The 72089-nt window shown below is 39.3% G+C and overlaps 2 protein-coding genes and 1 non-coding gene across 5 annotated transcripts in view; all 3 read right to left on the reverse strand.

Moving 5' to 3' along the window:
• Nucleotides 1-739: 739 nt before the first annotated feature.
• On the reverse strand, nucleotides 740-49218 carry LOC135705390 (probable peptidoglycan muropeptide transporter SLC46). 2 transcript variants are annotated; one of them, XM_065227110.1, is made up of 7 exons: nucleotides 48897-49218; nucleotides 13793-14201; nucleotides 13331-13732; nucleotides 2263-2531; nucleotides 1857-2096; nucleotides 1551-1791; nucleotides 740-1198 (listed from the first exon to the last, which is right to left on the reverse strand). In XM_065227110.1, the coding sequence occupies exons 2-7, from the start codon at nucleotides 14095-14097 to the stop codon at nucleotides 883-885; spliced, it is 1773 nt and encodes a 590-aa protein (XP_065083182.1). In that variant the 5' UTR covers nucleotides 14098-14201; nucleotides 48897-49218; the 3' UTR covers nucleotides 740-882. The 2 variants fall into 2 exon arrangements, with proteins under 2 accessions (XP_065083182.1, XP_065083181.1); XM_065227109.1 differs by having other exon boundaries at nucleotides 48785-49218.
• On the reverse strand, nucleotides 14312-14382 carry TRNAG-GCC (transfer RNA glycine (anticodon GCC)). Its single transcript has one exon. It is a non-coding gene; the product is annotated as a tRNA-Gly (tRNA).
• A 13236-nt stretch (nucleotides 49219-62454) lies between the features above and the next one.
• The window catches only part of vtd (RAD21 cohesin complex component verthandi), a 21650-nt gene continuing 12015 nt past the window's right edge, over nucleotides 62455-72089 (reverse strand). Inside the window, exons 4-6 of one of the 2 annotated variants that reach the window (XM_065227096.1) lie at nucleotides 63073-64935; nucleotides 62839-63003; nucleotides 62455-62772 (exon numbers count right to left, since the gene is read on the reverse strand). In XM_065227096.1, the coding sequence (XP_065083168.1) occupies nucleotides 62647-62772; nucleotides 62839-63003; nucleotides 63073-64935 (2154 nt within the window). In that variant the 3' untranslated portion in view covers nucleotides 62455-62646. The remainder of the gene's footprint in view (nucleotides 62773-62838; nucleotides 63004-63072; nucleotides 64936-72089) is intronic. The other variant, XM_065227097.1, reaches the window with a different exon arrangement.

Genomic DNA, 72089 nt, shown 5'->3' on the forward strand with positions numbered 1-72089 from the left:
AACTACCAGCAGAGAAGGAGAGCGAATTTGGGCTTAAGCATAGTCGATGAAGTGTTACATGGTGAACAACAACTTGAAATAATCGTGCATACATGAGTGGTACCTAACAACTGTTGTAGGTGTAGTAATGAAAACTTTACGATGTTGGCAAGGTAACGTTTATGAACCGTAAAATCGATACTCGTCACGGGGATTGTAGCGGATATTTCAGTATTCCCCTCTCTTAGCTCAGTCGGTAAAGGCGCAGCTACAAAGCAAGACCATGCTGGAGGTGGCTGGGATCGATTCACGATTCGGTCTAGAATTTTTTTTTTTGGGGTTGGAAAATGTCTTGACTTTCCTGGGTATTGTAGAGTAATAGAGTATGATTGTACTTGCCACACAACTATACTAATGCAAAAATGGTACAAGTATCCGAAAGCTCTCAATTAATAACTGTGGAAGTGCATCTAGAAGACTGAAATGCGAAGAAGAAAAAGATTGTCAATTATGAATACTACACTCATAATTACAATAGTTGGCGAGTGATCTTAGAACCGATTAAAAAAAATTATCGTTCACCACGGACTAAATGGCGCGCTGGGTAGAAAAAATAGTAAATTAGTGTACCGTGCGTTTTTCATGGACTTCTTTTTGTAAGCAACTTAAGAAATGGACAGTGAATAGCTTCACATTAAAAATTATCCGAAAAAGATTGACTAACAGTGTAAAAAAGTCATGCATCACTTTTATTATACATACCATTATATATTATACATTCATATATTAACGGTTTATTTGAAATACATACACATGCCTGCCTGGAAATACTTAATTATTCTAAAAATACCATCAATCTTGTCAACTTCCAGCTGAACATAAAAAAGTCATCCATCCCGATAATCACAGCCGACAATGCTCGACATGCAACACCGGAAGATCCTTCATGATTTCGATCGATTCGCGAATGACCTCTCCCTCCCCATGGACGTACGCGGGATTAACCAAACCGAACGCTCCACCGGGCAGAGACGATTTTCTAACCGAACCAAATCTTCCCCGCAGAACCGGTGATTCCAGCTCGGGCACTCGCGGGACACTGACAGGCGCTCCGTTCATAATGCTATCACCACCATCCGGCAGCTGTTTGTACTTGTCTTGCAGCCGTGCTTCTTCGGCCAACTCCATGGCTTCCCGCTTATGAACACTGTACATCCAGCTGAAAAGAAATGAAGTTCATTGAATTTACCGAATCATATTACACGGCCAATGAGAACGACCCAAATTTGAGTTTAGTTTATTTCATAATCGCGATGAGTAAATTTGCCTCAAAAATCTGCCGGAAAATTGACGAAAATTTTACTCAGTCTAGGAGTAGGATCAATAGACTGAGTGAATACAATCTTTACTTTTCTCATATTCGGGATTTTTTTCCGGAACAAACCTGAAAAACATGAGGCAAATTTACTCATCCCTGAATTCTTGCACTTTATGATTTATGAATAAACTAATAACAAAATTTGGGTCGTTCACATTGGCCGTGCAGAAGAAGTTCGATCAAGTGAGCTTACAGGAAAATAAGAACAGCTGGTGACGTCAGAGCACCACCCAGCAGAAAGAACGCGCCCGGCAGCACGTCGATCGTCGCTGCATACACGGTAGTATACATCGGGGCGTACACCAGTGGCATCAACGCTTCGGCTACACCGAACAGAGAATTCACCTTACCGAGCTCGTTGCTCGCTACCAGCTTGGTAGCGATCGAACGCATCGATATGAAAGAGGTGCCGTTGAGCATTTCCACGAAGGGCGCTGCAATAGTTCAACCAAATATAGTACTTCCACATAAAATTCCACCTGTGCAGCTACTGTCATACCGAGATACAGTTGCCACGGGGTCACTGCGAATGCGTACACGAAGCTGGACAAGATCTTCGACATACAGGACATCACACCAATGAGAGCGTCGTCTATCTTCAGCAGATGTGAGAATACACCGACCGAGAAGACTGTCCCGATCAGGCCCGTCAACATGCCGTAGCTGGAGAAGAAGCTGAATTCCACCTCACTCCAGTTGAAGCGGTATCGCGTGAACAAATAGATGACTGACATTTCACCTGAAAACAAGCACAACAACGCAAATCAAGTTCACCAATCTTGGCCTAATTCTAGCAAACGAGTCATTCCCGAGTACGCTCATTAGCTTAGATTGAAGCTAATAACTTGGCTCGGGGCGGATTGTAATAAATTTAAACTTCCATGCACGCGCAAAATGAAACTCACCATGCAGCGGACCGATGACGACCATAACCACTATCATCAGCATTATCACCCGGAGGCGGCGTTGGCGTTCGCCCTTCTTGAATGCCACCCGGAAGGTTTCCATCACGTGTTCCTTGTCGAAGAAATCCAGCAGCATGTTCTTCTCTTTGGCTTTCAGCCGTTGCTTCTCAGTGATGATGTCCACCTCCGGCAGGAAGAAAACCCCGTAGAAGAACGCTATCAGGTACAGGACGGCCGAGATGGAGAAGATGCCGTAGAAGCCAATTTTCCTGCGGGAAGTGGGAAATGGAAGGGAGTCCATTTAATGTACGTTCAGATATGTACAGGATTTGTAATAAATCACCGAATATACGGATTCTGTAATGTGATCGTCGGAGGGGTTTTTTAAATGTTTATATTTAATTTCTTTTGGACAATGTTCCGAGCAAAGCTAGTTTTTCTTGATACACACACTCAGAGTTTGCTTTTCCCGATGCATTGCAAAATTATCATTCTGGAAAAAGTTACAGTCTGCTGTAAGTAAGGTCTGTGTCCACATTAAACTAAAGCCCTACTATAGGGCTTTACATTGAACCGGACACCTTCAAATCAGAGTCGATGTTATAATAAGAGTCCCGCCAAGAGAAAATGTTGCGAACAAGCAGCACTGTTTGTGATTTATGTTTCGTCATAGTAAACGGCAACCATATTTGTTTGCGTTAGCATCGGATGACTTTCATTGAGAGGTGAAAAATTTCATGTCGATAACGGAGCTTCTGGGAGACAAAAACGATTATAGAACCTGAAAAATGTTCAAATAAGTGCTTGGTATAACTTATAAATACCACAATGTACTAAATAAAGCGAGGAAATGTTTTTCATCTAAAATTACTAAAATATTGTCAGTAATGAATGCAATACTTGTAGTTCACTGGCTGTGGGAACAATAATGTTTATTTACTTTGCTTGTTTGGTACCCCGCTTGACAGTTTGATTGGTACTTCTGGCTTCACTCTTGGCGGGACTCTTATTATAACATCGATTTGCTTCAAATCACTGTTACTTTTGAAATATTGCACGTAGGAGTGAAAAATTTCGCTGAGGTATAGCTGGGTGTCATTGATAAAAAAGACTATGATTGGTGTTTACATTTTTCCATGTAAAAAAACACGTGCGCGAGCGGATTTTGTACGGAGTAAATCCTGACTTGTCAATACGGGATGCTGCAAAAAAATGGATTTACCAAAATTAACTGACCGAAAGGTGAAGATGATATTGAAGGAAACCCCGAATCACTCTGTTCGAACGGTGGCTCGTAAAAAAGGAATGTCACCTGTTTTTGTCCAATGCATTGTTATGGCCGATAAAACTTATGTCCTGGAGGATTTCAAGCAGCTTCCAGAGCTGGCTTTCTATTCTACTGTGGCAAAAAATGCTACAGCTGAGTATTTCAGGACGAAGAAGGGATCTAAATTTCTCAAAAAATACCTTAATTAGCAAGCAATTTACACGTGTGACCGAAAGAGTAAATCTTTCGTCACTACAGGTATAATCAAAATAGATTTACCAGAAAGAGGGCCTGCAGAAGCGATTCCCGCATAAACGCGAACCATAACTTGACCTTACCGAAAATGGTTAACAATTGTTGTAATCCCTGCTAAACTTTAACTGAAACGGTTATGGAACTTTACATGAACGTTTATGTGATAAAGTTTTAACCTTATGTATTATGGATTTTTGGAAGTGAACCTTACAAATAATGGGTTGTTAAGAACCATTACCATGCAAAATTCTTGTTTTCCCCATAAATTTTTGGAAAGAAAACTATATTAAAACCATTGGCGTAGCTAGACAATTTATCTGGAGGGGGCCTAGATAATTCTGGAGGAGGCCTGGCACCCCCATTAGCTACGCCAATGATTAGAACACTCAATTCTGAATTTACCCGAATATCATTTTTTTTGCCCTGATGCAGGATGGGTTCAGCATTTTTAACAACATCATATTTTTCATAAATTTTTTGAAATAAGTTTAATTAAATTTGGATGCAACTTGAGATTATACGATCAAAAATAGAGGCGATAAAATGGTGTAAAAACAGAATTTCCCATAAGAAACTTATAATTAAGTATGTATATGTAAGTGAAGATGCACGAAGTCCAAACTTAAATTTGATATAAATAATATTTTCTATAACAGAAACAATGGCACTTTTTGTTTCACACCATAGAATCTATTGCCTTGTTCAGACTGGAGAACTATAACATGTTATAACGGTTGTCAAATAATTGCAACACAGAAACCACCATCAAGATAGCGCTATAACATGTTATAACTCTGTAGTCTGAACGTACTATATGCTGCATGGGATTGGTTATCACTTATCCTAAGGACAGTTTCATAGCACCCACCACAGAATAATATTGCTAGAAATATCAATCAGAACTTACAGCAAAAATCAAACATGAAAAGGTTAATTAAAGTGTGTTCCATATCAAATTGCATGACGGAAAAACCGCTGTAGAAAATTACCTAGCTGGCCGATCCTTTTCAAACTTTCAGACAATAAATTATAACCAATTAGTAAGCTTTTGACATACTTATTTCATTCAACTTTAATACAATAACCATAGGCTCGCACCTTACGCTTAACTCCACTCATTAGGTTCTGTACAACACCTGGCCGCAGCTTCATCCGTACGGAAACCCACTTTTTCTTCATGTCTTCCTCAGATTTGACCTCCTTGGGATGCTTCCGTAGTGCATGCTTCATAATTTTAATTTTCAGTATTTTTCGATAGGCCTTAGAACGAAAGTGACCCCGTTGGCTTCGTACCACTCCAGGACAACATTTGAATATGGGTACGAAGCTAGATCCAGTCAGAAGATCGTCCCTCCCGGTCCTTGGCTCTCTGAACGAAAGACTTGGACAGATTCAACTTTTAAGCCACATCCCTGACCGAAGCATTGGGATTCCACTTAAACGCTTTCACGGCACGCTTGTGATCCTGATCACTAATAAAACATCCATTCTGACCGCATTTCTCCTTCCGCTTTTCGTGTGACGCCATTTTTTCCAACTTTTGAAAAACTGACAGCGATAAAAATACAATGTTAACAATACACTCTTAACTACTTCTACCCAAATTTTCAAGAGAAAATACTCACTGGGTAATTTTCTACAGCGTTTTTTCCGTGATGCAATTTGATGTGGGACACCCTTTAGATAAGATTGATATCAAGAGCAAATTTTCATTACGTCGAAAGTAACAAAGGTAAACAAAGTTGAGCTATCAGTGGCAATCGATGCTCATGCTATTACACTATATACTGTCCGAATATAGGATTACATCCCATTTTCAAATTTATTTACCAGTTAAATTGTTTTTTGACGTAATCAGCTTCCGATCAAAATATTTTTCGATGTTACTTAAGTCACCCTATGAAGATGCCATTTGCCAACAGCGCAGAGAAACCCGTGTAAAGTATACGTTTGTCGTCTCACTTTCTCATTATTAAAGTTAATTAATCGAACTGTTTGTTGCTAAGATGATTTCGGTGGTCCTAAAATGATGAATGGGCTGCACGTGAGGAGACGTGATTGATAATTCTCCCAAATATCCTGGTAAATAAACTTTGATTCAAAAACCAGTATTTTTTAGCATGAAAGCTAGCGATCTGCTTTGTATGATTAAAACCCTGCTTAATATATTAAACATTGCTATCACTATGAGATTATATGTGTTTAATTGGAAATAGGAATAACTTTTCGGTCATTAAAACAAAACTGCGGTGCGAATGTTACTTTCGACATAATGAAAATTTGCTCTTGATATCATTTAATTTTTATCTCCATTTTATCCACGGCAAGCAGCATATGTTTACTCAAATTGTGCTATTTCACCAGGCAGTTGACCAGTTTCTTTTCCTTTATTTATAAAGAAATCAATCAATCAACGTCGATCTCTGTTCCGCAATCTAGTGCCAATCACCGACGGACATCGATTGCCATCCATTGATGGTAATCGAATGTGCAGGAAGGCAGGTTCCACACCTGCGTAGGATATCGCACCCATTCAATTCAATACACATGGGCCGGGACTATAAAAACATAGGCTACTCAGCGCTGAGTGACCTACGTTTTTAGAAATTTCTCATACAATTGAGCAACAGTGATTCTCTTGCTCTGAGATGGTCTCGTCGCCCGTGTACCAAATTTGCTTCAACATGACAAATGTGACTTAAAAACTGGTAAACGCTACTTTAAATTTAGTAATATCTTAACTCAATTTTGAGTCAGTTCATATTTTAGGCGGAAAGCTAAAATAAGTTCATCTTTTCGAAATATATGGGTAGTGGTGGATGACAACTCAATACTTATACTGAACTGAAGGATTTTATTCTGTTCACACGGGACTTATTCCAAAATGAGTAAATGGCACAAAACATTGAGTAAACGTAACTCACAATTGAGTAAATTGAATCCAAAATTTAGATATTTTTATTTGAGAAAATCCAGCCTCTTGTCCTGTGACTCCAATCCCTACTAAAATCCTCTAAAAGGTGCTACGAGCAAAATTTGGTCATACAAGAATACGCGTAAATTGATTAAATTTTTATAAAAAAAAATATTTTTCTTTTTTAAGTTCCATAAGTATAAAATACAGACAACATATTCCGCTAAGCTTCCGGTTGACCGAATCCGAATTGCCGGGCCTTTAGTTTAACTCCTACCATCAGATTCTGTACAGCCACCTTGTCCATTTTGTTCGCCGCAGAACGCCATAAACTGCTTCTCGCTTCCAACAGATTTTTTAGTCTTCTTCAGGTTCCGCTTGACGATGGTCCAATGTTTTTCGATTGGGCGGAGTTCTGGCGTATTGGGAGGGTTCTTGTGCTTGGGCACCACCTGCACGTTGTTGGTGATATACCACGCCATGGCCTTTATTCCGTAATTGCAGGATACCAAGTCCAGCCAAAACAGCACGGAACAATCCCGGTTGCAATGAAAATATCACTTTTCAAGCAATAGGTGCAGATAATCTGTCAAACCAGATGTTTCATAGCGAACTTCAACAGTTTCATATGCTAGCTGAGAATTTTTTTTTTTTTTTATCTTTATTAAGGAGACTTTCAGCCGTTGGCTGGCTCGTCTCCGACCTGACTGAGAATTTTGCATTCTTGGCAGTTTTTATAACTTGCTTTCTATTCTTCATTGCCTTAAATTCAAACTCTCCTCAAAATTCACGCATGCATTGCAGAAGTGCCAAACCTGTTTTTGAAATATTATACATCCCCAGAAGTGAAGTATATCTTTCAATAAACGATATATTAATAAATCTGTACACTAGAGTAGTTACTGCTATTGGAGGCGAACCAGCCTAAGGCTGAAAGCCTCCTTAATAAAGCTAAATAATAATAATAATAGTTACTGCTACCGGATGGCCCTAAATTCATTCAGAGAATCTCCAATCGACTTATTGCAATAAATTGTCCTATTCCTTCGTCTTAACAAATATAAAGTTAAAACAGAATCTGTGGATAAAATCTGGGTCTTTTTTTTGCAATAAAACTCCTTTATAGGAATAACTCCATCAAAAATAAAATATTGATGACTTTAGCATTTGCTGCACAAATACTGACAAATACTGTTGCCACTAAGTCAGCAAAAGCTTCAAGAGATTCTTATTCTTCTTCTTATTCGCATTTCAAGCTTATTGCTTAGCGCATATTAGCTTATTGCGTGCTCTCAACTTAGTGTTCTAAATGCACTTCCACATTTATTAATTGAGAGTATGCGATGCCAATATCAATGCATGAATTTATATATTGTATGGCAAGCACAATGATACTCTATGCCCAGGGAAGTCGAGACAATTTCCGACCCGAAATATTCCCTCGACCAGAATGGGAATCGAACCCGCCGCATCCAAGCCGGATGAGACACGAGACATAAAAATTCACTGATCAGATCTCTTGAAGCTAAGCCAGCTTCAAGAGATCTGATCAGTGAATTTCATGTCTCGTATGAATTTATTCGGTATTCTGATCCAATATTCTGGATCTCAGTAAATGTACAATGATCCAACCCTCAACTTTCTGATCCTTTTAATCGATTTATTCTTCTCTTCAGAATCGGTGTCTCACTTCTAGCTACGTTCAACTGTCAGAAAGGGCATTCAATTAAATTATAATTTTCTAGCTATCATCACGAATCACCTTTTTTACCTTCTAGTAATCCTCAAACTAAGGCACTCATGATCGAGTGACTCAACATACTCAGATACGTATCTTCGAGATTCTCCCGCGTCACTCTATCATCGACAATCTATTCCTGAGTGAATCTATTCCTGAAGATCCGCCCTTTCGAGTGGGTGACCCACAACACTCAGGAAATCCTCACGACATGCCTTTTCTGAGCAGGTGTCCCGTCATGCTCAATAACCTGGCGATCCTCAAGATCCGCTTTCTTCGAGTGAGTGTTCCGCCACACTCAGGCAATCCTCACGACTTGCCTTTTCTGAGCGGGTGTCCCGCCGCGCTCAATAACCTGGCGATCCTCAAGATCTGCCTTCTTCGAGTGGGTGTTCCGGTAGAACGTATAATAAAAAAAAATCCTTTACTACTTCCGGAAGTAGCTTTCCAACGGGCGTTCAAACTTGTGGAAAAACAAATCCACAGACCTTTCTTACGTGCGTCCCACTTCGTCACTAAAGGTTTGCAGTAATCTTTCCACCGGGCGTCCCACACCATGGCAAAGATAGTCTTCTAGTGGGCATCTGACACCACTGTTCACCAACGAGCGTCCCACTTCGTAGCATACTTATCTTCCATCAGGCGTCCCATTCTGCGGAAGATTTTTCTTCATAGTCGTCCAATCACTGAATAATCATTCCACCGGGTGTCCCACACCGTGGCAATGATTACATAACTTAGCCGTCTCGAACCATTTTTTCCACGGGCGTCCCACCACGTGTTTGATACCTGTTATGATTGCTGCAAAAATGATTATACAACTAAGACAACACGGCAATCATACTACACTGCAGGAAACTATTATCACGTTTGAAAGACAACGTAACGAAGAAAAAAAACAATCACTATTAACGCGTCAAAGCAAAACAAAATGTCTTCTCAAGAACATTTACAATGCACACTTTTTTCTTTTTTTTTTGTTGGTATCATTCCATTCCACTCGCGGTTCGCGGTCCGCGCTTCACACTTTCTCATAGACCAGAGGAAAATTTGACGAATATACACGTGGGACTTTACGATTAGCCTTTCTTTTAAATAACACTTCAATTTCCACTTTTTAGCCCTCTCAAATCGTTGGGTGATTCTAATGGAAAATTTATTTTAACACTGGATAGTAGCTAAAACCTGACAGGATCGCAATTGTGAGGTTTTGACCGTATCCCACCGGAATCACCCAACCCTTTTGGAGAGCAGGCACAACCTATCTATTCAACTGCACTGCGACGAAAGAGGACGAACGAGATGCTTGCTGATTGAAGCGTCGTTGGGTGGTCAGATTAAAGAGGATGAATAGATTCATCCTGTTCATCCAGTTGACAGCTCGTCGAGGGGTTCTCCAATGGATATTGCACTATGACTGAATGATAATCCATTAAGTCCGTCAAATCGTGTTGGTGTCTTCGGAGCACTTATTGCTTGTATAATAAGGAATGAGTGCACCGAGAGCCGATTATAAGAAAACTCGCATTTCTATCACCCTTTTTAGAAAGTGAAAATTCGCTTATTTTTCCACTTTGATGTGAAGGCCACAATAAAACGATAAAACTGTACGCTGGTTTTTTTTCCAGAAATATATCTAAATTCTTTATTAAAATACAACTGCGTGTGCTCGACGTGGTACTGGAATAAGCATTAAATTTTAGCTAGATATCTCCAAATAATTACCATTGTAACATACACTGCACAAACGCATTGAAACCACTAGGGAAAAGCCGGCGCTATTCCGCAAAACTCTAGCCATTTTTTTTGCGAAGTTCAGCGTTTTTCGGAAACCTGAAAAAAAACTCATATTGTTACACTTCGTTGCAATTCCATGACCACGGTTAAGGCAAAACTTTTTCAAAAAATGTTCATCAGTTCACTGAGAATTCAAACAACGTAAACAAACTAACTCGTAGCGTAGACAACGATGAAGTCACACACAAAGCTAGAACATGTTGCTTCATGGCAAGTGTTGACAGCTTTTGTAAACAAAACAAATCACGTTGCCAAATCGTCTCATAATAGTTCCGCGAATCTCTATACATAGCCCCAGTAACAGTTGTGGTTTTATGAGGGTTCTGTAGACCACGATTTAGACTTATAGAATGCTCGATAAAACTTGCAATGTTACTTGGGTAGGATTACTAATCTGGAGGTTCGGATTTTGACCCCACCCTTTCCCTCTCCCAGGAACAGAAGAAAATGGAACAACAGTTAGTGTCAAGAAGCTCAGTGAAGGATACATTTATTCATACAACAGGCCACCATTACCGAGCATGGAAAGCTGGATAGAGCTTTTGACGTTAAATTTGAAACAACAACAATTGACGCCAACGTTTCTATGACGTGACAATCAGTTTTAAAGAAACAACTTTACTAATCCAGTAAATGTTGAAGTTTAACGCTTAATTAATTTTAGTAAGACAAAGACCTCAAAATATTCAATGTCTTGAAGATTGAATTCCACGTGCAAGTTAAAAATAGTGAAAATTTTCAAAGTGCCAGAATTAAGGGGGGGAAATAAATCGTGTATTTCAAGTTTGTGATTAACTCTATGAAATAATAGAGATCTTCAGTGAAGTGGCATTAACATTACAGTAGTAGCTTTGCAAAACTGTTGAGAAATGAAAGGAAATGCTGAGAATTTCAGTGAAGCTTCATAGACAAACTACGGGAACATAGCCCGCGTAAATGCGAACCATTACTTGACCTTTCCAAAAAAAATTCTTAAAAATTGAAAACTGAAATGGTTATGGAACTTTACATGAACGTCTGTTTGATAAAGTTTTAACCTTATGTATTATGGTTTTTAGGCAATGAACCTTGCAAATAATGGGTTGTTAAGAACCATTACCATTCCCAATTCTTGTTCTCCCAATACATTTTTGGGCAAGGAATTATAGTTGAACTATTTTATTTATGACTTGAGAACTTTAATGGTAATGGTTATGGCAGTCGGTAAGGTCTATAGATGGTTTAGTAACATCGATCAACTTTATGGGGAATATATCGCGAATTGGTAGCTTGCAAATTACTGATTACCAATTCGCGATATATTCCACGTAAAGTTGACCGATAATACAAAACCATTCATGGACCAAACTCACTAGCATAACCATTACCATTAATGTTCTAAAACCATAAGTAAAAAGGTTCGAATATAGTCCTCTCTCCAAAAATGTATGGCGAAAACAACAATGTTGAATGGTATTGGTTCTTAACAACCCATTATTTGTAAGGTTCACTTCCAAAGAACCACAATACATAAGGGTAAAACTTTATCACACAAACTTCGTTCATGTAAAGTTCAATAACCATTTCAGTTAAAGTTTAGTAGGGATTATAAACAATTTTTAACCATTTTCGGTAAGGTCAAGTTATGGTTCGCGTTTATGCGGGAAGGTAAGTTAACATCTTGAAAATATGGGGAACCTACCTTTAAAAAGTTCCTAGAATTTCAGATAACTTCGCTGGTGTCAAGAGGACTTCAGAAACATAGAGAACAATTCCATTAATGTTTTTAGATGGAAAATTAATCTTAAAATTTGGCAACACTGTGAACAAGTTATTCTTGATTTCATGGTATCTTGCAACAAAAAAAAAACCTTTAAAAAAGTAGGCGAGAAAAATGAGTTCATTTACTCAGGCTCTGAACCATTTGGTGGATTATTTTAACTTTTGGTTAAAATTTGACAGATGGAAAGTTATCGATTAACCCTGCTATCCGAGCGTGGTTACTTCTGGCAGACAAGAAGTTAAATTTAGACAACCTTGGCTAAGTTCCTCTCGAAAACCGGTCGATCGACAGCACAGGGATTTTCGAACATAGAAAATGTCACTTTTAACCACGAGGTAAATTTAACTCGGCAACTGGTTCACAGCCTTAGAAGAGCGGGTGGTACAGATTTTTAAAGAATATTGTTTCTCATTCTTTCATTGCTTCAAAATGCTGTATTTCAAGAAATACGCAAATTACTTTTTGCTGATAAGTGTTTCTTATATAAAAACGATGGTGTTGTCAAATTGGAAATCTAAATATATTCATTCAGAGAAATTTGTGTTTCTAATTTTTAAACGCATAAATTAAATATTTGGCAACACTGAACAAACATAATAGATGCTTATTTAGATTTTTTGTCGAATTTTCTCATTAAAAGATTTTAAAATGTTAATTGTAGCCTTATTTGTTCCGAAGAATTGATAAAAGAAGGTAGTACTTTCTTGAAAATTACGGAAAATAGGAAACGCTCATCTAGACCAAGGGGCGCTTCGATCGGCACAAATATTTGGGTTCATAAAAGATATACCAAAATAAATATCTCCTCCAAATTTGGTCCAAATCGGAAGAGGTCAATAACACTTTTGTATTTTTTCTTGGTCACTTGGCGCAGAATCACCCGTATTTCATTCAGCAAAGGTCAATATTCCGTACAAATCGTTTCTTCTTTCGTGTACATGTTTAGCTTATAAACAAAATAATAGAATGCGCCGTGGTCAAATTACAAGTTGTGCTATTTCTTTTTTATTGCATGAAAATAACTTTGTCACCAATTGCTAATACTGGAGAACCATCAATAAACATTCACGAGAACCTTAATTTACAGCCAGATCTACTGCGTAGCCCCGAGCACAATTGAAACATTACCGTTCTCCCCATTCTCCGAACATTCCATTTTCGTGTGTTTTTATCAAACAAATCGCATCGTTTCGTATTTCGGAAACCGGTGGCACGCGCCCGAATCGCTCACAGCTCCGGAAGCAATAACACCGGCACGAGACACGCATACTGAATAGCCAGCCATACCTGCACACATGCTGCTGCCTGTTCTCTTCAATCAATAGGAAAACTTACTTGAGCAGAACGCCACTGAATGCCATTCCAATGGGGACGCCCAGCGAGAAGCATAGGTTAACGATACCGATGCGCAGCGTCCGCTCCTTGGTGGTTGTCACGTCCGCAATGTAGCTGAAGACACCCATAAACATCGTGAACCAACCGCCGGTAAGAGCAGGGAATAGGGCTTCCGTAACGGCTGCCGCCTCCATGGGAAGCCACTCGAAGTAGGTGCACAGGATGAGCCCAATGGCCGTAGTAAATTCACCAATAATCGGAATCAGAATGCACGGTTTTCGACGACCGTGGCGATCACTCCACGCGCCCCAGAACAGGATCAGCAGACAGGGCAGGGAACTCTGCAGCACGGTTTTCCAACCGGCCATCCGAGCTACCATCTGCTGGACCACGGCTTCTTCTCTGCAAATTGAAATAAGGTTGACCAAATGTACTGGTATATTTAAAAAGGTGTAAACTTACACTGTATAATTGGCCGTGTCCCTCCTAGTCAGAGCATCGCAAACCACTTCCCCATAGTTGAGATTCACGCGACAAGCTTTCTCCAGGTTGAGATTCTGCGTGGCGAGCCCAGCCAGCACGCTGGGCATGATGTAGCAGGCCACTATGGGCTCCACCGTGATATTGTTCTTAAAGTAACGTAGCTTATCCATTATTGTACTTTTCTTCTTTGGCTTCGATTGCTGCTGCTGCTGTTCTGGAATCTCTTGCTCTTGTTTCTCCAGCTGCTGCTGCAGCTGTTTACCCTTCGATTTATCATCACTCATTTTATAGCCTCGTGAGAAATGCTATCGGAAAGCAATCACCCCCCTTCCCTTCCACGTTCATATGTGAACAAGCGTGCGTGATTCAGTTTATAGCGACCATCCGACTGTGGAAATAACAGGAAATAATGTTCGTTTCAAATTAAGTTCTATGATCTTCTCTGTTCTTTAGGGATTGTATTGCGAGTAGTGACTGATTGATGTAAAAAATAATCGTTGCATCGGCCGGGAATCGAACCCGGGCCGCCCGCGTGGCAGGCGAGCATTCTACCACTGAACCACCGATGCTTGTACGAAATGGTTTCGAGCCAAGCAATCTAACCGTACAGCAAGAATGAATGATTCGCAGTATTTCAACTGTTATCGTGATCAAGGGTACTTATCATTATTCTAGTAAACGTTAACACCTAGTCTGTGTGATCAGATTATTACGCATAGTCGCCTACCATGCTTGCACAAGCCATGACACAAGTAGTAAAGTAGCAAACGAAACGAGAAACGTGTGCCACCAAAAAATATTAAAGCACTCCAAGTGGTGATGCAGGTAAATGAACAAGCAACCGCTATGTTGGTGAAAGGATGCTATTTTTAAAACCGGTACGTTTGCTTTTAGTTACGGATAGAAGAAGCACGAAGAAGATGCTAATCACGATTATGATGCTGACGGAAGAAGTTGAATCGGCTGAACACTTGAAAGGTGCTTCAGGAAATCACTGCCGTGGGGTCTGCGGGGTAAATTGCGTCACCCGTTGCACCCGTGGATGCATTGTTATCTTTGTTTCACACCTAGTTAAGTTGAAACATAAGCAGTATACTATGTTCTTATACAATTAATAACATTAATTACGTTTTATGAAGTACTAAAAGGCTACTACAAAACAACATTCATAAAATCCTGGTCAATACAGCTTAATCTTTATTACATCCACCAAAACCTAATTAAGACTAGAAACTGTCTAGTTGATCCACCCTGGAGAAAGTTTTGAAGGGCATATTTTCGAGGCACTTCAAGATTGATTTGCTGCAAACAGGTTAAACGATGAAAGCATTTGGACCTTTGAAATCCTCATTAAAACTACAATAAAAGCCAGATGCTCGAAATTTTCATACCCGGATTTCTCAGTATATAATTTTACAAAATCTTTTATTTGTCGGCTGGTGGGCCTTGCAAACTTTTAAGTCGATTTATCTCCGTAAATATGGCTCTAGTCGCGAAAAGAAGGGTGTTCAGATGCTCGAAATTTTCATACCCTGATTTTTCAGTATAAAATCTATTATTTGTCGGCTGATGGGCCTGCCAGACCTTTAAATCGATTTATCTCCGTAAATATGGCTCTAATCGCAAAAAGAGGGGTGTTCAGATTCTCGAAATTTTCATACCCGGATTTCTCAGTATATTATTTTACAAAATCTTTCAATTGTCGGCTGATGGGCCTGCCAGACCTTTAAATCGATTTATCTCCGTAAATATGGCTCTAGTCGCGAAAAGAAGGGTGTTCAGATGCTCGAAATTTTCATACCCTGATTTTTCAGTATAAAATCTATTATTTGTCGGCTGATGGGCCTGCCAGACCTTTAAATCGATTTATCTCCGTAAATATGGCTCTAATCGCAAAAAGAGGGGTGTTCAGATTCTCGAAATTTTCATACCCGGATTTCTCAGTATATTATTTTACAAAATCTTTCAATTGTCGGCTGATGGGCCTGCCAGACCTTTAAATCGATTTATCTCCGTAAATATGGCTCTAATCGCAAAAAGAGGGGTGTTCAGATGCTCGAAATTTGTATACCCGCATTTCTCAGTATATTTTTATAAAATCTTTAATTTGTCAGCTGATGGGCCTGCCAAACCTTTAAATCGATTAATCTCCGTAAATATGGCTCTAATCGCAAAAAGACGGGTTTTCAAATGCTCGAAATTTTCATACCCGGATTTCCCTGTATATTATTTTATAAAATCTTTTATTTGTCGGCTGGTAGGCCTGCCAGACCTTTAAATCGATTTATCTCCGTAAATATGGCTCTAATCGCAAAAAGAGGGGTGTTCAAATGCTCAAAATTTTCATAGCCGGATTTCCCAGTATATAATATTGTAGAATCTTTAATTTGTCGGCTGATGGGCCTGCCAAACCTTTAAATCGATTCATCTCCGTAAATATGGCTCTAATCGCAAAAAGAGGGGTGTTCAAATGCTCGAAATTGTCATACCCGGATTTCCCAGTATATAATTTTATAAAAGCTTTAATTTGTCGGCTGGTAGGCCTGCCAGACCTTTAAATCGATTTATCTCCGTAAATATGGCTCTAATCGCAAAAAGAGGGGTGTTCAGATGCTCGAAATTTTTATACCCGGATTTCTCAGTATATAATTTTATAAAATCGTTTATTTGTCAGCTGATGGGCCTGCCAGACCTTTAAATCGATTTATCTCCGTAAATATGGCTCTAATCGCAAAAAGAGGGGTGTTCAGATGCTCGAAATTTGTATACCCGGATTTCTCGGTATATAATTTTATATAATCTTTAATTTGTCAGCTGATGGGCCTGCCAAACCTTTAAATCGATTTATCTCCGTAAATATGGCTCTAATCGCAAAAAGAGGGGTGTTCAAATGCTCGAAATTGTCATACCCGGATTTCCCAGTATATAATTTTATAAAAGCTTTTATTTGTCGGCTGATGGGCCTGCCAGACCTTTAAATCGATTTATCTCCGTAAATATGGCTCTAATCGCAAAAAGAGGGGTGTTCAGATGCTCGAAATTGTTATACCCGGATTTCCCTACATATTATTTTATAAAATCTTTAATTTGTCGGCTGGTAGGCCTGCCAGATCTTTAAATCGATTTATCTCCGTAAATATGGCTCTAATCGCAAAAAGAGAGGTGTTCAAATGCTCGAAATTGTCATACCTGGATTTCCCAGTATATATTTTTATAAAAGCTTTTATTTGTCGGCTGATGGGCCTGCCAAACCTTTAAATCGATTTATCTCCGAAAATATGGCTCTAATCGCAAAAAGAGGGGTGTTCAGATGCTCGAAATTTTCATACCCGGATTTCGCAGTACACAATATTACAAAATCTTTTATTTGTCGGCTGGTGGGCCTGCCAGACCTTTAAATCGATTTATCTCCGTAAATATGGCTCTAATCGCAAAAAGAGGGGTGTTCAGATGCTCGAAATTTGCATACCCGGATTTCTCAGTATATAAAAATACAAAATCTTTTAATTGTCGGCTGGTGGGCCTGCCAGACCTTTAAATCGATTTATCTCCGTAAATATGGCTCTAATCGCAAAAAGAGGGGTGTTCAGATGCTCGAAATTTGCATACCCGGATTTCTCAGTATATAAAAATACAAAATCTTTTAATTGTCGGCTGGTGGGCCTGCCAAACCTTTAAATCGATTTATCTCCGTAAATATGGCTCTAATCGTAAAAAGATGGGTGTTCAGATGCTCGTAAATTTTCATACCCGGATTTCCCATTACATAATTTTACAAAATCTTTTATTTGTCGGATGATGGGCCTGCCAGACCTTTAAATCGATTTATCTCCGTAAATATGACTCTAATCGCAAAAAGAGGGGTGTTCAAATGCTCGAAATTTTCATACCCGAATTTCCCAGTAAATAATATTACAAAATCTTTTATTTGTCGGCTGGTGGGCCTGCCAAACCTTTAAATCGATTTATCTCCGTAAATATGACTCTAATCGCAAAAAGAGGGGTGTTCAGATGCTCGAAATTTTCATACCCGGATTTTCCAGTATATAATTTAACAAAATCTTTTATTTGTCGGCTGATGGACTTGCCAGACCTTTAAATCGATTTATCTCCGTAAATATGGCTCTAATCTCAAAAAGAGGGGTGTTCAGATGCTCGAAATTTGTATACCCGGATTTCTCTGTATATAATACCATAAAATCTTTTATTTGTCAGCTGATGGGCCAGCCAAACCTTTAAATCGATTTATCTCCGTAAATATGGCTCTAATCGCAAAAAGAGGGGTGTTCAGATGCTCGAAATTTGTATATCCGGCTTTCGCAGTATTCAATATAACAAAATCTTTTATTTGTCGGCTGATGGGCCTGCCAAACCTTTAAATCGATTTATCTCCGTAAATAAGGCTGTTCAGATGCTCGAAATTTTCATACCCGGATTTCCCAGTATATAATATTACTCTAATCCTAAAAAGATGGGTGTTCAGATGCTCGAAAATTTTCATACCCGGATTTCCCATTACATAATTTTACAAAATCTTTAATTTGTCGGATGATGGGCCTGCCAGACCTTTAAATCGATTTATCTCCGTAAATATGGCTCTAATCGCAAAAAGAGGGGTGTTCAGATGCTCGAAATTTGTATATCCGGATTTCGCAGTATTCAATATAACAAAATCTTTTATTTGTCGGCTGATGGGCCTGCCAGACCTTTAAATCGATTTATCTCCGTAAATATGACTCTAATCGCAAAAAGAGGGGTGTTCAAATGCTCGAAATTTTCATACCCGAATTTCCTATATATTATTTAAAAAAATCTTTTATTTGTCGGCTGATGGGCCTGCCAGACCTTTAAATCGATTTATCTCCGTAAATAAGGCTGTTCAGATGCTCGAAATTTTCATACCCGGATTTCCCAGTATATAATTTTATAAAAGCTTTTATTTGTCGGCTACCAGACCTTTAAATCGATTTATCTCCGTTAATATGGCTCTAATCGCAAAAAGAGGGGTGTTCAAATGCTCGAAATTTTCATACCCGGATTTCCCAGTATATAATTTTATAAAACTTTTATTTGTAAGCTGATGGGCCTGCCAGACCTTTAAATCGATTTATCTCCTTAAATATGGCTCTAATCGCAAAAAGAGGGGTGTTCAGATGCTCGAAATTTTCATACCCGGATTTCCAAGTATTAAATTATACAAAATCTTTTATTTGTCGGCTGGTGGGTCTGCCAAAACTTTAAATCGATTTATCTCCGTAAATATGGCTCTAATCGCAAAAAGAGGGGTGTTCAGATGCTCGAAATTTTTATACCCGGATTTCCCAGTATTAAATTATAGAAAATCTTTTATTTATCGGCTGGTGGGCCTTGCAAACCTTTAAATCGTTTTATCTCCGTAAATATGGCTCAAATCGCGGAAAGAGGGGTGTTCAGATGCTCGAAATTTTCATACCCGGATTTTCAAGTATTAAATTATACAAAATCTTTTATTTGTCGGCTGGTGGGTCTGCCAAAACTTTAAATCGATTTATCTCCGTAAATATGGCTCTAATAGCGAAAACAGGGGTGTTCAGATGCTCGAAATTTTCATACCCGGGTTTTCAAGTATTAAATTATACAAAATCTTTTATTTGTCGGCTGGTGGGTCTGCCAAAACTTTAAATAGATTTATCTCCGTAAATATGGCTCTAATCGCGAAAAGAGGGGTGTTCAGATGCTCGGAATTTTCATACCCGGATTTCTCAGTATATAATTTTATAAAATCTTTTATTTGTCAGCTGGTGGGCCTGCCAAACCTTTAAATCGATTAATCTCCGTAAATATGGCTCTAATCGCGAAAAGAGGGGTGTTCAGATGCTCGAAATTTTAACACCCGGATTTCCAAGTTTTAAATTATACAAAATCTTTTATTTGTCGGCTGGTGGGTCTGCCAAAACTTTAAATCGATTTATCTCCGTATATATGGCTCTGATCGCGAAAAGAGGGGTGTTCAGATGCTCGAAATTTTCATACCCGGATTTTCAAGTAATAAATTATACAAAATCTTTAATTTGTCGGCTGGTGGGTCTGCCAAAATTTTAAATCGATTTATCTCCGTAAATATGGCTCTAATCGCGGAAAGAGGGGTGTTCAGATGCTCGAAATTTTCATACTTGGATTTCCCAGAATATAATATTACAAAATCTTTTATTTGTCGGCTGGTGGGTCTGCCAAAACTTTAAATCAATTTATCTCCGTAAATATGGCTCTAATCGCGAAAAGAGGGGTGTTCAGATGCTCGAAATTTTAACACCCGGATTTCCAAGTATTAAATTATACAAAATCTTTTATTTGTCGGCTGGTGGGTCTGCCAAAACTTTAAATCGATTTATCTCCGTATATATGGCTCTAATCGCGAAAAGAGGGGTGTTCAGATGCTCGGAATTTTCATACCCGGATTTTTCAGTATATAATTTTATAAAATCTTTTATTTGTCAGCTGGTGGGCCTGCCAAACCTTTAAATCGATTAATCTCCGTAAATATGTCTCTAATCGGAAAAAGAGGGGTGTTCAGATGCTCGAAATTTTCATACCCGGATTTTTCAGTATTAAATCTTTTATTTGTCGGCTGTTGGGCCTGCCAAACCTTTAAATCGATTTATCTCCGTAAATATGGCTCTAATCGCAAAAAAAAGGGGTGTTAAGATGCTCGAAATTATAAAAAAAAAATTCCCAGTGTATAATAATAAAAAATCTTTTATTTGTCGGCTGATGGGCCTGCCAGACCTTTAAATCGATTTATCTCCGTAAATATGGCTCTAATCGCAAAAAGAGGGGTGTTCAGATGCTCGAAATTTTAATACCCGGATTTCCCAGTATATAATTTTAGAAAATCTTTTACTTGTCAGCTGGTGGGCCTGCCAAATATGGCTCTAAACGTGAACTGGATCATCAAGCCTTTTTTCAAGATGGCTAGTTTTAGAGGCCTATACGAAATATATCAAACTCTTACATCAACTACCTAGCTTATTAAAAATATATTGAAATTCGACTACTCCTAAAAAGCATTCAAAGAAGCCCGCCACGTTGATAGTATTTGTTGTCTTTACTTTACTTCAGGCAAACCATTTAACTAAACGCTTCAGGACCGGTTTTTAAGGCTGTGTTCCATTTGGTGAATTTTCACTTAAATTTGACAGATGGAAAATTTTCAAATAAACCTGCTATTGTAAAAGACTTATTTCTGACAGGCCAGGCATCAATTTTGACAAACACCTTCTCGAAAATAGGAAGATCAACAACAGAGGGATTTTCGAACATCTTATTTGAAAATTCACCAAATGGAACACAGCCTCAGTTACAAGAATGACAGAAGGTAGTAGTAACCTAACCGTTGTGTAAAACAGCATTAATATCATCAGTTTTGTCAGGCTAACTAGCTCCTGCCATTTTGTAAACGGATCTATTTTAAAACCCATCTTGTCCCTTCAATAACTTAATGAAGTTGGCGTTTCTTTGCACAATCAGTTTCTAACAAATGAGTTCACATTTTGGGAGGCTAATCAGGACCCGATTTGGAACTGTGGAGCGAAAATTTCAAATTCGATCTCGTCTAGCTGAGTCGTTTTGCATAAGACACTAGATCCTCAAGGCGTCGGATCGAAAGTCGGTTTTCCAAGCGGTAGATCTACACTTCCTTATAATATCAATAGAAAGATGAATATTGAAATACAAAAATTAGATTTTGGTCAGCCAGGGACCACTGTGCAGCCCCCGAAATAGCCTCCGCTCATCAGATAGAAGATAATGATTAACAATCCGTTCGTACAGTTGCCTACATTTTTCTGCAAGTCATGCTGTGTGAGAGATTGCAAATTGCATTCAACTCCGCATGATTGACAAATATGTGCCTACATTTGAGTAGCGTAAAGTAGCGTGTTCATTCATTAGAATGCCAGATGCACAAGTTTCGGGCTGCAAAAATTGAAGCTTAGCAATCATGCTGCTAAGTAGGATCATTATTACAAGCTCTTTTTCGTTCTTCATCATTTATAAGAATAGTCATGGTGACTGAAGGTACCAGCATAAAGGTCTACCTAATTGGTCACTTGGTTAAAAAATTTACCGTTTCTATTTCTGCATTTGACACAATGTATATATAGGAGAAAGCAATGATTAATTTCAACTTATAGCATCGAGATTGTTTACTTCTAAAAAAAACTGCTTTAATTCAATCTAAGCATAAACCGAATCGCTTTCGATTTCAGCTTCTGCAAAAGATATAGGACCAGCACATACTCCGTTCCGGGTGATTATAAGCGCTCGTGACAGCCATTGTCGATCTAGTAGCCTAAACCCTGACCGTTATGGTTGGATCTTGTGGCGGCCGGTGCATGAAATCAACCAAGCATTATTTTTATTGTAGCTACACAGTTCTGTTATGGTAGAGCAAAAATTGGACTGGATGTGCATTAGCGAACAATCTGGCAATGGGTTTGTGCCAATGACACTCGAATTCAGCGCCCAACAATAGCAATAGGTTAGCTATCATTCAACGGTATGCACAAATCGTTTTGCCTGCGACTGACTGGTCGGTGTTTAGTGATTGCACAATTCTCCACGCTGAAGGCTGCATTGTTGTTGTCAACAGAGAGCCATCCACATGCTGTTGTCTCAGGTGATGCTGATGCTTATAGCTATAGTTCAATCTGTAAAAAATAGTACACACATGGCTCTGGTACAATGAATACAATGCATCTTTTTTCGGAAACTAGCTAATCGGAACAAAACCTCCGATGGGTAAATGCCCAACTGTGGATTAAGATTAATTGAATGAAATTGCTCCGAATTATAGAAATGGTGAACCACAATTGAATATGTTGGTTGTGTAAAAACGAGACTACAATCACTCGCTCAATAGGGCCAGCGCAATAATACTTAGCTAGCCGACCTTGAAAACGAATGTAGGTAAACAAGATTCAATGCGAATGGCAGGAGACAGATTCCTTGACGGGTTGTCCTGCCTGTTTTATCCAGATCTATATTCCTGTGTTTACGGAAGTACGATTCGTTCTTCCCAGATGCCGTATTTAAAAACTTGTACGTGGCATGAGTAGGCTTAGGATACTAATAATATTATTAGATTTGAAAGCCGTTGAATGGAATATTAATTGATTTTTGCTTTATTGTACCGATAGTTGACACGTTTGTGATGTCGAATTTTGATAAGGATTTAATGTTCACCTCCTCCACTAGAGAGATCAAGTGGAATATCAAAATATATATTCATATTTGAATTACGCAGGTAGGTATTCTCTTGGAACAGCAGCGATTGAAAAATATTTGAAATCAAAGAAGAAATATCTAAGCAATTGATATCCCTAGAATATTGTAGTAGTGGACGAAATTTCAAAAAGACAAAAGATCGAAAATGCAATATATTGAGTAGAGCAAGTATATCAAACTTAGGCGCTATTTGAGCAATTCAACTGAAATGCTCAAGAATAATTTTTCTTTCTTGTAGTTGACTCCTTCTATAAAGCATGAATAGTTGTTTGACAGTTAAAAGGTAAAACAAGCAAACCAACTTAAAATGCAAAAACCTCATTTCTCGCACGTGAAGTTGACTTATTTTTGATATCATGGAACTGCTCATCGATAAATACTATCGAGTAATCCTACTGAAAATACTGGAATGCCATTTCTCACTTTTGGAGTTGACTTCTTCTTTACAACATAAGAAATGACAGATAAATAAACCTTTATGAACACGATACTCGTTCACAAAAAATAAACTGAATGTATCCCCCAAATGATGAGATCTGACTTATTTAATCAAAGTTCGAGCAACTTCCCAGAGGGGATATACGAAACATCTCCAGGTGTTGGCCAATGTGGTCTGTGACAAGTAATGAGCTTGCTTTAGAGTTCTCATGTAGCTTTATCTGTTACACGATGGGTTTTGGCTCTAGTTTAAAACAGGCCACTCTCGCGAGATTCTCCCGAAACAAAGAGGAAAGCAAATGGCATCAATGATTTCAAGAGGAGATGGAGGCAGAGGCAGCGTTGTATTTGAGGATACTGTACGGAACCTGATGGCGGGTATCCCACAGAAAGTTCGAAAATTTTACAGACAAAAGAATTAGCATTCAAATAAAGGCTGACTAAAAGTAAATTGGTACGCACAAAAAGACCTGTAATACGTGATTCAATAAGTTTACAAAGTTCATTAATGGTTGCTTAACAGTACTTTTATTAAAACTTCAAAGTTACAGCATTAGATGGTTACATTTCTCCAGTTCGTACGAAATCTCGAACCTTACTCTTGATGGAGCCCATCAGCGCCCGCAAAGTGGAAACCAACCCCTGAGTATCTAGACAGAAAACCTTAGTTTCACGTACCCACTTACAAATTGTAGATGTCTCCACCGTACGTAAGCAATGGGGTCAGCCATCGTTGGTGGCACAACTTTTCTCACATCAGAAAATATGTTTTTGTTTCACTTCATGTGGACGTCGAACTCAAGCCAAGAATAAATTATCACTGAGTCGTTTTACTGATGTTGCATTGTTTTCCTCATAACGAACCTTATATAAGATTGGAATTTAATCGATTTGATGAAAATTTGAAACATTCATTATTTGGCATGATGGGTTTTGATTCAATTCCCCGGGGGCATCTGGGACATGCCCGAAACTGACAAATGTCGTCCGCGGCGCTCGAAATGGCCACAATCCATTTGGTTATCATATTTTGAAGTAATTTGTTTTGTCACATGATAGGTTGTATTCCTTACCGGTCAAATTTAGTATCATGGTTCACATTCTCCGGAACATGTTCCTACCACATTTCCTGCACCAGTTAACCAATTCTGAATCTGTTCAATAGTGTTCTATAGGTGAGGCTATGGGATCATGATACTTTTCGTTTGGTGGTTGACGCGAGCAATTCGCATTAGTGGTTACCGATAAATTTGACTTAGTTCCCAAAATACACGTTTTTCGGAACTTGTGTCACCCATATCTCTAAAAATAGTTGACCGATTCTAAATTTGTTCAACATCATTCAATGTGATCATAATACCTTTTATTTGCTGGTTGTTTCGTTTAATTCGGTTATGTGGTTACCGAGAACACCACTTAGATACCGAATTCCGTGATTTTCGAATCTTTCCGTCCAAATCACCGGAACCAGTTAATCGATTAAAAATCCGTTTATTATCATTGTACAAAATCATGCTACCTTTCATTTGGTGGTTGTTGCATTCAATTCGGTAGAGTGGTTGCCAAGAAATACGTTTTAGAAAATTGTGTTACGCGCTCTCATACACACATACATTGACAGACATTTTCTGATCCCGTCCAGCTATGGCAATTGGAAGATTATTTAAAAAATATCAATGTTTTTACAAAAATTAGAAACAACAACAAAAACGTCAAAAAAAGAGTTGATCAAAAATAAGACCAATTGTAAATTTACTCCACCATTATTCGATTTGACAGAACCAGAGTACCAGAATTTTCGGGGTACATAGACATTACACTGGAGCTGTCAAATAGCTCCCGGGGTGGTGGAAACGGACACGGAATCAGCGCATTTCTTCCATTTTGCCCGCATTTGCTGGATGTCCTTGACTGCTCCGCCGCTTCGTCGAAGTTGCTGCTTTGAAATTGCCCAGTATTTTTCGATTGGTCGAGATTCTGGTCAATTGATTTCTCGACGCAAGATCTCACTAATACAACCTAGCTACTGTTTGCCTTGACAGCGGTTTGTTTTTTATTTTCAACCAGTAAAACGCATGTATTAGTGAAACTGCTCACTAATACTAACGGTGATAGAGAACTCTATTCGGAGGATTCTTTAGCTTGGGGACAAAATCGATCTTGTTGGCAGCATACCACTCCAGAACCACCGTGCAATAGTGGCAGCTAGCTAAATCAGGTCAAAAGATGACTTTGCCCCTATGCTTACGGATGAACGGCAATACACGCTTTTTCAGGCATTCTTCGATTTTGGGATTTCATCGTCGAGGATGTGACGAATGGTTCCCTTTTCAGGCCACAACTGCAAATCGCTTGCCAAATCATGGCCTTCTTCGCGAACTTGTCGGCAAACACGAACCTTCTGGCCACATCTCGGATCGAAAGACCGGGGTTGGCTTTAACGCACCTCAACACCTTGCTGCGCAGCTGACGATCCCTGGTTCAAGTTTTTTCGTAGGTCCGCTGATTTCTTTCCACACTCAGAGTTTCCTTGTAGGTTTTGAGCACTCAACAAACTGTTATTTTCGGCATCTTCAGCACTTTATCCAGCTTGGAACCGGACCGCTCCGGATTTTCCAGGTGTTTGTGTACAATATTTTTTCTTCTTTCGAGTTCCACGTTATTTCTGAACGCGATCGACTACTTTGATCAAACTTGTACCAGTTGTTCTCTATAGAAGTGTAAACAAATCACAGTCAAAAAATTTCAATTCCCAACACTAGAGGTGTGCTAGCGGCGCGCGAGGGCGTACCAATTTACTATTAGTCAGCCTTTAAACTGCGTTTGCTATCAATATAAGTCTATTTTACTGAAATAAACAATCGGTTTTGTTGTATTATGTGTAGATTTTTTTTCCTGGCATTATCTTAGTAAAATTTAACGTGAACAGGCTTTATTTTTAACATTTCGTGGGTTCTTCTCCCCAATAATTGGGACATCCTCCTGTTGGATGAACCAATCCATTTTTGGCTGATCCTACAGGGGCAGGTTGAGTACAATTAGAATTTATTAAACTTCATCAAGTTGAAGAGTGAGGACAGTCCACGGTCTACTGACAGTTGTCGTGTTACAGTGAGTGGTAGTTCCATATCATCATCATCATATGCCTTCTGGATACACTCAGAAAATTCTAGGAGGCGATCATCCTTAAACAGGCCGACGAAATTTACGGAGAACGAGCATGGATTGTCGAAGATGCAGTTAGGATTCAGGAAAGGGATATCAACGGTGCATGCAATTCGGACAGTGGTCGAGAGAGCTGAGAAGGCATCCAAACAGAAGCGGAGAGGAAATCGATATTGCGCTGTGATAACGAAAGACGTCGAGAATGCATTCAATAGCACCAGCTGGGAAGCCATCGCCAAAGTGCTACACAGAATGAGGGGCCCTGACTTCCTGTGCAGGATTCTGTGGAGTTATTTCCAGAACCGGGTTTTGGTCCACGAGACGGTCATGGGACAGAACTCCATTAGGATCACGGCTCCATCCTTGGGCCAACGCTCTGGAATGAAATTTACAACGGCATGCTGACGCTGAAGCTGCCCAAAGGTGTCGAGATCGTTGGCTTTGTGGCCAACGTCTTCTTGATTGTAGTAAGCGAGACGCTGGAACAGGTGAAAATGTTGGCGACCGCCTCGATCGACACGATTGGAAACTGGATGCATGGAGCGAAGGGCTTTTTAATTTCCCGGCCATCAACTACCGGGGAATCGGGAATTAAAAAACTGATGCATGAGCATGATTGACTGCCCACAGTTGCTTCTTTTTTATTGCCAGATCAGCTGTAAGTACACAGAAAATCAATAGACGATGCTTGGGACCAGCAGTCATCCTCAAAGTGTAAAAATTGACAACACCAGTGCCGGCCGCACCCGAACGCAGGTAAAGAGAGGAATGGGTAGGAATGTATTGGCGTGACAGTCACTTTTATGGAAGCCGAGAACACCTCTGCACTTCCAGGAGAAATCACTGGGATGTTGGATAAAAGGGTTTTGTTTGCAGCAGGGTTCGTTTTGGTAAACGATAAGCTGAATTGATGTCTTCTGCTCAGTAAGCAAAAACGTTTGCCACTAGGCAAACGAGCTCCTTTTTATTCATCGAGTTGCTGTTATTTCCATGTAGTCATATTAACAAAAAAAAAAGATTGATGAATCTTGAATGTGGCCAGGCCTGAGATTGAACTCATGATGTTCTGCTCAGTAAGTAAAAACGGTCGCTCTAAGGCCAGTGAGCCCCTCATATCACATCATACGGTTACTCGAGTTGTTGTAACCATTGAATCCCGACACCGACGACGATGGCAACGAAGTTTCGCAGAATACACGATAACCAAGCGAATTGACCATACATTTCTTTAATATGAATGGACCTCCCTAATACAAATTGAATCGTTAATTTGCTTATCGACGTGTTCGGGGTATCATCCAAACCATTCATGGAATTGTTCAATCATTTGGGTTATCGTTCGTTTATGGTAATTTTTTATTAGGGCTGGGAGCGCGTATTTCTGCTCAGTAAGCAAGCCACTGCAAGCGATGATCTTTCAAATCCGAAAACTAAAAGCACTTAGGCCTTCACTAAGTTCCACTTTCACGCGACGTTTCGATTTGCTCTTTACGCATCATTCCCGGGAATTTAACAACAATGCTTAAAATGACAGACACGGAGGAACCACGTTGACGTCGGCAAATAAAATAAATTACAATGAACATTCCCTTTCTCGTTATTCTGCCTAACTCGATGCAAAACCAGGCTATTTTGACCACTTTTCCCACAAAAATTTCAAAAATGTACCTCCCTAACTCGACATCCTCCCTAAGGCTCCTGGCAGAGTGAAAGCTGGACACCGAGCTGACCAACAGAAGGTCACTCGGTCACAAGTTTTCACTCTGCCAGGGGCCTAACTCGATAGTCCCTGCAATATCGAGTTAAGCAGAGCTGACTGTAGTTTAATGTTTTTGAAAATGCACAAAATTTACATCAACTTTTTAACAAATGAATTCATATTGCAAAAAGCTGTTGCCATCTTATGTTAATGCAATTGATAAATTAAAAAAATAAATAGGCTGGAAATTTTGAAAATGCTGCAATTACTTCAGATTTCGTATTAGTTTCCCGTTGAAAAACAAACTCTTTCTGCATTACTTTGTTTTTATTTGTTTTACCGTTGATGCATCGGCTTCGTAGAATGGTTATAGGCAGAGGTGCCTCGACCTGCGAAGATATGGGTGGGACAAGGCACTATAAAGGGTGTATTCGATAAAAAAAAATGGCACACACATGCTTACTCACCAAAATTAAACCGATTATTGGATTTTCTTGAAATTTTCAGGGAATTAAAAACTACCAATGAGTTATTGCTGATTGCATCTGAAACTGGACTGTCCCAAAAATGCAAAAAGTGTGATAAAAGTGCACGTTTCCGTCAAACTGTTTTGATGTCTTCGGATCACTTATTGCTTGCATCATAAGGAATAAGTGCTTCGAAGACACCAAGACGATTAGATGTAAACTTGCAATTTTATCACACTTTTTAATAAGTGAAAACGCGCTTATTAGTCCAATTTGGTGTGAAATGCGCAATATGATTTACAAAATTTGTTTTATTCAAATTCATCTCCCATCCCGAATTCCCGCCCCTTCCTTTTCACTCCACCCATCAAATTTGGTGCAACCAATTTTCCCAGTGTTTTTGTTGTTTTTACCCAAATTTTCTTCAACTTTAGCTCTGTTTTAATAGTTTTGGGATGTTTGCGAAGTTTCGTCTTCATAATTGCTCAGAACTTTTCAATTGGGCGATGTTCCGCGGAATTTGGTGGGTTCATATCTATTGGCACAAAACAGACTCCGTTGACTCCGCTGACTGAATTGACTGACGTTTCGAGCGTAGTGACAGGATGCTAAATCAGACGCAAGAGACGCTTCTTAAGACACTCTTCCGTGTAAATCGCACCGTTGATTGTTCCGGAAGTTATGGAGGGAGCGCTTATTTCAACACATCCGCTAATCACCTGTCAGATCAGGAACTGTTTTGTAAATTTCGATAATTTCTTCTTTTGAACATCCTCCGTAACTTCAAACTTAGACTTGGCAACGAAATATTCTTGCCCAGAAAGTTGACAGAAGTCGTAATGTAAGTTTAGTCATCTATCACGATGCAACACGATTTGGTGAGCAACTTCGTGTAAAGTTTCAGGGCGCGGCTTTTTGCACCTTGTAAACATGTAACCCAGCACGCTTCATAGTTTTCTGCACAAAACCTACTGACACCTTGGACTTTTTAGCGACATCTCAACTTGGCATGTTTGGACGGTTCTTGAGCTGTTGCACCACTTTCCTGTCCATTGGACCACTTTTACAACCACTCCCTTCCTTCCTTCGGGCACTCAGACGCTCCTTGAAGGTTCTTATCACACGAGACACAGTTTAAGACCACTTTTCGATCAAATGTAAGGAACACAAATTATTAATGATTCAAGTTACTGATGTCTTATGATTATGCTCAATCAACTGTTCAGCAGGCAACATTGGTGTTTATGGCGCGTAGAATAGAAGACAAAATCATGGCTACTATGTCACACAGCTAGCTGGCATCCCTATCTTGTTTGCCTTGCCTTGAAAAGAGCTAACATCGCTGCGGACCCGCGAATTGCGGGCCCCACTGACAGCTCATAATTTGTAAACAAATAGAAGATTCAAGCCAGAATTTCAAAAAAGGCGTGACTGATATTATGGATATTCTTAATATTTTTGCTTACATTTTGTGAAAAATAAACTTAGGACTCATAAAAAATATTATTTTCTGATTTTCTTCCACGAAGTCAACCATTTATATGGCATAAAAGGGAAAATAATTTCATTTGATAAAAATAAGACAATTCAGTCACGCCATTTTTGCAGTTCACACTGGAATTGTGACGTTTCAGATGTTGGTTTCAATAACATGGCGGCATGCCAGCCAGCTGATGTCACACTGCAGAATACAGTGTTGCCCGTAATACATTTTCTTAAACTTGCCATAATATCAATCTCTCAAACAATTAATAACTATTTAATTTGACGTTTGGCTGAAAAACGATTTTCTGCAAAGTTGTAGCTGATAAAAATTCCCATGAGAATAGCAATAGAACTAGTAAACAGTACAAAATGGAAAAAAGGCTAGAAGACAATGAACAAAAAGTTTGGTTTTCCCATAGTAATTTCCATATAAACTTCAAATGAGTTTAAACTTTCGGGGGCTAATCACGACCCGATTTTAAACTGTTTGAACACTGTGTAGCGCAAAATTTCAAATTTTGCATCAGTCTACTGGATCATGTTCTGTTTTGTAAATACGCTAACTTCTGCTTACTCACCAGGTGAGTCGAACGTACTCACTTTGGTCCGATGTATCGAGTTGTCAAAAATTGAGTAAACGTGAAATGTCAAACTGAGTAAAAGCCACTCAGTCAGCAAAATCCTGGACTTGGAAAAAATGCCAGTCATTTCGGAGGTAACCTCATAGAAAATGTTACTCAAAACCGACTGAAATGCCTTCAGGTAAGTACGAATTGCTTAGGGAAACGGTGTTGAACTATTTTCTGCTCCGGTAGAATGAATCCGGAGCAGGCAATTTCCATTTCCTTGAATAAAAATCAAAACAAAAACCCTCCCCGCAACTGAAAATACCGGCGAGTGGATTTGACTCAGTCTACGTGAGAACGTCGTTTACTCAAAAGTGAGTCAGCATAAGGCTACTCAATTTTGAGTAGCCCTACTTGCCGCTGATGAGTACCTTCGACTCAATTTTGAGTTGACCAGAATAAGCGTGAAATCCATGAAACTAAATGCGTCATGAAATGAATAAAACCCAACATGTGACACATTAAATGACATGAAAAATCAAAACCAGTAGAAGATCTGTCAAATGTTTCACTGGCATACAGTGTTGGCAAAATCAGAAATCAATTGATATTTTTTCCGCTCTCATGCGCTCGCAATATCACGCGTGATATTGGAACATAATATCATGCTTAATATTGATTTTATAAGCTCCTTTGATATTGCAAGACTATTCACAACGTGCAAAAATCAAGTTGAGAGTTGACTCGACACAAAAATGATTCCGTTGCACATCGTTTTCTTAGAAAGAGAAAGTATAGTTTCCTATCTCTTTTTACTCTTCACCGATGGCAGACACGAAGTGACTGCTGCTAGCCGTTATGCAAGTTTCGGTTGCATTCGGGTGTAAAGTAAAAATCATGAAACTCAATCTCACCACAGCTTGTTGAGATTTGCAGCTGGTGAGTTTTGTTAGCTTGATATGCCGAGCTGCGATATCACAGCTGGCAAAATCAACCGCAGTTGTTTGCTTGTTAATTTTTGTCTACGAAAATCAAGCGTGATCTTGGGCGTTGGTGAGATTTGATTTTTTGATATTTTCCCAACACTGCTGGCATAAAATTAAATCGGTCCGATTTCAGCCAACATTTAACAAATCTTGTATACAGGGCTGGTTATAAAAGTTAATGCGTCTTGAATCATACCGTCGTAAGTGAATTTCCTAGCGACTGTGACAATGGCATAATACCAACAATCAATACGAAACTAACGATTTTAAATTGGCTCACTACTTGACTAGCCTATTGGTCCCAAGCAAATCGATTAACGTATCCCATTCTACTATAAATTCCAGTACTACACTATGTTTGTTTTGATTCGCTATGAAAGTTTGACAGATAAAATGAGGGGTGATTTGATTTTCTTATGTTTCGAGGGGTGAATCGATTAGCTTGGGACCGAAGATAGTACTAGAGCTGAGCCAAAAAGTTGAGCACGTTTCTTCTGGACCTACTAGTCTTAGAGTAACCTCTATGATAATACGATCAAGTATATTGAATCGATCCGGTAGTCGTCTTGTATGGAAACAGGAAAAAAGTGGGTTATTTAACAACTTTCTAGACGTTCGATTCAAGTAAGTTTGAGGCCGAAAAAAACAGCTTAACTGGGCTTGACGGTGCTGCTGATACTGATTTTATGTAGAATCGATGTAGAAACAAATATAGGTACGAATATTGTTTCTGTTATATTCACGGACTTTTTATTTCAACAATTTCAACATCAATCACAAGCAACATCTCACACTTGTTTATGTAAGAAAAACTAAAGACAGAAACAAAGATTATAGTTGTTTTGATCTTCTGTTAATGCGTTTTTTGTAACGAATTACTTTGAATGCTCATTAATATGATATGAGTTTGACCAGTGTTGGCAAAATCATCAATCAAACGATATTTTTTCCGCTCTTATACGCTCTCAATACCACGCGTGATATTGGAACAAAACATCATGCTTGATATTGATTTTACAAGCTTCATTGATATTGCAGGACTATTCACAACGTGCAAAAATCAAGCTGACAGTTGACTCGACACAAGAACATCGTTTTCTTAGAAAGAGAAAGTATAGTTTACTATCTCTTTTTACTCTTCACCATTGGCGTAGCTACTGGGGGTGCCAAGGGGGCCAGGCCCCCTCCAGAATTATCTAGGCCCCCCCACAGAATTTTTCGTGTTTTTTTTTCACCGGTATTTTGTCAAGCTTGCAAAGTTCGCTGTTACTAATCTTTTTTTAAAGTCCTTTATGCTGACTACTATTCTTACGTTCGGGACTAGAAGAAGCAATTTGGATAAATTATATTACATCGATATTTAATCGATGGCATAATACGACGTCTAAAGGGTGATACGGTCAAAATTTGGTCAATATCAACTTGACGTATTTCTTTCAATTTTGCATTTAAAAAACCTGAACACCCCTCATTTTGAAGGTGTGTGTGTGTAGAATGTTGCTCCTATTTTGATTTTGGAATTCACTCTTCAGTTGTCAAAATGCCGTCCAAGCAAGAAGAGCAGCGTATCAAAATTTTGCTCGCGCATCGCGAAAATCCGAGCTACTCGCACGCAAAGTTGGCAAAATCGCTAAAAGTTGCCAAATCAACCGTTACAAATGTAATTAAAGTGTTTGGGGAACGTTTGTCGACAGCCAGGAAGTCTGGATCGGGGGGAAATCGAAAACCGGAAGCCGCTGAGACGACAAAGAGAGTTGCCGGTAGTTTCAAGCGAAACCCTAACCTCTCTCTCCGAGATGCCGCAAATAAGCTGGGTGTATCGTCTACAACCGTGCATCGAGCCAAAAAACGAGCCGGACTATCGACTTACAAGAAGGTAGTGACTCCAAATCGCGATGATAAACAAAATACGACGGCCAAAGCGCGATCCCAGAGGCTGTACACGACGATGCTGACGAAGTTTGACCAACAATCAATACGAAACTAACGATTTTAAATTGGCTCACCACTTTAGTAGCCTATTGGTCCCAAGCAAACGATTAACGTACCCTATTCTAGTTGAAATTCTATTACTACACTATGTTTGTTTTGATTCGCTATGAAAGTTTGACAGATAACATCAGGGGTGTGTGGATTCATGCAGAACATGCAGGGGTGAGTGAAATAGTTTGGGACTGCTTGGGACCATTGTTCTGGTACTGAGTGAGCCAAAAATAATAATGATTTTCTTCGGGACCCAGTGGTCTTAGAGTTACCTCTATGGTTTGACTGCGTGGTAATGGACGACGAAACCTACGTCAAAGCCAACTACAAGCAGCTTCCGGGACAGGAGTTTTATACGGCAAAAGGAAGGGGAAAGGTAGCAGATGTTTTCAAGCACATGAAACTGTCAAAGTTCGCAAAGAAATATCTGGTTTGGCAAGCCATCTGTACCTGTGGCTTGAAAAGCAGCATTTTCATAGCTTCCGGGACTGTCAACCAAGAAATTTACGTGAAAGAGTGTTTGAATAAACGTCTGCTGCCTTTCCTGAAGAAACACGGTTGTTCCGTACTGTTTTGGCCGGATTTGGCATCTTGCCATTACGGTAAAAAGGGCATGGAGTGGTACGCCGCCAACAACGTGCAGGTGGTTCCCAAGGACAAGAACCCTCCCAACACGCCAGAGCTCCGCCCAATTGAGAAATACTGGGCTATTGTCAAACGGAACCTAAAGAAGACCAAAAAAACTGCTAAGGGCGAGCAGCAGTTCAAGGCAAACTGGCTTTCTGCGGCGAAGAAGGTGGACATGGTGGCTGTACAAAATCTGATGGCAGGGGTCAAGCGTAAGGCCCGGCAATTCGGATTTGGAAAAGCGGAAGCCTAACTGAATATTTTTCCTGAATTTTATACTAATTGAACTTGAAAAAGAAATTTAATTTGATTTTTTAAATAAACGATTTCACCGATTTACACGCGTTTTCCCTTGACCAAATTTTGACCGTATCACCCTTTACAAGCTCTACACATTGGTAATGAGCCCAGGGATTTTTCTTTAACTTCTTGGTAGTTCGTAAAGCTGCAAGGACTTCTAAGAAGTTCAGGGAAAATCGTAGAAATTGAGGAAACTTATCTTAAATTTTGGGAACTTCATAGATCTACAGAAAAAATCGTAGAAACAAGGAACTTGAAAAGGTTTGAAAACTGCGTAGAAGTGGAAAATTTATTTGAATTTGAGAAGCTTCGTAGAAATTAAGGGAACATTATTTTATTTCAGGGAAGCGCATTATTGATCGAGAAGCTGTTAATAATTTCTGGGCACTTTTTTGAAGCCTCATGGCCTTGGAATAGTTGTGGAAATTACGAACAAATGCAAGAAATTGCGTTAGTGGAACTTCGTGGAAAATCATCGAAAAACGTAGAAGTACAGTGAACTTTGTAGAAGTTTTGCGAATTTCGTAGCATTTTGAGGAGCTGCGTAAAATTTTATACAAGTGTAAGGAATTTTGAAAAAGTTCAGGGAATTTTGTAGAAGATAAACTTCAGAAATCTTCGCTTCAGTATAGGGAACTTCGTTGCAGTTTGCCAGAGATCTTAATTCGGAAAAGCTCCATGAACTTCTTGGGGGATTTGAGAACTTCGTTAAATTTCAAGGAGCTTTCCAGATGTTCAAGAATATTTGTAGATGATAGGTGTCTTTTCAGAAGTGCAAAGATAATCAGAGATCTTTGTAGAAATATGAGTGAAAAAAAAATATGGAATTTGGAATAAATTCAGGGAAGTACATAGAAGAAATTTTGTAAAACTTAAGGGAGTTTTGTAGATGTTCAGCAAACGTTGCATAAGTAACAGGATATTCTTTCAGACATCATCAGCAGGAAATATTCAAAAGATCTTCATGTAGACAAACATATTAGTAAAGTTCTCTGAATATTTTCCAAGACATCAGGTTGATCAAGTTCTGAGGATCTCCAACTGTTTCAAAATTCAAAGTTCTTTCAAGACTGTAGGTTGTTCAGGAAGTACCGAAATCATGGGGAAAATTGATCACCGGTGTGAAATTGATCATAATACGTTGTACTTTTCGCTGTCACGTTTAACATGGTCGGTGATAGATATCAAGAAAAATCTTTAAGTTATATCATCCTGAGACTCCAAAGATTGCCTTGATGTGTTTTTCCTAACAAAAAAAATGATTACATAAATTTCAATTTTATAGAGCTGACGTTAAGTAGCATACAATATCAACATCAAACAAACGATCATAGGACTGCAACGATTGATGTCATTACCATTCAAGTATCATGTTTTACTAAACTAAGTGTTAATGAATCCGAATTATTTAATAAATTGTGGTAGAATGTTTCAAATATCACGAAATCCAGGGTTTTTTGCAAAATTAACAAAGATTTTTAATGGAATTGCCTACGTTTAGGCGCAACTGTGCATTTAAGACATTTTTTTTTGGCCTGAAAGCACTTTACACACAAGGGTTTTAGCATCTGAATCATTCAGGGAACCCACATTTAATAAGAACAATTACCAGAAATGTACTGGGAAGCCATTTGAGGGGTTGATCAATTTCACTCCATATCGATATTTTCAAATTTAAGATTTCAAAAATTTCCTAAAAATTAACAATAATATAAGAAATTATGCAGGACGATGGAGCCCTCATAGCTACTGATTTAAATAGGGGAAATGGCTCTAATGTTGGCCTATGGATCTAAGATTGGGCCCATCGCCAAAAATCTGCTATTTATCAATTTTATCTAGATGATCGCGTCATTGGGACGGTACTAATGGATATTTTTGGTAGCTATTGAAAATTTAATCGATTGCTGAATTTATGTATTGGCTCAAATTAGAGCCATTTCCCCTACCATTAGTTTTTTAATTTAGTTTATTGTTGAAATTTATTTATTTACGTTAAATAGTGATTAATTTATCCCCAGATTACGGTATTCAAAAGTTTTCCAGCTAATGGAATCTGATGGAATCATGAATGATGAATCTAGATTGTATGGACATGTTTGTACATTTTCTATAGGAAAGATCCGTGCCTTGGTGATTTAGCTATATTGCCAAGAATTAGAACTCCAGCAACTGAATTCCGGGCATAAATTTCAACGAAGAGATGGAAATTTATACATATACCTAAAATGTATAAATTCCTTAAGCACATCAACTTAATTTCAAATTTAAAAAATCCCAAATTCAATTATTATCTAGTTACAAACAGGGACACAATCATTCAAGTTTCGAGTTCATTCCTTTCGATTAGAATTAAAGTTAAATCTTGATTGACTCCGAATGTTAGTAAGTCCGATGCATCGAATAAAAAATTGTTCTGTGGTTCCAAGGGGTGGAACTTCGGATCAGAAAGTGGCTCCACTTGTTATTTGCGAACACTAGCGCAGCTAGCGGTAGAAGGCATCTTCTGTCTGCAGTTAAGATAGGCAGATAGTGTGAGTGCACATACAAAAGCCCGTGTGGAACGCTACCACAACACATCGCTTGTTGAGCAGAAAAACGAACCACTTTTTGATTCACCGATTTGTTTGCACTTCCCCTTCTGTTCTGTGTTTTAAGACTCCCCCAATCGATGTCCCAATCAAATTTCATTCATTGCTATGAATTAAATATAATACAATTTATTGTTTCACCATTAAAATAAAAGTAAGCCTCAATGTCATATTATTGGTAACAGAAAAATGTACCCGAAAACAAGCATCTTCGCATATTTTTATTTAACCGTGGTTTAGAAAAATTAAAAAAAAAATCAACCGGCCCTCCAAGGCTTCCTCCAGATAAATTTTCTAGCTACGCCAATGCTCTTCACCGATGGCAGAAGCGAAGCTACTGCTGCCCGAAGTGACGGTAGTCTCGGGTTGTAGTCGGATGTAAAGCAAAAATCATGTTAGCTTGATGCTCGTAGCTTCCTGCTTGCTTGTTGATTTTTGTCTACAAATTTGATTTTTCGATAGTTTCCCAACACTGAGTTTGACAATGAATAATTTAACCATTACATAATTTTGTTTGGATCATAATCTTCACATACCTAGAATAAACAATACGGATACAACATAACATGATAGGTGTTCTTTTTATAGAGCAAATTTCTCTGAAATGGTTTGCTGGTCGGTCCCTAACAAACAAATACCATAAACGAACTGTATCCCGGATGGGTAAACTATCCCACAAATGGTTTGAATGATACCCCGAACACGTCGTTAAGCTCTCTTTTATGATTATTTTTATTAGATTGGGCTTTCTTAAGTGAAAATGTATATTTAGCATACCATTTTTAACTGTTTCCCAAGAAATTGACCTAGCTTCCCTAGAACTGAAAAATGTGATTTTTGGTGAAATTATCGGAAATGTATTCCCAGGATGTCACTGGTATTTCATTTAAAAAAAATGATTTTTTTAGCACGTCATGTTTACCCCGAAATCCTGGCTGCGCCTCTGAGCAGCTATTTTTTAGTTTTAAGAGATGACAAAGAGTAAAATAAATAAACTGATGAGCATGACATTTCCAAAACTTATGCTAATCATCAAATGCCAAATTGAATCCAGTGTGGCAACCGTGGAGAAGAACAGGTAAAATTAGATCAATGATGGTGCCATGATATGACGTCTTGCTGAGATACTTTTCCATAAACTGTATCGTCCAAACAAAATTCAACAAATTTAGATTTCGCGAGCAGACGTGTGAAGTGAGCCAGCAATTCCGGATTGATTTGAGATTTGGGCGAAACTAGTTTTGAAAACAATGACTTTTAAATCACCGTGAACTAACAGTACAAACAGGTAGGGGATGATTCCTCTAGCTGTAGATTGTTTGCGAATTCGAGCTTTTATTCACGAGAAATCGGTGATTGAAGCCATTGTGTACCAAAACAGTTACGCTCAAATGTCAAATCAGTCTGGAATTTACAATCACCATCTAAATGCTTGTGCCAACAATCCAGACAAAATTTACAAATATTACAAATAACCGTTGTGTTGCATCGATCGTTATTCAATCGTCGAAACAATACAGTTCGAAGTGAGGACTTGAGGAGACGATCGAGCTACCAGCAGATTCACGATTCTCACAGAGACAGCGAGTGCGAGAGGCAGATAAATTAGTCACGTTTTGCTACTTGAATTCCACCTGGCGCAGCACAGATATGCGATAGCATTTGATGACAGCAAGAACCCATTTTTCACACTCTGAAAAACCAGTTGAAAGAGATAATTTTTCATCCGCTTCGTGACATACTGGCTAATGAAAAGAAAAGTTCTCAAGTAACGTACAATTTCCATCGAAATCGACGTGCACAGAATAGGTAATTTCCACCCAATGGACGCGCTTAGACGAGCTGATGAACTAGACGTGTGTTATAATGTGTGTCTCTGTCGTGAAGATACCGATCATACGCTGAGCATGCTTCCGCACCGTTCGTAAGTACTTCTCACGTTAATACCGAGGTATACATAGAATATTGTCATTTTTTCAACTCGCAGTATTTTAACGCAGATCCAATTGTAGTCGCGAGTAGTGGCGAGCTGTGATTACTACCAGTTTAAAATCTTCTACCGGGTTGTACGTGCATGTATGCACTGAACAGTACAATTCCTACTTGGTTGTTACAAACGTGATACTTATCGAAATATTTAGGTACCTAATGGCAGTGCGATGTGCGGGTATGTGACATTACTTATCCGCTCTGTGTACGGTGATGATTAGGTACGAGAGTGACATGCCGCTTCAGCGTTCCGTGTATCCGCTAATTCGTGGAAAACAATGTTTTATGGCATGCAAATCGCCATGAGACAGCGTGACGTAGCAGTACGCGATGGGGCGATACACCGTTAGTGGTTCGAAATACTGTGGGAAAACGCGTGGTGGATATTAAAATACATGACTTATCACACTTTGTGTTGATTTCCAAATCTCGGCAATTGAGATCTCAGCAAAAAATGATGTTCGTCTGCTGAGATTCAGCGCAGCATTAACCGATACTCAGCACTTATTGTCAGGCACTTGGCAGTGCAAATCTTGGTAAATATTTGCCGACATTCATCAATCTAAACTAAATGTGATAAATCAAACGGGGTATCACCCCATCGCTTACAGGACTTATCTTGCGGCACAAACATTGGATGCTGAATAGAGCTTATTAAGGCAAAAATATGCTGCTTCAACTAAAACATCGCTTATTCAACTTTTAATCAGCTCAAATTGTTTGTTGGGATTCGATTCATATTAAAATCCTGCAAACATTGGAAAAATGTTGAAATGACGAAGGTTTACCCAGAAGACCACCAGTAGAAGTCAAAGAATAAGAACCTCAGATGCCATCTTCAATAACTAACTTAAGAAGATTTCTTCCACTGTACATTGGTCCAGAAACGCAATCTAGCGCCACAAAATTAACAGCTCCAAAACGAGTCATTTTGACTTTGTGTCTTGGGCAAAGTTTGTTGATATAAAAAGCACCATCTTTTGGTCATAAAAGATTCATACTAAACTGGACTAAATTGCTATTCAGAATGTATCTTTTCAATTATTTATTCTGAAAGTTAGGTGTCTTCTACAAAGTTGTTTATCAGTCATAAATATGAAACTCTAAAACGAACTTGAATTACACGAAATTTTCCATACATCGAAAGCTCAAAGGAGTTATGTCCTTAAATTCTGTGTTTTTATAACTAGTGTTAAGTTCAGTTTATAACTAGTGTTAAATTCAGTTCAGTTTTTCAGGGAGCGATTTTGTGCCATTACGCAGATATAACTTTTGAACGTTATGTCAAATTGAATAGTCTTTGTTCAATATCTTTGAAATTACGCATCAAAACAGAGTAGTATCTTCGGTAATATTTCAGGTTCTGTTGAATTACTACTATTTTTGATGAGAAAAACATAGTTAATTGTAAAAAATAATATTTGATAGACTTAAATCTTAAAAAAAATTCTTTAAAAACTAAGGGAGCTACAATTTTGACATCTCAGGAAGAGTTTCTCGTTTTTTACTAACAAACAACTTTGTCGAAGACACCAACCCTCCAGAATAAATAATTAAACAGACACATTTTGAGTAGCCGTTTATTACAAGTTTAGTACAACTATTGTTTTACTAAAAGATGGTGCTTTTTATATTCAAAAAAAGTAGAAAGGTCTGTGTCTAGGGGCACGAACGGAAGCTTAACGTAGGACCATGCTTGGCTGTTGGCATTTGTTTTTAGGCTTAGATCTTTTAACTATTGAAAAATGAAACAAAGATGAAGAGCCAGGTAGGCTAATAAATTAAAAACGTAAATTTACTACTACTAAGTTGGTGCTCTAGTTTTAAATGTGAGATTTCAAGGTTTTTTTTTTATTGCACTACCTTCCCATACCGTCACAAATTCTAGGACCCTCTCCCCTCAAAAGTCACAGTATCGTTAATAAATTTTCGTTCCAGGCTTTTTCAGAACTTTATGGGCTTGGTATCCGCTGCTCTTCTTCCGTTCAGGTTTATGTGGTGTTTACATCTGTGCTGATTTGCTAGCGCTAGTATACTAGAACTGTACTAAAAAGTAGCCAGCATAATGTAAACAGAGCGTACGCATCTACCAGCATAAGATTTTAGGAACAACTGGAATTTGTGCTAGTTGGTTGAGCTGGTTGTGCAAGTGAACCAGTGTATATTAAACACCCCATTATTTAGTCTCTGATCTGTTGAAGAAAATCAGCATTTTATAAAAAAAAATTAATTCTGTCCGTCTCTCAAAAAAAAAAAATTAATATCAACTCTTTCTCAAAAATTTGTACACCCCTGGAAATTTACTCTCCTTACGTTCCTACTGACTACCGAAAATTCTTATTGCAGGCATCCGTCTTTTTTGGTTCAGCCTCCGAGCATCGACCAGCTCCGACTCCGAAGCGATTTGACAGTGATATGGATGCAAAATTCCGCTTCTTCTATCCCTCTGTAGTAAGTGTTGTCACTGAGCCCAACTTTCACGACTGTCAGACTGGTGGATGTGATTTGGCAGAAGCGTTTATCATCTAAGACCCCTAGAGTGAAAGCTGGGGACCGGTGGACACAAGATTGTATTAATTAACTGTTGTAATTCCTTTTCCTTCAGCTCAGCCACCAGCATACTGCAGCATGCATGAAGTAGCAATTTCAAAGGAAATGGGACACTGATTTTGTGTAATTGAAAATTCGAAGTTGAAGTGCATGTTAGCCTACGTGGTGGCCTTTTGTGGACTCTGCAAGGAATCACCTTAACTCTGCCAGGGGACGAAGACTTGTCTCGTTGCAGGATTCGTTCACTGTATTGGCGGTGGCTCCTAGCTCCAACTAGCTCGACAGCCTGGCTGCAAATGACAGTGGGAGCGATTTAACATTCTGGCAATCCTATGAGCTTCGATCAACTCGCCGAAACGATTACCGTCGTGCTGGTAACCGAGCGGCAAAGGATTGTATTAATTAACTGATATTTCTTTTGCTGGTCAGCTCCTCCACCAGCGACGGTATTCATTCCGGCAAATTGATTGAAACTCAGAGTAACACCAATGGCCTTCTGGGGTGTTTACACTTATGCTATTTCACTAGCGCTAATGAGCCAGCTGCTACCAAAAAAGGTCAACAGCATAATGTAAACAGGGCATCAGCGTCTACCAGCATGATTGTCAGGAGCAACTGAAATTCGTGCTAGTTGCTTAATACACTAGCGCTTGCAAATCCGCACAGATGTAAACACCGCATTACTCTGAGCTCTGAACTTTATTAATGATAATTTTGTCCTTTTTGGCAAGTAATATTACACCATATGTTTGACACGATTGAAGTGCACCATGAGAAAATACGTCAACTCTATCATCACGTGTGATATATTTATAGCTCTCTCGCATACATTTTTTGCTTTTACTGATATGGCAAATTTGCGTGAATTTTGGTTTACGCGGTGGTTGTTATGCGTTAGTGGCGTTTTCAATTGAAGAGTAGAGCAATGCTGTAAGCTACGGATTTATTGGTTTAGATTACTTTTACGATTTTATGTAGTTTTGAAATTTGTGTCAAAATTTCTAAAATTTCAATGTGAGCTGAAGAGCTGTTCAAAAGAATCAGCTCCCCTTATTGAGCTGGACGGGTCTGATCCGCTCAGTCAGATGAGCTGATTTGCCCACCTCTAATTAAAATTGTTTAACAATCACTCATGAACTCGCTCGTCGGTGCATTGGCGAAGTCACTCGCAAGCAGTTACAAATGCAAGTGATTCCAGGATTGCTTTGATGTTTATCTTATTGCCAAATTCATGATTTTTTTTCTCCGCTGGTCTCTTATTCCAGTGTTTCTAATAGGTCCCGAAGAAACGTGCTCAACTTTTTGGCTCAGCTCTGGTACTATCTTCGGTCCCAAGCTAATCGATTCACTCCTCGAAACATAGGAAAATCCACTAACCCCTAATTTTATCTGTCAAACTTTCATAGTGAATCATATCAAACATTGTGTAGTACTCGAATTTTGACTAGAATGGGGTACGTTAAGGTTCAATTTACTTTGATGCTTTTTGGAAAATTTCAAAAGCAGTTTTTTTCCGACGCATTATTTCAGATTGCGAAAAGCTCACACTATTCGATTCCTGTTGATATTTTTCACAAAATGACGCGAGTTTTTTGCAATCTAAAATAATGCGTCGAAAAAAACTGCCTTTGAATTTTTAAAAAATGCAACAAAGTAAATTGAACCTTAATCGATTTGCTTGGGACCAATAGGCTAGTCAAGTAGTGAGCCAATTTAAAATCGTTAGTTTCCACCGGTACTATTGTAAACAATGACTTCAAACCTCGCTTCAAACGTCAATTTATCGAAACTGATAGCTCGTCCAAATTAATACCACCAGATTTACCGCAACGGATCACCAGCGGATGAAATGAAATGAAGCTGTTCTGCCAATTCCTTATGATGGTCTATAAATATGTTCGCATAATTAACAGAAGGTAGGTGACAAGTGAAGTTTGCAATTAAACCAGATTACATTACGTGAGTCTTAAGGTTTGGTATGATTGCACCCCTTGACCTTTGTAACTCTTAATGTTTCTTAAGCCTTATAATTCTTGTACTCGTGGGGCCTACCTTAGCTCAGTGGGTAAGCCGATACTCATCTGAACCCAAGCGGATACTCATCTGAAGCCAAGCAATATGGGTATCTACGGAACGGGCTCGACGAGTACAAGCCAGTGCTGCAAAATCTCGACAGTACACGGTGATATTGACAATTCTGTTTTGGTCACTCATTTTAGCTTACAGTCATAGTCAAGGCAAACCATGTCAATTGTCAATGAAAATGGTGTCAGTGACGAACATGTGCAGATTTGTTTATTAGCTAAATTTGTAACAAAATTAAATGACTTGAGCAAAACAATTACATGGATCCATTTTAGTGAACAAGTATCTACGTCCTGAGCTACTTGGATAACAATAATGTGACACAGAATGCACTAAATTACACTTTTTGTTACCAGGTGAACCTTTGTCATTGACGAAAAAATGAATGAGATTTTGACGAAGGTTTTTTTGAGGATCAAGTCTGTCAGTGACTATGTGACGAACAATTTTGTCAATATCGCGCGAAAGTCTGTCAATGACAATGACAAATCTCAGCACTGGTACAAGCTGAAAGTCAATGTATACGCTGCAATTTTATAATCCAAGACGGCGGACGTACAATAAAGATGGCAGTCACCGTACGAACCCAAGCAATACGAGCATAGAGGTCACTCTAAGACTACAAGATTCCGAAGAAACGTGCTCAACTTTTTGGTTCCGTTCTGGTACTACCTTCGGTCCCAAGCTAATTGATGCACCCCTCGAAACATAGGAAAATCCACGAACCGCTCATTTTATCTGTCAAACTTTCATAGCGATCAAAACAAACATAGATTAGTACTAGAATATCGACCAGAATGGGGTAAGTTAATCGATTTGCTTGGGACCAATAGGCTAGTGAAGTAGTGAGCCAATTTTAAATCGTTAGTTTCCACCGGTTGATACGAGTATCTACAGAATAGGGTCAACAAATTGCAGCTGGTATTCTATGTATTTTCTCGATGTCCTTTATTATGTCTTTTCTCGATTCCGTATATTGCAACAAAGCAGGCAAGCAATATATCATTACCTTTCTACAACTCCGATCAAGCTATATTATAGAGAGAGTTTATCGTGGTAGTAGTAACAATCGTGTTACCTGTATCGTTGATTGCTTTATGTGTTTGGATTGGCTGGGCATTGTGCAGAATTTTGAAACACGTGAGATTCAATTTAGAAATTGTTTTAAAAATCATAACAACAAAAAATTATAAACTTCAACTTCCCATTTTTTATGATACGAACAATGAGAAATGTAAAAGTTCGAGGGACTAAGAAAATTTATTTAAGATGTCAGACATTGAATAGTTTTCCAAGATTTCAGATTCTGAGCCTTACAAAGCTTTACATTCTGATACATTGAACAATATTCAGAAGAATTTTTATGAGAATTTATAATAAATTCTTGTAATAATTTCAGTTAAAAAATTATTTTTTTTACAAAAAATCCAAAAGTTTGCATTTTTTATAAGCCTTTTTTTCAAAAAAAAAACCTCAAAAATATTCAACAAGGACAATTGTTGTTATTTAAATTTTTATAACTGTAGCATAGGTACTCAGTACGCAAAACAAGATCGACGAAAAAAATTTAAAAATAAAAGTATTTTCAAATTGATGTAACTGCTTTTGTAAACCCACGCAAACTAACAGCACGATCAGGTAGTGTTAGAGTTTCGACAAATTGACGAATGAACCAGTGTTTACAAAAGCAGATACATCCATTTTATTACTAAAAAAGAAGTCTGAAGGGAATTGTAGCGGCTTTCTAAGGATAATTACGAAATTTTTTCTAGAGCATTCCAAGAAAATTACAAGGAGAATACATATAGATCTTACTTCTGAAGATAGTTTAAGAAAAAATTCATGATAATTATGGGCAGAAATTCAAATTTCTGAAAGCATTTGAAAGGAATTTTAGTGTAGATAATTTTGATTAAACTTCAAATGAAATGTTGAGTAGAAATGAAAGGGAATTCTGAGGAAAATACATAAACAAATCTCAAGAGAGTTACATGGAAGTTTCGAAGAGAATTCATAGAGAACCTAACCTAATAGGTTCCGAAGAGTTCTAAGAATAAGTGGGAGCAGGGCGTCACAATATCAGCTTTAATCCACAAAATCGATGCAACGAAGAAACTGCTAGCTTTTATTTCTGTTGAAGTCGAACAGCTACACAGCATTTTCGAACCTATATCGGCGTCAGCAAACAAATTTTCAATTTGAAGAAAATTTCAACTAATTCAAGGGGAATTCTGAAGACAAATGAAAGCGAGTATTGAGGATAATTTCTATGCAATTCTTCGTTTTCTCCTTCATCTTCTTCGTCTTCTTCTAGGCTTTACGCTTCTTTTGCGAGCGTTTTTTTTTTTCGTCTCTCCACTTAGTGCACATCCACAATTATTAATTGAGAGCTTTCTGTACCAATCAATGCATAAATTTGTATATGGCGTGGCAAGTTGAGTAAATTTCCAAACCAAAAGATTCCCTCGACCGGACCGGGAATCGAACCCGCCGCCTCCGACCGTGCCTTTACTGAGAGGTTATCTGAGGCCCCAATCCATGAGGAGAATTCATAGAGAATCTAGCTCTTAAGTTTTTGGGAGAGAATACTAAGTAGCCCACACATGATGAACAACGATGTGGAATTGTGACATGTGAAGCATTCTGCGAAAAAAAAACAGGTGCTGGTGAAATTCAATGGGATACTGTGGGTTCAGTTCCCACCGGCAACTGGATTTTATTTTCTCGCAGGATGCTGATATCATTGATTATCATGTGTGGGCTACTTGGTATCCGCTCCCAAAAATAGAAATTAATTTACTTAATGTCGTTAACTATGTATACGAGAAGACTAATTCTTAGGATAGTTTCAGAAAAACTCTGAGAGGAATTTCATGGGAATTTTAAAGTTATTTTGAAGAGAATTCCGAGAGAATGCTGGAGAAGTACAAAGGAATTTCTGGCAGCATTTCAAGGGAATGTTGAGGATAATTCAATAGGGGTTATGTAAGAATTCTTCGAGGAATTTGAGAAGGATTCCAATAAGATTTTAAGAAGAATTGCTGGTTTATTCTGAGAATGATACTGATACTAAATACTGAAAACAGAAAGGGAATTACGGAATAACAGATAAATCCTAAACAATTCTCAAGATCACTACTAGAGAATTAGGATGAGAATCAACACAGAATCTAATTCTGATGATAGTTTCAGAAGAGTTCTGAGAAGTATTTCAATTACATTTTCAAGAAAATTCAAAATATTTTTATGGGTTTATGGGTATGGGTTCCAAGGGTATTTTGGAGACAGTTTAAAGCAATTTCTGTGAGCATTGCAAGGGAGTTCTGAAAACTATTCAAAAGCAGTTATGGGAGAATCCTGAGGAAATTTTGAGAAGAATTACAATGGAATTTTCAGGAAAATGCCAAGGTTATTCTGAAAATAATTCAAAGATAATTCTGAAGGTAAATTAAAGAAAATTTTGAGGATAATGTCTTAACAAATCACCGGCGATTTACAACAGAACTATCGCAGTAATCGAGAACCCAATTCTGAGGAAATTTTCAGGAGAATTCCATTGCTATTTTGAGAAGAATTTTACGGGAATTTCTCAAGAATGCCAAGGCAATTGCGATGAGAATTTCAAAGGACTTCTGGGAAGAAATTCTATGGATAGCTCAATGGCAAAAAACTCTCGTCATAACATTCCTTTCGGTATTTTACACAAAAATCACGCGAGCTTTTTGCAAACTGAAATGATACGTCAAATAACACTGGGTTTGAATTTTTGAATTTCGCACCAAAGTAAATTGCACCTTAAAAAGAGCTAAGACTCTGAAGAAAACCTGAGAAGAGTTCCAAAGGAAATTTTAAATGTAATTCAGCCATAGAAAAGGTGCACACGATCACGGGTTTAGAAATATCATCAAGAATCTAAGCCTTGAAAATGTTTTGGCGTTTCTGAACCAAAAAAAAACAACTGTTAGGGTAAATGCTGGCTACGTCAATACCTTTATCTATTATCGTCAAGTCAGGGGCGAGCGGGTAAATGAAATCCATGACCGTTCATTTTCAGCATGAGGATGCATCATGTTTCCGGGTATCGTTTATGCAAAATTGAGCGCTCATAAATTTAATTTACCTTAGCTATCAAGGTTGGACCAATTTTCGAAACACCCGGAAAAACAATCATGGAAACATTTCCACAATTCTAGGTCGTGAAAAGTTATCAAGATTCCAAGACTGCCAAAAATATTCGAGATGATTTTATATGAATATGGCAAATTTTGAAGATCTCAAGCTTTATTTTGCGGCACAAGTGGCCCTAATGCTTGGCTCATACATAAATTTGGAAGGAAAGCATTTTTTGAAGTTATCAAACATATCCATGTGTATGACGGCACCATAGGACATTGATGTATGATTTTCTTCGCATTTGCTGCTAGTCAACAAACCCATGTTTAAAACAATCTGAACAATTTGCTGCATTAAGGTCTGTCCTGAATTGATGAGATTGGTCTGTATAGATAAACGAACTTTTAGAACCAACATGTTATGTTATCCTAGGTTCTTAGCTCTTGAATAACGAACCTAAAGACAAGTTGTTTGACAGTGAAATTCCAAATTTAGATGGTTTACCTATAACTTTTCACCAGCTTGTATCAATGCAAATTTGATGTTAATGTCAAATAATGAAAATAAGGAGACCTTCACTAAAGTCACTACTCGCAATACAATCACTTTTCACAAAATGGTGCGCATTTTATTCGTTGGCCTTGGCGCTACTTCAAAACTTACATGCCGCCCATTCAGCCAATTTCATGAATTTTATCACCTTTCTCTTGATTCTTCAACACTATTCAAAACTAATTCCATTCATATATATGCACTCGCTTCGTAATCACACTACCTCCTCCTGTTATCACAATGATATCAACCGCAATGGAATGCGCTGTTCCGTGAACTTGCCAACTGGCTTCGAGAGAACTAATCCAACGTAAATCCAATTTAAACTCGTAAACTCAAATTTGTCAACGGGCGGCCTGTCAACTGGCCACAGGCTGTCTTCTCATCTTGTCGTACTCGATCGGATAATTCAAAACGGCACTTCTTCTAACTAAATTGATAATCAGCTTCGACTCGGCGTATGAAGTGGATGAAAACCGGTATGAATAATTTCCCAATGTCCTGGATTTGGATAAGACTATTATTCCGGAAAATCGACCGTTCGGCGTAAGGGTTGTCGCGATACTGAAACTGAACTGAACGACCAGCCGGCTGAGCAGCTGGGCTCTAGGCAAATTTGAATCCCCATTCGACCCTCACGCGCAGATGAGAAGTTCCAGCTTAACCGCGCTACAAGCTCTGCCTAGGGTTAAGATCTAATTTCTGCCATACTAAGCGCAACCTGCCCTTTGCCACGGTTTTTCGAATGGGTTTGAACAAAAATGGAATGTTACTATGAAAGATGACTAAATTTATCTACACACTTAGAAATACCTAATATTACACGTGACGGAATCCATCTTTGACATAAAGGATGAGACGTTAACATACATGTCATGGAAAATTAAGTGCTCTGAGAATGAAAAGTTCGAAGGTACGTTTGATTGAGCTTTATTTCGCGTCTATTTTGACTCAATTTTATGTCAAAATTGACGCTCGTATATGTCAGTCTCAGAGCACCTATATTTACATAATTTTTCTTAGTGTGTAGCTTAGATTTTTATAGAGAATCACAAATTGTGGAGATATTGTTAAAAATCTAACACTGCTTCTTGATTCCAATTCCATCATACAAGTTTCAATTCCGCCCAAACACATTGAACGTCATTTGATTCACTTCAGTATACGGATGAAGGCAGAAATCATTGATATATTTGATGCTGCTGCTCGATATGACGGAGATGGACGCTTAAGTCGAAGTAGTTTCTACCCTATATGACAAAATATTTTGTTTGTTGGTTGCGCTACCTACTGCGCGACGACGATGACGACGACGACAACGAATGATCATCCATTCAAACCGATCATCGTCTGTTGACACTACTACCTACGGACGATGATGGCTGAGGCGCCGAGAGCACAGTAGGCTAACAGCATGAGCGCTTTCTCGAAGCTCTAAGCTCACTCGTTGGTTAGGCTGAAAGTGGGTGGTGGGCTGTAGAAAATTCTAATTGACGCCGAATGCATAGGACGCGAGTGCGGACGGTTGGCTGCACGATAGCGTTCTAGATCCAACACTGCGTACAGTGTCTGCCGCTCAGCAGCTATGGAGGCGCCTGGTCCATTATGAACTGGCGCTCTTATACGATCTAAAACGGCCGTTGCTGACATTGAAACCGTGATAAAACGAAGATATTTGTGACATCTTTTTATAAAAAAAAATCAAGACTCTCTGAACCTATAAAATATTGTCAGTTCAGAGAAAAAATAGCATCCTGCGATGTTGCAGTACAAAGGATGTGTACCAATTGATGAATTGCAGCAAAATTGGGGCGATCACTCGCCACCTACATTTAGAATTGAGAACACGGTGTCTGTGGTAAAATAACATTATTATAAAAAAATCAGTATCGCTGAAACACCCATCAAACGAAATATTAGGTGCTCCTCTTGCATTTGAGGCTAGTTTTAACATGTTCTATCGGAGGTCATTTTTCCATACATTTTGTTTGGCTTAATCAGGCTTAAAAATTTTTTTGGACGTATTTTAAACTGAAAATAGGATTAAAATAAAAATTTCTCTAGACCCCCCGTTATACATTTCGAAACTGACCACATCTAAAGAAACGAACCTAAGCATTCGTTTGATGGTTATTTCAGCGAAACTGATTTTTCACGTAGGACTACGATCCTGTGGACTATACTGGGGGTGCAAATCAAAAAAAAATGTGACGAAATAGCGACAGGTTTTAAACGCTTATAACTTGGCCATTTATTGATGGATTTAAATTCTGTTCACACCTTTTTATTAAAAGTGATGTAAGATTTGTTTGATACACTGAAACCACCGTTTACGAAGTCTTGTTATGCAGTATTCAGTTATCGTATCGCTTTTTACGGAGCAGATCCTAAATAACGAGTTATTTTTTTTTGCGATTTTGGCAACTGATAACTACTGTCAAATACCCCACAATATGGGTATTTTTGGAATTAATCTTATCGTCCAGCCATTTTCCACAGAGATGGCGCTGTTTCACTGGTAGGAATAACATAGAAATTGAGAGATTCGCTTTCACTGCATATTCTGATAAAAAAAAGTGAACGACAACCTGAAGAAATTAGTCAGGGACTTTGTCGTTCAGTTTTTTTTTCCAGGAAATTATTGTTAAACAAGCTACAATAAAAAAAAACATGATTTTTCCCCATAAACTTTTACCTGCTTTACTACCAGTCCCCATAGAGCCAAAATATTCAAATTTGAGAGAGAAAACTTGCTCTCACTAGTTCAATTTCTCAACATGCCATGTATTTTGATGACACTCTATTTTTGATTTCCCTCTCATAGACTAAAAAATAGAGTACCTGACACTGCAAAACATGTCTGGTACCTCTATATATGCATTTTGATTAACATCCGAAGTCCCTCCTTTTTTACATATTCTGCCCAAAAGATACTTTCTACCCCGCCCCATTAATAGAAATCGGAAGGAAATCCTGTGAAGGGTGAGCTATTTTGTGTGCAGAATGTGTAAAAAAGGAGGAATTTCGGATGTTAATCTAAATGCATACATAGAGGTACCAGACATCAGAGTAGGCTGACAAATACCGGCTTGTCCAAGCCGGTAGCCTTTACCGAACTCAGCTCCGACCACCAACCGGTGCGGTGGTGACTGAACTGGGCTACAACATGGCCACTGCTCCAAGTCTGCACAAGGACTACTACCACGTAAACTGGGCCCAGTTTGGACACGTGGTAGACAGGCACATCATCGACAACCCACCGCTTGACACCGTCGAGGACATCGACCGAGCGTTAGAGGGGCTCCACCAAGCCATAACCGTGGCTGACCAAGCGTGCGTCCGACGAGTTCCTTTGAGGGGTAAGTCTATTGCCGTTGATTCCCACACCCAACTCTTAGTTCGCCTGAGAAATGTTCGTAGACGCCAGTTTCAGAGGACTGGAGATCTGGAGACTTGTGTTCAAGCTTTGTAACTTCAACTTTCTTTTACATCTCAGGGGAAACATGTCAGGAGGGTCTAACTCGAAACGTAAACAATGACTAGGATCGTCGGTTTCTTACGAATGACTACATACCCACTCAAACTAACTAAATCATCTGACAGAGAAATGTTTGTTCTATGAACTAGTGTAATCAGCTTCCGTGGGTGTATGGTCATTCAAGAGAAATCGACGTTCTAAGTCATTGTTTATGTTTCGAGTATACCCTTCTGACATATGTTTCCCCTGATCTGGTAAAAATCACCCGTAACCAGGCATGGAAAATCATTTGCATTCATTTCATACATTCATTTACATTCATTTGCCTCTAACTTTTTTCATCAACAGCAGTCCGCAAAATGATATATAGAGCTTTTGTAGGTTTTGTTATTAGCTACAACTTTGGTCATAACTCAAATCTATATCTCTTATGCATCACGAATTAGAGCGGGCAGAACTTGTTACTGTTTTTCAGTGAATGTAAAATACATTCATTGAAAAACAGTAGTGGCTTATGTTCGCTCTGGTTCGTCATGCATAAGAGATATGGATTTGACTTGTTAAGAAAAGTTGTAGTTAATAACAAAACCTACAAAAGTTCTATACATCATTTTGCGGAATGCTGTCGAAAAAAAAAGTTAGAGGCAAATGAATGTAAATGAATGCATGATATGAATGCAAATGATTTACCATGCCTGCCCGTGACTACCTCCAGCAAAGGTCGTTTAAGGTATCGTTGAATGGTTGCCTTTCAGACACGTTTTCCATCCCAGCAGGAGTCCCGCAAGGCAGTCTAGTCTGCTGTGCCCCTTGCTTTACAGCATTTACACTTCCGACATTCCTCCCCTCGGAGACGGTTGCGTGTTTTTCCTGTTCGCAGATGATACCGCAATAGCCGTCAAAGGAAGGATGCCTCGAGAAATAACGAACAAACTTCAACGATGCCTTAAGGCCTTTGCTGATTATGCCACCACGTGGAAAATTAAAACCAATGCCTCCAAAACACAAGCGATCATGTTCCTCCATCGGCAATCGCCCAAACTGAAACCGGCTCCATCTTGTACTGTAATCATGGATGGCACAAGGGTTGAGTGGTCTGCCGAAGTAACCTATCTCGGGATGTTGTTCGATGAAAAGCTCCTCTTCCGTTTGCATGTAGAGAAAACTGTAGTCAAGTGTTCTGCCTTGGTTAGGTGTCTGTATGCTGATTTGCCGCAGATCCCGCCTCTCAAGGGTGAACAAACTGGCTGTCTACAAACAAATCATAGCACCTGCGATCCTCTACGGAGCTCCGGTGTGGGAATCATGTGCACAGACTCACAGGAACAACATTCAGGTCGCTCAGAGTAGAGTGCTGAGGATGGTGCTTGATCGTCCTTTCGACACTAGAATAACAAATTTACACGAAGAGGCAGGCATTGCCAAAATAGATTCCAGAATTACCGAAATTAAGACTAAATTAGCACAAAAATGTATTTTATCAGAACATGCTTTGTATCTAAGAGATGAACTAGCCATATGGCTTAAAATCTCTATAATAAAGAAAAAAAAAGAACATGCTTTGATAAGCAATTTGTATATAGTAGATTAGGTGCATATAGTAGTTGTAGGTTAGTTGTAGTTGTAAATAGTAGTTATATGTAGTTTCCTTTTTCAATTTAAAACAAACCAATCCCACCAAGGTGGACATTCTCTAAAGATGAAAAGACGTATCTGTGTCACTTGATAAGTTATACATGTAAACCACACAAATTCAAAAAATAAAGATCATTTAAAGTCAAAAAGTCAGAGTAGGCTGCGCGTGTGAACGAACATGACGTTCGTATTTTTCTGGGAGTTTTTATGCTTATTTGGTTATTAATCCGGTAAACATTTTCGAAGATGGCCAAGAACGCGATTATCCGTTTCAATAGGAATCAAATCATCTATGCAGAAGAAGCCTTGCGAGAAATGCATCCCATCCCCAAGAGACACTGACTGTATGTCATGCTGCTGTACTGACTGTGATTTGCCGCTGACATACGGTTTCGAAAACGAAGAGGAACCTTTATTGGAACCAAGATATTCCATTGTTTGTCGTATTGGCTTCATGGAATTGCAAGTTGCTGGACCTGATACTTGGCTACCTACACTCGGATCTAGCAATCGACTGCAGTCGATTATCTTTTATCCCAAGCCGGAGGATTTTTTTTATTTTTTTTTTTTTAAATCTTTATTTTAGAGATTTTTAGCCTGAGGCTAGTTCATCTCTTATTGCCGGAGGATCACTTCACACTGGGTCTACATAGGACGGAACTAGTTTATGTTGATCCCCATCAAGCGAACCGTCTTTGATCGGAACTACAATGCAACACTAGCACGGATGCTTCCTGTGGATTCATTTGGACTAACTTGGTGAGATCGTATCTGATTTTATCTATTGAAACTAAATTTACATGATTCTCTTAAATTTGACAAGTTCCTAATGGAGTTTTCTCCACGCTGCCATTGTTTGTGTCTTTGAAATCATCATTGGGTGGGGGGAGGGTCAGGCTAAGGAAATCAAAGGATTTGTTGACTGAACGAGGGTTCGTGGATTTGACAGTCTTTTGTCACGTGATTACAGATGGCCATCTGGTCGTTTTGTCTCCCAAAGGTCTTCAATAAAGCTGATTCACCCTGCTGCAACAAACGCGTGCCGGCAGCACCTCGTCACCAATATTCAAACAAGAAGCTCTTAAAGTTGACGTGTCACTGCTGGCGATAGCTTCCGCTTATTCGTACACTTAATCTCAAAACCCTCCATTCATTAGCATTTAGTCATCTTGTGGAATTGAAGTGTATCAAGACTAGCAGCCCAATTGAAGTCAACTGAGTTTATTTGTATCTATCCTAAATTAATTTCCAATGAATTAATCAAAGCCAGAATTGAGCTCGCTCAAAATCCACCGAAAAGCAGCGTATTAAAAATAAGGTTTTGCATCTGAACCTGCTCTGCAAGTCCTCTGACCATGGTCTGGAAGTCCTTTGGACATGTCTTGAAAATCTTCTGGATTCGCTCTGAAAGCCATCTGGGCTGGCTCTGAAAGTTCTCTGAACATGTCCTGGAAATCCTCTGGACTTGCTCTGAAAGCCGTCTGGACTGCCCCAGAACAGTTTAATGGACTAGGCTAGACGATTATCTGGACTAGCCTAGAAGGTCTTCCGGATTGACACAGAAAGTGTTCTGGACCTGTCCTGGAAGTCCATTGTAAATCTTCAGAACTTTCCCTGAAAGTCTTCTGGATTTGCTCTGAAAGTCGTCTGGACTGGCTTCAAAAGTTATCTGGACTGACCCAGAAAGTTCTCTGGACATACCTTGGGAGTCCTTTGTAGTTGACCTTGAAGTCCTATGGTCATGTACTGGGAATCCTCTGGACTTACTATTTAAGACATATTAACTGGCCCAGAAAGGCACAGGAAGTACACTTGACCTAGAAGTCATCGGAATTTTCTCTGGAGTTCCTTTAGGGATTTTTCGACTTGTTTTGAAAGGTTTCTGGACATTCCCTGGATGTCAGCTGATTATTTAGTTCTTCAAACTTGCGTCAAAATTTCGTCGCAATTGGGCCTGACAGTCTACTGCACTTACTCTGGATTTTCCCTGGAAGTCGTCTGGACTGATTAGCGAACTCTTATACCTTACCATAGAGGTAACTCTAAGACCAGAAGGTCCCGAAGAAACGTGCTCAACTTTTTGGGAAACCTACTTCAAGGGGAGCTATTTGTACCTATTTGTACGAATGTAGAATTCGAATTCGCTGGCAAAAGTGAAGATCGCCGATTTGCGCACGTACCTTTGATGCGAGCTTCGATGTGCAGAAACAGTTCTATCGATTGTTTCACACTCAAGTCGTCATCTGACGTAAGCACCTTTTTTTTTATACAGGGGGAATTTGCTCCCAGACTCCTGAGAAGATAACTCAGGGTGTGGGGATGGGAGAAATAGCTCTCCCGACCCACTAAACTTTACCCTGTGCTCTAGGCTCTTGCCCTCCCCGGAACCGCCCGAAAGCATTACGTCATGGGAGGGGGCCGGTTGCGCTATGGCGCATCACTTGGTGTTGTGTCCGACGTGACACTCGCTACTGCACAGTGAGCAGCTGTGCAGGGCCTTCCTCTTGTTGTTCGCTGTTCATTGTTCGCCAGAGTTCTAGAGCAGACGTGATAGCCAGCCAACTGTCCAACAGGGCAGCTTAGGACAGATGTGACCGCTTACCAGCTGCGTGTGCTAAGCACTCTAAGAACCCGGCGTCACTCCTGCCTTTGCACAACGAGGGTTTGTGCAGGGCTTCTCAACCTCCTGGGACGAGCTGGATGGGGTTCCAGCGTCCCTACTCTGCGGTAGTTCGTTTAGCCGCAATATCTCTCCCTTGGGTTCGATAATTAGCGTTTCCAGGGCACACCACGAGGAGGCGAACTACTTCATGCCCCCCTTCCATGCCTTCATGACGTAAGCATCTAGTTCTAGTCAATAGTCATACCATACATGAGATACCTCTCACCACCCCTCTCCAAAAGGGGAGTTTGGTAAAGGAGATGATCAACCAGATTTGTGCCTTCCTCAAAACTGCCCTTTGCTCGTTCTCTACTCTCTATATACAATTTTCCGCTAACGGAACTATCAACTCTATACTTTCATCTCCTCATCCGCATAAAATGACCACTGTCTGATAGTTGACGTTAAGCATCTCCAACTATGTAAATCGTAAACTTTACGCATGAAGCAATACAAACATGATTAGTTAAAGTAAGGTAAGGTTTCTTTATTAAGGAGGCATTAGTTAAAGTAGCAAAATTGTTCAAAGTCAGCCAAAACACATGAATCAATCAACCTATCACTCCTAGCCCCATTGCAAAATAGTAAGCAATAAACCATATTATGCTTCCCCTAAGCGATCCCTCCGCGTCCCACATCTCTCCAGCCTTAAAACTGTTACAAAGAATAGAATCCCAATAATACAAATTTTGGTTAGAATATTGGAAATATGTCAACCTGAACTGAATTGGCCATACAAGTCTTAATTCCCACATTACGTTTTCTTTTAAATTCCCTTACAATTCCCACTTTTTCCTACGGGTGCTGATCAGTCATTAATACTGAAGATTATCACCCATATTCTCGTTTTCGTTCGAAACGTATTTTCCAAACAAAAACTCGGAGCTGTGGACTCACTAAATGTGCTTGTCACTTGGGAGCCAGTGCAAACTGTCAAACGGGAACCAAACATTCAGACGAGGGGGGCGACTCTATCTACGATGCAGGAAAAATTGTGTTTTGCTGTGGTTAGCTGCGCGCACGCTGAATAGATATGAAGAAGATTGTTGACGATTTTGAAGATTTCCTGCAAAAAGATGATGCGCGATGCAAGTAGATGCGAGAAATCAAAGAAGATTTTTCGAAGTTTGATTCGCTAGTGTGAGATTTGTTGAGCATCTAGAATTGAGATTTAGATGTGTCGCCCCCCTCGCATTCAGATTCAACAAATGCAGTTACTGTTCTTATCCATCGTCAAGTATTGTTAGAGCAACCGTACCAGTCGTTGCCATTTGCGGCACTATTTTACTTACGCACAGCGTTTCCATTTTGGCTTGATCACTCCTCTCCACACCGGTCGTTGCTATCAGAGTCATAATTTAAGTTACCGTTTTCCACACCGGCAAAACAAACTTTTGACGTTTATTCAAAATAGCAACCGTCTGATGCGTTGCTACCGGGTTGCTAAATTTATGAACTCACTACTTCCCAAGGTGCGGATTGCTATTTCCCCCACCTGAATAGCAACCTCCGGTACGCAAGTAGCGTTATGGTAGAGGTTGGTAAATGTGCCTTATTTACTCATTGGTACGGTTGCTCAAGAAATGATCTCCATCACATCACTAAACATAACCACGAGCAATGACGAGGAACTGCATCCCAAACCCCATGATAAACAAGGAGCGGATGCATCCAATGAAACTTTTAAGCGCAAAAGAATCATTACCAACATAGGAAAAAAATTCGGTAAGGTCCTTCCATTGCATTATTTTATGATTCTTCAATATTGTACAAATATTTACACATTACACACAACTACACATAGTAACTCGGAGCGTTTGGTACGGTATTTCCACGCATCCTTCCACCCATGTGTTCCCATTCATTTCCAAGAATCATCTTTGCGGCAAATACAACGCAGTAGGCCCATAGAGGTAACTCTAAGACCACTGGGTCCCGAAGAAAATCATTATTATTTTTGGCTCACTCAGTACCAGAACAACTGTCCCAAGCAGTCCCAAGCTATTTCACTCACCCCTGCATGTTCTGCATGAATCCACACACCCCTGATATTATCTGTCAAACTTTCATAGCGAATCAAAACAAACATAGTGTAGTAATAGAATTTCAACTAGAATAGGGTACGTTAATCGTTTGCTTGGGACCAATAGGCTACTAAAGTGGTGAGCCAATTTAAAATCGTTAGTTTCGTATTGATTGTTGGTAGGCCCATAGAGGTAACTCTAAGACAAGTAGGTCCCGAAGAAACGTGCTCAACTTTTTGGCTCACCTCTGGTACTATCTTCGGTCCCAAGCTTGTCGAATCACCCCTCGAAACATAAGAAAAACCAGTAACCCCTCATTTTATCTGTCAAACTTTCATAGCGAATCAAAACAAACATTGCGTAGTACTAGAATTTCGACTAGAATAGGGTACGTTAATCGTTTGCTTGGGACCAATAGGCTACTAAAGTGGTGAGCCAATTTAAAATCGTTAGTTTCATATTGATTGTTGGTAGGCCCATGGAGGTAACTCTAAGACCAGAAGGTCCCGAAGAAACGTGCCTAACTTTTTGGCTCAACTCTGGTACTCTCTTCGGTCCCAAGCTAGTCGATGCACCCCTCGAAACATAGGAAAATCAACGAATCGCTCATTTTATCTGTCAAACTTTCATAGAGAATCAAAACAAACATAGTGTAGTAGTAGAATTCCGACTAGAATGGGATATGTTAATCGTTTGCTTGGGACCAATAGGCTAGTCAAGTAGTGAGCCAATTTCAAATCAATAGATTCGTATTGATTGTTGGTAGGCCCATAGAGGTAACTCTAGGACTAGAAGGCCCCGAAATAACGTGCTCTACTTTTTGGCTCAGCTCTGGTACTCTCTTTGGTCCCAAGCTAATCGATTCACCCCTCGAAACATAGGAAATACCAATAACCCCTCATTTTATCTGTCAAACTTTCATAGCGAATCAAAACAAACATTGCGTAGTACTAGAATTTCGACTAGAATGGGGTACGTCCATCGTTTGCTTGGGACCAATAGGCTAGTCAAGTAGTGAGCCAATTTAAAATCGTTGGTTTCGTATTGATTGTTGGTAGGCCTGGCCGTATTGATGTTTATATCATATCAGGCATAACATTTGATAACGGCACAAAAGCATTTGTAAACAAACTTTCTAAGGCCCTTTACACGCGAACCAAAGTACGCCCACGCAAACCAACAACATCATCGGATAGGGGCCACTATCAACAATCAATACGAAACTAACGATTTTAAATTGGCTCACTACTTGACTAGCCTATTGGTCCCAAGCAAATCGATTAACGTACCCCATTCTAGTCAAAATTCTAGTACTACACAATGTTTGTTTTGATTCGCTATGAAAGTTTGACAGATAAAATGAGGGGCTCGTGGATTTTCCTATGTTTCGAGGGGTGAACCGATTAGCTTGGGACCGAAGATAGTACCAGAGCAGAGTTGAGCCAAAAAGTTGAGCACGTTTCTTCGGGACCTATTAGTCTTAGAGTTACCTCTTTGCAACTATCACCTTTCCGAAAGTGGTATTGGTTTGCCTGGGCGTACTTTGGTTCGCGTGTAAAGGGCTTTAGAAAGTTTGTTTACAAATGCTCTTGTGCCTTTATCAAATGTTATGTCTGATATCTCAGATATGCTGTAAATCATCAATTAGACAAGAAAAATGATTAGACCTCATCTAACCCAATCATCTTCCAGGATGCTTTCTCGTGCTGGCTGCGTTTTTATTAGATTAGATTAGATTAAATTAGATTAGATTAGATTAACCATCGTCAAGTATTGTTATCTCATAGAAATAATCCATACTTTTTCCTAACACATTCTTAATTTTAATCTCAAAGACAAAACCTAGCAGGCTCAGTGATGAATGTATAAAAACCAGCATAGTTTTTATGACTCAGCTGAGTTTTCAATTACTGTAAAACCTAACAAACTTTGATAGTCATGGGGGCTCGAGCACTCCTGATTCAGTGCTTTTGGCGGGACTCAACCGAGAAAGAGCAAAACAGTTTTAAACTTGAGAAAATTTTCAAGCAGTTTTCCATTGGCTTGCAAAATAAAATCGATCGACTCCGCAGTGCCCAGTACAGAAATAAAGTTTTTTTGTATGGAAAATACGGTTCGAACGAAAACAAGAATATGGGTGTATGACGGGACTCAGAAGTTGAATTAATCTAGTGATCTCTAATGCGTCAAAGACATACTACAATCCGGCATATTGAGCTTTCCCATTTTCAAGTGCGAAGTTTGTTGTACTTAAAAGATGGCGGTAATGTTTTAGCGACGATGTTTTACAGTGATAAATATTCAATGTGTTAGGTCTGTTTGTCTGTGATAATAACTTCACTGTTTGACACTAAACAGACAAATAGACAGCTTGCTCCCATACAAAGTGACACGTATGGGCGCTAATAAGGTGATTTTTGCAAATGTAATCGTTCTTATTTAAAATAGTTCCAGTGTACCAAAATTGATGAAATTTTGGGTTTGGGTTCCATTACGAATATGCATTTACCTCAATACCCTTAAAGAACCCAATTTTCAGACCATCAATACTAGTGCGCATAGAATGGACTATGTCGGACCACAGCGACTACACAACCAGACCGCAGCGCGTATATGCACATAAGAACCCACTGAGCCAACCACCGGCTAATAATTAGAATATCTTATGCAATTCATAAAATGAATAGATGTTTGCTCATCAGATTATCTTATGAAAAATTCAGGAGCATAGTATGAAAAAGACCATCAACGCCGCTGACGTCATTTCCTTCTTATGAATTTCAAAGTTTTTTTTCTTTTGTCGAAATTTCATAAGCATATTTTATGGAGCTCATACGTTATATTTCCTCAGTGTAGTCCAATTTGCAAGGATTTCTTTCGACAAAAGTATCCAACATATTTGTAAGATTTGCTTTATTTTAACTTGATGTTTTCTTTACATGAGTAATTGTTGTTTACTTTTCTTCCCTTTCTTTAAATGTTTATAAATTATACTTCCAAATGATCTAGGGATTGATTTCGATTTTTTAGTCCCTCAAACATACTTTCCAGATCGGGTTCTTCACGTTGTAGATACTAAACTGCAGCTTAGCTTTTTCTATTCTTGCTACTTGTTGTTTGTGATTTGTTTCCTTCTGACTGCTTCAACACAGCGATGAAGCGAATAGATTGGGAAACCTGAAGGTGCTGTCATCGGCGAACGTACTTGTCTGTTTGTAAGTTTGCTAGTTAAAACGAGCAAAAATGCAAACCGATAGGACGTGTCATGTTCACCTGTTGTAGGTAAATCTGTATTTGATTTAACGGTTTTCCCGCCTTTCGGCAGTTTGTTAGTACATCATTTGCTGTGCATTTTGTTTATGTAGGTGTTAAATCTTATTTACTGGACAACTATTTACAATACCACACGGCTGATGAGAGTAACTCAGTAACAGAGTCGAATACAACTCAAAATTGCAAAAAGTGTGGAAACTCAGTGAGTGAGTAAAACGTTCCTCACTTTTCCGGGAAAACTCTGGAATATGACGGAAATCCACCAAAATTTTACTCACTCTAGGAGTACATATACTAATAGATTTTCCTCATACTCAAGAAGTTTTTCCTGGAAAATCGAGGAAAATTATACTCATTCTCAAAGTAACCCCACTTTTTGCAATTATGAGTCAAATTCGATTCAATTATGAGTTACTCGCATCGTCCGTGTATGGTAGTTCATCTTTGTTAAAAACATAATTTTATCTCTGCGTGTATTTGTATGCATACACGAAAATAAGTTACAATGTGTAGCCACTAATTTCGATTCGACAACATAACAACACAACAATCTGGCTAACGAACAAATCTCTCTCGGCAGATTGCTGAATTTCAATCGCGGAAATAAACCAATCTGTCAATCCGCAATGGGGGGCGAGCTTTGTCCGCTCTAATAAAAAAGAATAGGTATTTACAGGTATTTCTATATTATCAATTCATTTCCGACCAAGGTCATGCATAACTTTTTTTTTTCGCAATAAAATTATAGAAAAATGCACAAGCATCTTCAATTCTAATTTTAACCGACTTACTTAAAGTTTTCTCGTCTTCTTAGCAGCTACAACTAAAGGGATGCAACTTGAACATCACTTTTTTCGACTTAAAATCTAATTAAAAAGACAACGTAAAACAGCGTAGTGCCTTACAGCTTCGGATTCTCGAACAGTGGCCCCCGGGTGATTGTGATGTCCGCGTACGGTTCCGGCTGTGTGATCTCAAGGGCTTTGAACTTTTTCAACACCAACAGTGAATAGAACTTTTGAGCGGCCTAAACAAGGAAGAACAAATGTTGTGTTATACTCCTATTACAATCAAAATCTTGCAATATACGAACCTGTTTCTTGTCGTTTCGGTGCGTCATTTCGGACAACACCATGCAGTCAGTCTTCAGAAGCCGCGATCGTACTGAGATGAACAACTGGGCAGCACGTTTGTTCAGCACTCGCTCCTCAAACTGTTCAATTGTCTCATCCACCTGTTGCTCTTCGGTTGTTTGTTGCTGTGAAATAAGAATGATCAAAATTAAACATTCATCTAGGAATACGACGATGAGCAATGAGCAACTTACCCCGCCAACCGAGTGTGGGAACTCGTAGTCCTGATTCCATTCGTTCTGCACGTCATCGTGAAGCGCTTCACGAGCCGGAGAAGCGGCATGTCCTTCGTAGCCCATGTTGGAAAAATTTTCCATGCCCGGTTCGTTCAGTATCGACGAGACCTGATCCGCCGGCAGGTGGGGAATCTGATCGATGTGCTCCAAACTGGAATGATGTGGCGTCATGCCACCGTGGTCCAGTCCGTGCGGTGTCATCGCACCAGGCAGATCTGGCATAACCTGGCCAGAATTGCCGTGCTGCAGTCCAGCTGGTGTCATTCCACCGTGTTGAAGATCTCCAGGTGTAAGACCACCGTGCGCCAACCCAGCGGGTGTGAGTCCACCATGTGCCAGTCCTGCGGGCGTTAGCCCCCCATGCGCTAGCCCGGCTGGTGTTAGCCCACCATGTGCCAGTCCAGCAGGTGTAAATCCACCATGCGCCAGCCCAGCGGGTGTTAACCCACCGTGGATCAGATTTCCCGGTGTCATCGGTATACTTGGCATTCCCGGGGTAGGAGGCATCATCTGAGGGGATTGCATACCCAGATTGAGAGGTGTCTGATTCGGGCTTTCGATATTACTGATACCCGGTGTGGTCGGAGGAGGCATCATACTTCCATCGGGGTGGAAGCTCTGACTGACATCCTGACACATGTCCTGGTCTCGCAACTCCATTGAAACCGGCGTTGGGGGTGGCATTTCGACGGCATCACGCAACTGATCGACCGAAGTCTGATCCAAATGAGCTGGAGTGGCAGGTGTCATCGGTGTCATTGGCATCGTCGGTGTCATTGGCGTCATTGGAGCTGGAGTATCCGGCGGTAGCAGATCTTGAATGACCTTTCGTTTTCTACCTCGACGCTGAGTCACTGGGGATTCCGGTCGTTCCGGTTGCTGCTGTTCAACGCCTAGTACGTCCAAAGGACCCAACACAGCAAAGTCTTCCACGCCAATCGAACGGGACGTCAGATGTCGCTGGTAGTTTTTGAACATGCACCGTGCTGGGATGTCTCGAGATGGCAAGGCAAACAGTTTTTCCACTCCACCCGTCTCCTTCCAGTACATCAACCGCTTTGTCGGAGGTGCCAGATCCAATGTTGTCACGATATCCGTCGTATTGGCCAGCTGACTCTTCATTTCCTCACCGCTGATATTTTTCACCTCATCGACAATCAGTTTCCGTTTACGTTTACTCTTTGTTACACCCTTCAAGGCGGAAGCGTCCACTGGTGCCAATGCGAAGCTTTCCTCCTCGTTTTGCAACAAGGTTGTCTGTTCTGCATGACCTTCCTGACCACCAACATCTTCACCCATTATGTCGTCTTCTAATTCCGTTCTCCTTTCAACTTCCTTCTGCGGTTCCGCCGTCAAAGAAGTTGATGCTTCTACGGAAACATCCTGAATCACTGGTGCTATCGGCATACCGTCCTGGCTCGTTCCCGGTTGCTGCAGATCATCCAACAACTGCTGCGTCATAATCGGAGTCGGTGGCCGCGAATTGTCCGAACTCGGTGCTGGCGACGGAGCACCACCAACAACGTCAAAATGGTCGTCATCATCGTCATCGCTGTCTTCTTCCTCGCCACGTTGTACCTGTGCAGGTGCAGCCGGTAGCTCCGGTTCCGGTGCCAGGGGAGCATCAGCGAAAATGTCACCCTCAAACAGTCCGGCAGCTGGTTCCGCACCGAAACCTTCGTCGCCGAAGCCGTCGTTGTCCACTGCATGGGGATGGTGCGGATCGAAGGAGTCCAACACCGATCGGGACGTTCCCGGGAGGGGTTCCTTTTCCTGCTCGAGATCCGGCGGAGGTGCGACCGGATCGGTGAAGAGGTCGTCCTGCGTGAGTGAACGGGAAAGTAGATTAAGGTTATGTGGGTACGAAAAATTTTACGAAAAATGTAAATTAGTACAAACAACTGCTATTATGACTAGACAGGGATTTTTAGACGAAAATTATTACTGTTCTACGGAAAGTTAACCCCGGATACCTCCACCACATTTTGCTACTACCGTGTGTAGAGTTTCATTTCAGATCACCAGGTTTGGATTGAGGCCTCACAAAAGTAAACCAGACGACATGTAGTTTATGTTTGGATTACGCATCAAAAGGAATGAGGATAGCAGGCCACTTGTCGGATTCGTAGACGCGGACTGGGCCAACGATACAGAGATTGCAAGTCAGTAACGAGCTTTCTGTTTAGCTGCCAACTGCTTTTAAACCCTACCCCTTAAGTGAAGCAGAATACGTCGCTATAACTGAGTGCAACTGTATCCTAAATAATATGGTTGGCCGGAGTTGTAAAAGACCTCAACTGCAAGGCACCGATAGATTCTGTCGGTATTGACACAGCTGGCATAGTCTACTGAGTCGAAGCGGATTATATCAACATCAAGCACCATTATTTTTTGATACCATTCCATATAGCACCGCTAAATAGCTACCAGTCGTATAGGAATGTTCCGCATTACCGATAAAAATCATTAAAAATAACTTGATTTTCAAAACGGCCGATCAACGGAATTTTTCGAATCATTCATAGACCCACATGCTAGGCCCTACTCCTTGAGGCAGGGCCGATGATTTGTTTTACATTTATTTGACGTTAAGAAAAAGCTCTGAAAAGGGCCTTCCATTTCTGATGACAAGTACAACGGTTTAACAAAAAGGGCCTAACGATTGAAACATTCACAAATAGGCTTATTAGTTTATAAAATTAAATTGTTATCGATATTCATGTATTTTAGAAAACTTTTCGCATATTTTGGCTGCTGTGTACTGAGATTCATTTTCTGGTTTGCTTACATTTTGGACATAGGCTTTTTTTCAAATGTTACTGGAGATTTCACGGATCCACACTGAAAAAGAATCTTACACAGAGAGTGAGTGACTCCATTCGAATTGAGGAATTTCTAAAAGCGTAGGTCACTCAGCGCTGAGTGACCAACGCTTTTAGAAATGCATCCATGGTCACTGATTGAAAAGGAGTGCTATAGATCAAATAATCGAATAAGAAGGACCATTACAGTCATCACAGCAATCGAAGCCTTTCGAAATGGAACGCCTTTTGGCATAATGGTAATTCGGCATAATGGACGTTTGGCATAACTATATGCACACTTAAACAGAGACCCTGAGTTCGGTAAAAAAATTACCGTCTTAGATCGGTAATGCTAAAAATTACAGATGTTTCGGTATTTTCTCGCTTTATTGCTGAAAACTGTAAGTGAAATGACCGAATTTCGGTAATTTATTTTAATTTACCGAAAACGGTAAACATTTTTACCAACAGGTCTGTAAATAAGCTTCATCACTGACTTCGGTGAAATATTTTACTGAAGTTTCGGTAATCAAAGCGTTCCATTACTGAGTTCCGTAACGGTCTAGGTAAACGTCAAATCCACCATATTGTTATTTTCGATCGACATTAAAGGCGTTAATCTTCTTCCAATGCTTCCTTGTTTTCAGTGTAGCGCCGAATCTTTCCGACAAAAACTTAAGTTTTCAGATCGTCGCCAACGGTTTTGTTCATTGGTGGTGCAATTTGCAACACTAACTTATTGATCACGACTGCAGCCAAATTTTTGCATGGGTTGCAGTGACCGCCACCTTGAAACAATACTAAAGCAAATAGCAGTTGAGTCGGTGACCTTTTTAAAAAATTACAGATCTCTCGGTAATTTCCGATTTGCATACCGTACTCAAAATTACAGTTCTCCGGTAAAGTCGACTACAAATCAAGCAATGCACATCGGTAAACGTTACCGATCTTTCGGTAAATTTGACAGCTAATTTTGCTGATCCAGTTTACAGATTTTTCGGTAATGTTCTCGATTACCGAAAACATTACCGACCGTTCAGCTGTTGAGAATTCGGTAAATGAATTACCGAAGTCGGTGATTTTTTCTAAGTGTGTGGAAATCTCTTCCAGATGCAAAACATAACAACACTAGAGTCCTGTAAGATAGAGAAGCTAGAAATCGTATCTGCACTGGCACATAAGTGCAGTCAATCGAACAGAAGACCTATCACTGGGTAGAAAACAATTAACCACTTCATTCGAGCAGTTGAAATGACGTTTACTACCACTCGAACTTTGAACTAAAACATTATTTTGAGATTATTTTTCTTCTAGAACCACGAGAAAAGTAGCCATCATTTGTGCGTTTCATAAAAATAGAAATTAGTTGGTTCAATTTTGTGGAATCGCTGGTAGAAAGTCACGCTAAAACTGCTTGACAAATTGACCACTTTCCAATTAGATTGTATTATTGCTATCACCCGGAAGATAATAGGACAATATATTAATAACATAAAATCCATATTGGGTAGGATGGATTAGCACTAAAAAGAGTTTAATTTACTTTCCCGTGCTTTTCTTACGAGAAAAGTAAAGTAAACGCTTTTATTCATATGACCTATTGTAAGGAGATATATTAGAACATGAGAATAAATTAAGAATCATCGCAAACATATTTTCTATAACGTTTGACCTCAAGCCTCAATTCTTACCAATAACAACAATACACAACAAAAGCGGTAAGTCATGCAAGGTGTGGACCACGTTTAGGGTTGTTAGTTCGTGTGAAAAAATATCGTCATGTTACCAGTTATTTTATTTGTCTTTGCGTATATCTCTCGTATAGGGCTCTACTACACACTTGCATTATGGGCTGTTCATAAACTACGCAGACCAGCATTTCTCAATCCATGGGTCGCGTCCAAGGGAAAGCTAGGCTCAAACGTCGGCCCATGACTATGCTCGCTATGACTACTTGTTATTAGTAGGGAGGTGGGATCAAACCTATCCAGCTCACTAAAGGGAGTCGATTCTTTTGAACAGCTCTTCAGCTCACATTGAAATTATAGAAATTATGACACAACTTCAAACCGGAAAATTAATTAGTGGTTTTAGTACTTGAAACTGCATAAAATCGTAAAAGTAGTCTAAACCAATAAATCCATACCTTACAACATGGCTCTTCTTTTCAATGGAAAACGCCACTAACGCAACATCTGATCAAACATCGCGTAAACATACGTACCGATTTTATTTCTGATGTTAATTCTCCAGCAAAATTTCCCCCACTATTCTTGGCTTCAGCTCCAGATCATCAGCTCAGAATCGGATCTGGAGCTGAATCGTGAATAATCGATAGAGTAAGGAAAAAAGATCCGAATAGCTGGACGGGTCCGAGAGTTGTCATCCTAATATACTGGAGAGCTGCCCTTAGATTTTCGGTTATTTGCTTTTGTGCGTATCTTCCGCTCCTCCAGAGATGGGAGGAGAAGTGAGAGCACATATGCTGGAGGAATAACATCAGCAACAAGAGTCGGGTATGGTTTTTGATCTAATTTCCGTCCTACTTAGCACATCCCGCACTTTACCTCTCTTTTTTGAAAGGGTTTGAACAAAACATGGAATGTTTTCATCAAAGATAATTTCTAAATTTATTCATCGTTCCATACGTTGGATTTGATAAAGTGACAAACAATTTTGAGAAATTATTAAAAATCTAACACTGCTTCTTGATTCTAAATTCGTCCTACGAGTTTCAATTCCGTCGTAACGCATTGAAACGCCATTAGATTTTCTTCGTCCTACTGATGATGGTAGAAAAAGTGGATTAGCTAGAAGCGCTTCTTTTGTTTTGAGAACAATGAGTGTTAATATTCATACAATACGCATATGAACTAACAGATTGGAACAAACGTATTATTGATTTGTGCACGGAGAAATCATTGATATTATTGATGATTTCTGCTCGATAGAACGGAAATGGGCGATTACGAAGAAGTAGCGCTCTTCCCTACATAAATAAATTGCATAATACCAGTAGAATATTCACGGCGAATGAGAACGACCCAAATTTGAGTTTAGTTCACTCATAATCGCCAAAAGTGCAGGAACTCAGCGATGAGTAAAATTTGTCTCGTAGTTCGAAATTGACGAAAATTTGATTCAATCTCGGAGTAGTACCAATCAGTGCTGAGCTTTGTCATTGTCATTGACAGACTTTATCCTCAAAAAAACCTTCGTCAAAATCTCATTCATTTTTTCGTCATTTAACAAGATTCACCTGGTAACAAAAAGTCTAATTTAGTACATTCTGTGTCACATTATTGTTATCCAAGTAGCTCAGGATGTAGATACTTGTTCACTAAAATGGATCCATGTAATTGTTTTGCTCAAGTCATTTAATTTCGTTACAAATTTAGCTAATAAACAAATCTGCACATGTTCGTCACTGACACCATTGTCATTGACAATTGACATGGTTTGCCTTGACTATGACTGTTATCCCAAATGAGTGACCAAAGCAGAATTGTCAATATCACCGTGTACTGTCGAGATTTTGCAGCACTGGTACCAATAGCCTGAGTGAATCCAATCTTTACTTTTCTCAAATTCGGGAATTTTTCCCTGGAAAATCCTGGAAAAACCTGGGAAAACATGAGACAAATTTTACTCATCGCTGAGTTCCTGCACTGTTGGCGATTATGAGTGAACTAAACTCAAATTTGGGTCGTTCTCATTCGCCGTGTTAATATGTCTCTCTCTCTCTCCCAAACAGCCGCTTGGAAGTTTGCTTTTACCGTCGGTGCTGTCGATCAGTAGGCACATGTTGTATTGAGCGCGCGTCTTGGTTTACGCGGTCCTTTTCTGAAAAGTTCCGCTATGAGTGATGGATTGAATGGTTTAGACTTGTGATATCAGTGAGCTGATGAGCTGCGGTTCCTTAAAAATGAACCGCGGGTCATCAGCTCACTTTAGAGAATCGGATCTATAGAACAGCTCGGGAGCGGATCGCCCATCTCTAGTAGAGATAGGGGTGCCACTTCCCTGGTCGCGGTTCACTGGTGGGTCACAGAAATTCAGAAAACGTGGTCATGTTTCTTTTTATTTTAATTTCGAGCAAAATTAATAATTTTAACCTGACTAGTGCATTGTAATTATGTTTGGCCTGCAGGATGTCCAGTGAATTTTCATTTCCAGTTTTCAATAGAGTAGATGGACCAGTTATAGCTATAGTACCAATTATGGCTATAGTGAAGACATTTTACTAATTATCTGAAACAAATCGACTAATGCTTACAAAATGTATTTTCAGTCATGTAAAAAAAGATGTATTCTGAGCATTACAACCCGATTAAAACGTGTGTTTGAAGAACTATTTTTTGTTTGCCGATGACTAAGAAATAAGTAATGAAAATATTGATTTCTCACACAACAAGCCGTTTTACCATTTTGCCATGCACATGATCGTTATTGATGTTATCAACTGAAGAATTTAAATGTTGTTGAAAAAATATAATTTTCAAGTATAACCATAATGGGTACATTTTTCCATTATCGCTACAAGCAAAAGTACCTGCAGCGATCTGTCACTTTTAGCCATAGCTCTATGTTTACGCTCATTTACGCGTGTGATAGAAAAGGTCAGCGATTAGTTGATTTTTTTTGTTCAGGTATGAATAACCATTGATGTTTCAGCATAATAAGCATAATTACCCATAGACAACTCTAAACTAACATTTGAAAGGGGCGGAAGTGCCAAAATGTAAACAAATCATATATTGCCACATATAGATAGAACAGTTCACAAACTACTCGATAAACACGAAAAAGTAGAAGAAAATATCATTTCAAATCATCGAAAACGTTTCCTTTTACATGGCGTATTTCCAGTTTTCAACTCTATGATGCATTTGGTTGTTACGCCTTGCACCAGAACTACGCATTTTATTGTTTTAATATGCCAAACGTACTGATTCTGGAGTAGGCTAGTCACGCCCGATTCATTAGAAATGCATCCGATTGATATTTCGCGTGTAAACAATGAACAAAAAGAAGACCAAAAAATCTCCAGGGCGTTATTCCACTCTCACAAATTTGCGAACGAAGAACCAAAGCGGAACAACAAATAAAAAAAAACCCGAGGGTGTATTTCCACGGCGTATCACCAGTGTTGGCAGTTCAAAGGGTGGAAGATCCGGGGGCAGGGCTGGTAGTGCTGATGCGATATAATAGTAGTTACTTTAGTGGCTAAAATTACGGAAATAGTGACCAAATAGTGACTTGTATATACTAAATAAGTTACCTTTTATATGGTAACTTAGAAATTCAAATACGGGTTTATATTGAAATAAACTTTTTATGTCATGGAACTCAAAGTAGATAACTTTAATAATTTGCTATGAACTTTTCACAGAATTTCTTCAGAATGAGCTTTTACAAACATAATATTGCATTCTTGAAATTCTTTGCCGAACAATCAACAAAATTCTTGGAAATAGATTATTTTCGTAGTTGGAAATGCTTAACATTAAATATCAGAATTAAAATGGACATTGTATACGATGGATGAGGAGATGATAGTAAAGTAGATTATTTTCGATTTTTTATTGATTCTTCTAGGAACTCCCTGGAGGCCTCAGAAATTTCATAAATTTCCGCCTTGAATAATCTTGGACTTCTCCCTTGCATTCGATTTCAAATTCAATTCGTATTCTCCTTAGAATCCTCAGAATTCTCAATACAAAAATCCATCACAAGCTTTGAAACTCTTCTCAGAATTCCGTTGGGATTGAACCCTCAAAATTCGATTCCATTGGAATTCTTCTCGGAATTTACTTCGAACTCTTTAGACATATTAAGTCAGAAATCACCCCAGAATTCTTTTAGAACCATCCGCAGAGACCATCTTTGGAGTTCACGGGATTTTCATGGAATTTTCATCAGAGCCCACTTAAGCAACATTTCAGAAATAATTTTGAATTCTTATTAGAATTTGACCTAAAATCCTCATCCAATCATCATAGAATTCTTCTCAGAACTCTCGTTAAAATGCACTCTCAATTATATTAGAATTATTTTTAAACAATAATCAAAAGCGACGCTCGTATGTGTTAAACCAAGTTTAACTATATAAGTAAACCTGGCTTAAGATTTAAGCGGAGAAGAAGAAATCGGTCCTCAGAGCACTTAATT

Source organism: Ochlerotatus camptorhynchus, unplaced genomic scaffold, assembly GCF_037179485.1.
Source record: "Ochlerotatus camptorhynchus isolate MF236.1 unplaced genomic scaffold, CSIRO-AGI_Acam_v1.1 ptg000266l, whole genome shotgun sequence".
Taxonomy (NCBI): Eukaryota; Metazoa; Arthropoda; class Insecta; order Diptera; family Culicidae; genus Ochlerotatus; species Ochlerotatus camptorhynchus.

What these genes read in the sequence shown, in the direction of transcription:
- LOC135705390 (XM_065227110.1), bottom strand. Translation starts at nt 14,097, where the DNA reads ATGAGTGATGATAAATCGAAGGGTAAACAGCTGCAGCAGCAGCTGGAG. An exon ending in TTCAGTGGCGTTCTGCTCAA is followed by an intron (nt 2,532 to 13,330) that starts GTAAGTTTTCCT and finishes CACTTCCCGCAG; the next exon opens with GAAAATTGGCTTCTACGGCA. An exon ending in CCAGCTGTTCTTATTTTCCT is followed by an intron (nt 1,199 to 1,550) that starts GTAAGCTCACTT and finishes ATTTCTTTTCAG; the next exon opens with CTGGATGTACAGTGTTCATA.